The sequence below is a fragment of the Catharus ustulatus genome, chromosome Z, assembly GCF_009819885.2.
Source record: "Catharus ustulatus isolate bCatUst1 chromosome Z, bCatUst1.pri.v2, whole genome shotgun sequence".
Classification (NCBI taxonomy): Eukaryota; Metazoa; Chordata; class Aves; order Passeriformes; family Turdidae; genus Catharus; species Catharus ustulatus.
In genome coordinates this window covers 40462667-40534755 of record NC_046262.2, presented here as the reverse complement: position 1 = coordinate 40534755, position 72089 = coordinate 40462667, and the positions used below count along the sequence as shown (strand labels likewise).

General features: G+C 37.5%; 1 protein-coding gene and 1 pseudogene across 2 annotated transcripts; both read right to left on the bottom strand.

Annotated features, from left to right (window-relative positions):
- Positions 1-13046: 13046 nt before the first annotated feature.
- Positions 13047-15718, bottom strand: LOC117010563 (annotated as a pseudogene).
- Positions 15719-16141: 423 nt separating this feature from the next.
- On the bottom strand, positions 16142-70207 carry ERCC6L2 (ERCC excision repair 6 like 2). Of its 2 annotated transcripts, XM_033085088.2 has the most exons (18): positions 69937-70205; positions 67001-67410; positions 62766-62885; positions 61130-61323; positions 57458-57619; positions 56094-56301; positions 54556-54696; positions 52966-53079; positions 51423-51542; positions 44602-44673; positions 43296-43441; positions 37518-37613; positions 36042-36141; positions 33183-33335; positions 32433-32513; positions 29086-30265; positions 28229-28383; positions 16142-16305 (listed from the first exon to the last, which is right to left on the bottom strand). In XM_033085088.2, exons 1-18 carry the CDS (start codon positions 69956-69958, stop codon positions 16261-16263), a joined length of 3519 nt encoding a protein of 1172 aa, XP_032940979.1. In that variant the 5' UTR covers positions 69959-70205; the 3' UTR covers positions 16142-16260. The 2 variants fall into 2 exon arrangements, with proteins under 2 accessions (XP_032940979.1, XP_032940980.1); XM_033085089.2 differs by lacking the exons at positions 16142-16305; positions 28229-28383; positions 29086-30265; positions 32433-32513 and having other exon boundaries at positions 33177-33335; positions 69937-70207.
- Positions 70208-72089: the final 1882 nt, after the last annotated feature.

Genomic DNA, 72089 nt, shown 5'->3' with positions numbered 1-72089 from the left:
ATAAAAGTTATGCACAAAATGGTCTCTTGGTTTTTCTGCATTTCTCTCTCTCACTTGCCCCTTTGGCACATTTTCCTCAGTGTTTCTCACTTCAGCGGTTGAGCGGCGTTTATTACCAGGATCTTCTACCCTTATTTATTCAAGCAGAAGAAACATACCTTACATGTACTGCCCAGAGAAGGAAAATCATGGAGGTTAAAAGAGAAAGTGTTTCCAAAGAGCTACAAAGCCTCATTACTTAAAGGCCTTGCCAAATAGGAAAGAACTACCTGGCAAGAAGATTGAAGAGCAGGCGGTATTGCTTAAAATCCCTTGGTTACAGCTTCAGCCTGTATAAATTATCCCTCTAGAGGCCAGCCGAGTATCAAAAAACAATTACCATGAACTAGACCATAATACTACTGTAGACCCAAATCTTGCCCAAACTATTAACATTTAAAACTTCTTCCAGCTGTCCAAAGGCTGCCTTGTGCAATGAGACTGAACTGTCCTGCAATTACAGTGGCAATGTAAAAAAAGCATTTCATAGCACTACCTCTACCACAGATCTAGATTCCCTAACGTGGTGTCAGAGATGTTAGAGAGTGCTCATGAAAACAGATCTATTGCCTTCACTCATATATGGAAGATCTTATTTTAGCAGTGTGTTTGAGATTAGAGTATACTTAGGAGAAGCAGTGTTTATTGTGGTCAGAGACAGCAATGGGACTCTAGCATACTCCAGCACTGATTTGCAGTTTCTGAACTTTTGTCTTAGTTTTACCATCTGTAAAACAGATACTGTAACACTTAAAATGCAAAGCTGACCTGGGAGAAATGCCTTCTGCCTCACAGAAGTAAGCAATGTGAACATTAATTACTGCAATCAATTACATGGAAAAGCCTCAATGAAAAGTGCAATGGGAACACAAAGGAGTGAGAAATTTGCCAAATGAAACAGGTATATGCATGTCTTAGCACTTTGTTTTAATGAGTGCACTGATCTAATGCTTTGACTTTGAGTGGGTTTACTCTTAGGACTTTTTCCTGCAGCCCTCACACAGTCACATTCCCACAGAAGTTTGCTTGAGGAAAGCCTCAAGATTTAACTTTGTGTGTTTTCTCTTGTGCCAGGAAATACTATCCTTTTAATTAGCAAGTCCATTTCTTTGATAACTGTTTAAGTGGCTTCACTGCAATTTCATCTCTTTAGCTGTCATCCAGCACCTGGGAGGTAAGGAAAAAGGAAGCAAGCACTGAATTTTTCCATCATTTCTGCTGAAGGATATTTCTGAGACACTGTACTTTTGTGGGTGGGCGGACGGATGAATAGACAGACGGAAAAGGGAGTTTCCTTTATGGGATTCCAATAATTGGTATGTGGTTTACATTCCATTCATCTGAAGGACTCATATTTTAATGAGAAACAGGCTTAGGCTACTAAACTACCTCCAGTGTTCAAAACATATCCATGCTTTCAGCTGGTAACTTTTCTCACATGCATCTTTTCTTTGACACCCACAGGCCTCAAAGAGTAATGTGGTCATCTACCACCAAGAACTCAGCGTCAGGTCCTATAATAGGGATTGGTTCAGAGTCCTTTTCCAGACAGAGAGAGGTTTTCTGATTGCTAGCTTCACAAGCAGAAGCTCTTTAAAATGTGGTATTTGAAACTGGCATTGATTTCTATAAGCGGGTTTTGGGTTTGGTGGGTTTATTTCTTAGGCTCATCCAACTCTGGGAAAGCCTTGTCTGGACTTTGACAGGAAGTTGTGGAAGTCTGGCAGCACAGCTTGGTCTTAGTCTCCAGATGCTAACATGGATAACTACTGAGAAAAGCCCTATATTCAGCAGCTGAAAGTACTGATGTGCTTTAGGCACAGAGGAATTAAAGACTAACACCTTGTTCAGAACTAGTCAGACTAAATAAACAACAATATAGCAAATTTCAGCTTTGGGGCCGGTGAAAAATGTGAAAATATTCAGCATTAACTGCTGTCATCAAAGGGCAGAGAAAACACAAAATTACCTGCAGTGAATTAGTATTCTGTTATTCAAATGTCCCTGAACCTTTTGTGATAAATCCCTAGCAAATCCTAAATAATTCTTCAAATGCCACCTTTCCCCATCAGCTACCTGATTTCACTGGCAAGATTTATTTGCCCTTAACTTTCATTATGGATACCCTAACAAATTTGTCTTTTCAGAGTCTAGCTTGTCTAACCTGCATTGAGAGTAACTGCACATGCTTTAGGGATTTCCATGCCATTCATCCTTGAATGTGGTTCACATCACAAGTTCCTTCAAGTGCCTACTGTTCAGAACTCGCAAGCAGCACAGCAGGAAATCTCCTGCAGGCAGATCACAGATTACACAATCTAAGAAAGGAAGAGCAGTTTCAGAGTTAAGATCTATGTCAACCTAGGTCCATCACAGAATTTTTGCATACGCAGTTTTCCTGCCTTGTGCCTCACCTTCCCTGTGGGGAGAGGGAAACGAGGCACAGATGCAGATATATCATCAAAGGGAAGGGTAAACCTGTCCCCTCTTTCCCACACTGAAGATGTGATGGAGACAACCTATGGCAGTGGCTGTGAACCCAGACAAGAGCTGCACAGTCACCAGTTCTTTCCGGGTCCATGCATCCTGAAAAGACAACATGCAACATGACCTGGCAATTCATCTGTCTGTGGCCCACACCAGGCAAGTATGTTAATGTCATGAAGGGGAAAAAACCATCAAACACCTCTTGCTTCTTCCTTGTGATTTAACAGCCTCTTGGCAACGTTCATTTCTCTACTGTTTATTCAGAACATGAGACCCTTGCACCCAATTTAACATTACTGCTGGAAGGCGAGAAGTATTTGAAGTTGCATTCTGGGTTGCAAAGCTTTCAGCAACACCCCCTATCTACAATCTGATTATTTCCTCTCTCATGCCACAAGAAAGCAGGAACCTCACTCCTTTGTCAAAGGCCTTTAGCCCTGCACTCTGCTAGAGCTCTGAGAGGTGTGGACCCAGGTTGTGCTACCCAGGGCAAGGAGACCATTGTCACCTATCTCTCAGGGTACTCAGGATGCCTTCATCAAATCATGCCACCACACTGCACTGCCTAGGCTTTCACAGATCCTAATCTCCCAGGATACAAGATTTCTGTCTGAGATTTCACTTTAAAAGAGATTCTTTTGTCTTGATTTAGTTCAGAGCTAAAGTGAAGTTAATCTTTAGATACATGAATTGGACAATTGCAGAGCTAGGTACATTGCTCATTTGGAGTCAATGTATCAAGATTAGACACATGCTGATCACTGAATACTGGACTGAAAACAGGATTTGGAGTACTCAACCACGTTCTGGCCAAATAAATTCAAATTTAATGAATTGTAATATTTTGTTTGTTATATTGTCTTTCTGCCACGAAATGGACCATCATTTATTTTGGATGTTGAGATTTATCACAGAGCTAGAATTTGCTAAAGAAATGCTTTGCTTTGGACATTTGTAGTATTCCAGAGTAGAGCCATTTACTTATTTTGGACAGCAAACCAGCTTGATACAAGGATTCTTTGGATTAATCTTTCTGGGGGCTTACTGTAATAATTTTACACCACTTTTGATTAAAGGAAGGTGAAATGCTGAATAAACTGTGACCAGCAGACCACAGGGGACTGTTAGCAGCACAGGCAGCTCATTTAATCATTCCCTAGCGTTCTTCCTGGACTGATGAGACAGCACCTTCACACACCAGGAACTATAATGCAGCCTTTAATGCTAATTAATGTATGACTGCTTAAACTTTGTGGGGCTTTTTCCTCCCTCTCTCCCCTTGGTTGGCCACAACTGTTCAAGTATTGCTGTTGGTTATTCTGCCTAAGTATTAAAAAATGCTTAACTAAATAGGCTAGCTTATTTGCTTTTGCTGATAGTAGCAGTCCACCCACAGAACCCTTTCAAATCTCTTCAGTGTTTTGGAAACTGGATAAGGGACTTATTCAGTGACGCGCAAGTTTGTCTGAGCCAGGAATGAAGCGTGGATTTCATGAAATGAGAAATAACCTCAGACCACACACACAGTGTAATTTCTGAACTCCGGCTTGGGCTCTCTTCCCCTCGTTCCTGTGCACACATACACACACCCCTGCTAAAAAACCAGATGATGACTGACATCGCTAAATCCTTTGAGTGTTCTTTTACAGCTAAGAGCAGAGGGAGGTTTCCAGAGCTTAGGTGGCTCATTATTAGTAACACACTGATGAAAAAAATGGATTACTACAGTATGTGCATACCATGGCAAAGAGAAATAGCAAAAAGCCTGTGCTATCTAAATGCTTTCAAGAGGGAAAACTGCTGATGCAAACATATTAAAGCTATTTTTACTTCAGAGGGAGAAGTCCTTCCCACAATTTTCCTAGAGACTTAGGTTGGTCCTGTCACTACTTGTTTAGTTAAGCTAAAATCACAGAGTATTTGAAATATTATTTTCCATTATAATTACAAAAATAAGTAAACCAAGGACATAAGTTTACTGCATACTAAAAACTCATACTCTTTCCTTTCTTAAGCAGAGGAACTATACTGTATGGCTGTTGAGAACAAACTACACATAGAAGAGGCAAAGGGCAAACTTTTCTACAGCTGTTACTTCATAGCTTCAATATCCCCTCCTAAGCTTAATTCTTCATAGATTTACACCAAACAAGTATACATTAACAATGAGACAGCTCAGCTCTCCTTAAATATTTCCTTTATGCTGGACTAAATGTAGCTTTATTGTTTTCAAGAGATAAGGATTTCTCCTGCATTATGATTGTAGTACCACTGTTGAACTGACTCTGCAAAGTTTAAATGAACAAGGCGCTTACAGACTGACCTCCTGCGCTTCTTCCATTGCTTTGTACTTGATCAGTAATACCATCACATAGCTGAGCCATTGATAATATTTGCTTATGCATACAAATGTACATGCATACTCACATCATACACACTGGTGATACTTCCACCAATGAAGTTTGTGTAATACTTTCTGTTAGAGGATCCTAATTCAGTTGTTAATAACTTGGTCAAACTCTATGTGCTCAAGCTGAAATTCTTCCTGCTCCATGGCTCCATCAGGCTGAATTTTTCTTGTAAGTTTCAATTAAAACAGCTGTTCTGAAAAGGAGACTAAAGGGGATCAATCTCACTCTCCCTTGTGTTTTTTCTATAGCCATTTCACTGCGAATCTATTTTATCAGCATGTTTTGGGAGAGATACTGCAGGTGGCAAGAGGGTTTACCTTACTGCAAGCAATCATGCCCAGTAATAGCCTCCTGAAAATCTGCCAAATTTTGGCCAGGTTCTAAACATGGTAGTTTACCCATGCTCCATACAAATCTCCTAGAGAAGCAACATTATTTTCTAAACACTCTACCAAAACAGATGACTACCTTGCCTCATACAATTCCTCCATCACCAGACTACATGCACATCCTTCCCATACATTAACTGAGTGACCATGGGATTTATAGAGCATTTTGGGTCTTTTCATGCAATTTACGGTACTGGCCCCCAGAAGCTGCTGTGGCACCAGAACAGAGAACAGAGAAATCCTGCCTGTTGTTCCATTCTCCTGCCTGTCAATTCTCATTCATGGTGCCCATGCAGGACACTGAGGAAGCTCATTAGCTTAGAAACAAGCTGAAGAGCTTGGGTTAACAAGAAATAAGTAAAAAGCAGAGCAGACTTCAAGAGACAGATGCAACATAGGCAGGGCATAATGATTCATTGTGTTAAATACACAAACGCTGTCTCCAGACTGTAGAATAGAACCAAGATTTCACAGATGCCTGCACTCTTTTGTTTTCAACCAGTTTCTGTGACATCTACTAACAACTACATCCTTTCTTCCCCTAACTGGCTAGTCTACAAAAGAGACTGTGATCTAGTGCTATTAGCAACTCCAATTGACCAAGTAATTGGATTTGTGATTCCAAATTTTCATAATGATCCACACAGGAATCAATCACTTCTGAGTAAAGGAATACCATTTTCTTTACTGTTTTGCTTGGAAATTTTCAAAAATCACCTTTTCAGAACTGCCATAGAAATAATAAGGTTGTGAAAACACTAGAAGCTAGAAAATGGCAGCATTACAACTGTTCATGCATTCTGTCATAGTCTTCTACTGTATGCTTAGCAATACTAACTTTTCCCAAAGATATCACCCTCATTCTCTGCAGATCCCCTTATTTCTAAAGAGATCTCTTTATTTCTTTCCCTTTAAGATTTATAGTTTTTCCCCTCTGACTGTCTGAGCACAAAGCCAAGGATGAAGAAATCCCAGATTGCACCACAGATCAGCTGCAGCCTCTGCAGCTGTTAAGCACAGCTGCACTGTGGGCTACCATCTCAGTGCATCCAAACTAAGCTACTGAATAGCTACAATCTTTTCTAGTTAGTTCCCAGTTCACTGACTAAACAAAACCGAAAGATAAAGCCAGACACAGATCACAAACTTCCAACCTGTTATGTTGTAATCCTGCAAGGTTAAAAATGAAAGTTCTCTGCTAGGAAGAACAGACTCACTGATGCTTTCCAGAGGTTTTGAATACCTACTTCTCATCCCTGAAGGAATAAACCAATGAAAGATAAACTTTTGCTTAAAAAGTGACATGCTTGAAGTATAGTAACTCAATTACAGAGGGTCTTACTGCTCACTCTGGGTCTTAAACACAGTATCTTCTAAGATATTGGGATTTTAATGGTGAGGAAAGTAAAATAAAGTGTCTAGTTCTATTTTTTAAACTCCCTTAAAATTTCTTAAATAATTTCCTTACCAAGTTTTATATTTTCAGAGACATCATCCTCAAGACTACCAGGTCACAAATGTCTCTTCTCATGGCAGAAGCAAAGACTTCAGATATGAGATGAAAAACTGTAATCATGCTCAAGTTACTAACACAGCCTAAATACCGAACCATATAAGAGTAAACTCTGCAAAAAGGCCTAAAATTTTATCTTTCTTGGGATAAGAGTGGCAGTTTTGACACTGGATATCAGGGTCTCCAGACGCAAACAAGCTCCATGTCTTTGGCTTTTTCAGTCATGAGTTAGGTTATTCCTTTCACTGGCATTCATGAATATTAATATATTGAATGCTTGAACCAAAGGGTAAATGAAAACATTTTTTAAAATCCCACCACTTTAAACAGCTTTTCTCATTACTAAAAAGGATAATTTGATCATTAAATATTAAATTTCTATTTTAACTTTTTCATTACATAAGCAATAGGAAGTTTAACTTTCACTTTTAAGTGGCTTCCAACTGCTTCTATTTCTTTTAGTGAAATGGAATTTACAAATATAATTCCTTAATATATATATATTCATAAATGTTTAAAGAGAAATACCACAGTTTAGTCCAAGCACATTTTCCTAAACTGCAGTCTAAGAACAAAATAAGAGACTGCACATTCTCTTCTTTGCAGTTTACAAAGAATCAGAGACATGAATGGCACTGAATTCAGGTATTTCTGATGTTAGAATTTTTCATTGGTTACTCATCTGCCTAAGGTTTATAAGTTTGACATAAAAGACTACCAAATGGCAAATTACCCAGTTACAACAATTTGACAGAACAATAAGATTCTAAACCGCTCAATTATGCTACATTTCCAAGGTTCAGCCAGTAGTATGTCCAATATTAGGTACAACAACTAACATTTATTTTGCCTCAGACATGAAATAATTATTTCATACAATCATAATTTCTTGTACTGTATGTTAGAAGTTGATTATATTGTATAGATAATTTAAAATATAATTCTAATTTCTATATGCATGGATTCATACAGTATATAATATAAAGACAGTAAGTACATATATATTAAATATGTATTATTTACCTCTAATGATTAAGGCACATAGTAAAGAAACATAAGTTTTTTCAAAATAGTGCAGAGTGACAAACCAGAAGCAGAACAGAACCTCAATATTTGACTAATCAGACAATATTCCTCAATACTCCCCCCAAATGTGAGACTCTTTAAATTAGAATTAGCGTATTTTAATTACAACAATATATTATATAACCACAACTACAAAGCGGCAAGGGTAGAGAGGCAAGAAGAGCACAAATGCCTCTAGTTATGCTATTACAGTATACACATATCAAGGGACCAAGTCAAGCTAATCTCTGAGTCTGCTGTAGAGGTGAAGAGACAAAAGCATGAAAGAGACCTTTTAAGAAAAGTTTTCTCAGAGATAATTAAATCACATTTCCAATCAAACCACAGTATGAATGTTTTCCTTGCCATATAATTATAAACCAGAACAAGCAGAAACGTCACAGAAGTTCCATCACAGAACCATGAGAACCATGGCGAGGCAAGTGCTAATGACAGTTGTGCACATTTACCTCAAACAACATAAACAGACATATGGTGTTTGTTTACAAAGTAGTATAGAATGATTTTCAAGATGATATGGGAGATCATGTTTATGTGTGCAATCACATGAAGGAAACAACTGAATACAAACAAAAGGGGAATAAAACCCCTCTAGGATAAACAGTTCTGTTGAAGAAAAAAACTCACTCTTAGGTTAGCTGATATTTGTTTAGCATCTCAGCTATCTCCGCTGATTAGTCATTGTCTTCATGACACAGTGTTAGAGACTGAGAATGTTGCTATTAAATATACAAACAACATTCAGTCATTGCGACATGCTACAACAGACCAATGCAAATCGTAATGTAATTAAGCTGTCTCTGTGTATTTTCAGAAAACAATGCTTTATTGCAGTGGGTCTATTTAAGCTCCAGTTTGTGCAAGTTACGCGTACAATCATGATTCAGTCATACTGGGTGTTGACACAGACACTAGGTCAAGCTCTGACCACTCAATTCTATTCTCTCAGCTCAGGCAAACTCAGAGAACTACTGAGACAATCTGTCCTCAAGTATCATATATATACATCATGCTTACATTCAATTACATTTTTTATTTTAGAGCACAATCTTCATTCTATCTTTGAAAAAGAAATTCAGCTTCCTGATTACAACTAAACAAAAGTTAGGATGCCAAGCAAACAACTCTGAAGCCCTTCAATCATCAGTTTAGATGTACTTTCTTCCTGTTCCAGAATTAGCTGTCAGAATCACTCACAAGATACAGACTTACAAGGATACTGCAGTGACCCACACATAATCTACTGCATGAGTGGCATGCCTCTTAAATGCCCTGAATCACTGCCTACCTCCCTCACCTGCAATCTAGACATCCAGTTGCAACAGCAGAAATTGCATCTCCTTTGTCATTGAGCTAATTATCTACTTTTCAGGCACCCTCAATAAACAAAGTAGATTCTGACATGATATCTACTTAAGTGGCCACTACTCTTTTTTTATTGAATGGACCAAGTCAAGATGTACTGAATCGGAGAATGTGCAACACAAGGTGAGAGAGTGTTTGTAACAGTATTCCATCATTTGTTGCATAAGCTGGAAGATACGCAGTGAATAAGACATGCAGGACACTGTAGGAATGGAAAAATATGTAGCAACGAAGGCTTGGAATCTGCTTCCTTGGAAGAAAATCCTCTCCTTCTGCAGTTGAGATTTCTAAGTCATATTTTTCTTATGTAGTAAGTGCATTATCACCTTTGAATTATCCTGTGATACTTTGATTATGTTACTACCAATCATCCTTCCCTCTTCTTAATGCTGGTTTTTACTCACTATGCTGAAGCCATGGCACTGACTTCAGTCTGCTTTCTGGTGCTTGAAGTCATGACCTCCTGAAGCTAAGCAAAAACATCCTTTCAAACTGCTTTAATGTGTTGACAAATGTTTACATCCACACCCCGACTCTCTCAAACATATTCATTACCTGAAATTATTCAGTCTCCCTCCCCCAGAGCAAATATGAAATCTGCGTACCACACAGCTACTGCCAAACGCAGTTCTAAGTATAGCCCCACTTTGCAAAACAACTTCTGATCCAAACCTCACTGCAAATCAGACTCGGAACACACAGGCTTTAACTAGGTCTTGTAGTTGTTGGGATAACTGCGTTTGTTAGCACAGACAGGGCCAAATTTCTTAAGATTCCACTGGTAACCTGTTTGTTTGGCTTTTTTTTCCCAGTCAAAGAATGTCCATTGAAGGCAATATAGGAAATACTGGCACCACCTGCAAGGTCAGGGACCCACAGTCAGACCCATAGGAACTCCAATGAGGAAAAAAAACAAGTGAACTGCAATGAAAAATAGTAAAACCTACCATGTCATTTCCACGTGGAAGCAATGGCCACTCCATCTCCTGGATGATCTATATGCAGATCAGGTGACAACTACCATGAAGCTATTTCCTTATGCCAGGAGGCTGTTTTCCTGTAGTCCATGCCTCCCTGCATGGAACCTGTATGTGGAAGTATGATGTCCACAATACTATTTTTGTTTTTAAAGCCAAACAAAATGATAACCACAGATTTCTAAGCTGACAGAATTGATCTCTTCAGTTCTAATAACTGAAGACTATGTCTTTAAACACAGGTAAAATTATTTGTTCAGATTAATTTTCTAAAATTATACAGACATGTTAATGAAAAAATATTTTACAGACAGATCCCTAGGGCACTAAGTTGCAATGTTTATGGTATAGGTGATATTTCATTGTAAAATACATCAAATTTGCAGGAAGCTACAGAGTGACATAAATCTTATTCCAATACATGTTCCCATAGCTCAATTCAATTGCATATAACAAATACATTTCCACAAATATACTGTCAGTATTCGGCTTACATGTGAAGAAAACACGCACATCTGTGGAAGTTTTGATTTATGCATACCACCACCTTGTAAGAGAAACATAATTTCCTGATTACTTCAGTAAAATGACAGCTTCATACTTGGGAATCAGTAGAAATCTTACCTATCCCAATCAGATTTTGCCCTCTCTAGTACCTACTGATTCACACCATGACTGACAAACACAGCACTAAGGTGAAGCCTCCCTTCAGTAAACTGATATCAGCTGAAATCAACAAGGTTATCTAGACCCTTCTGGCCCTCAGGTAGGAGTTATCAGCCCCTCCTTCTGGCCTAAAACCAGGACAGCTTAATCTATGCAATTTTTAGCAGGTCCTCTTCTCTCCTATTCTTGAATATGTCAGATACTGGCACTACACAACCTACTAACTCCCTGCAGAGTCTTTTCCTATTATCTAACTTCAATTATCTTTGGTGCAATTTAAGCCTCTTAACTCCTCTTTTTGCTGTAGACACAAAAGGGTTATTCCCTTCCTCTTTTTTAATGTATTTGATGACTGTATTTTTTACTTCACCAAACTTTCTGTTTCTTATCTAAGGAGCAGTTTTGCCTCTCTAAGCATATTAATGCTAACCTGTAAAGAAAATCAATACTGATGCCACATACAAAATGCCTTAATTTATCTTATACCTATTAACATCAATGAGGGTGTAGGTATTCCCTGGCTTAGGCTGACTTCCTTTAGCTGTACGTAATTCAAATGTACCAATGACTAACAGTTTACGGTTTCTTCTTTTACTTTCTTAGTTCATACTTTTTCTTTGAAAGCTGTTCCAACTGACCATTATACCATTTGGTATAATGAAGTGGTAACAGCATAGATTCAGAGTAAGAAAAGGTTAGGGAACACATTAATCTTACTTATGTTAGCAACCTGCAAAACCCAAGGCTTTTATGACTTAACATTTATGTTAAATGTTCAGCTCCTTGTTTCAGGTAGTTAAGTCAGATTTCACAATCAGGATTTTAGACGGTTTCCACTTAAAATACGTGCACAATGGTTACCACAGAGACAGAATGTAGTCTACAACAACTTCCCATGACCTAAAGTAGAAGCTGGTCCAGATCAAATTTAAGCTTATTTTCCAGTGGGCAGCCTTCCAGACCACAAAAATTACCACCATTCACAGACTGCTGCTGTGCAGGTTCAGCATCCAGGGTTTTAAAATTTCATAACATTTATCCTTTCCATGAAACAATTTATACAGTATATTCAATGTAAACCTGTATGCTAATGCTTACAAAAATCAAAAACTAGATTTAAGGTTCCCAGAGCAACATGAAGCCCTAGTCTCTTCTAGTTATATATTACAAGGTACTCTTCACATGGTCCTGTAGCACTGAAAAATTTGACAGACTACTTGGCAAAAGAGATATGACACTTAGTATCTTACACTCTTTCAATCTCTGAAGAATAGATTTCATTTGGAACTTTTATTGCATCCAGCATTCCACACGTAAGATGATAATCTGTCAAGATGCTGAAATTCCTTACTACATATACACTGTACCGCACATTTCCAACACATATACTGTGCTGCATATTCCCTGACAAAGACATGACAGAAGTCTATAAAAATAAAAAAAGGGAGATAAAAGTGTAATGAGATGAAATTTGACACCCAATATCATTTAATGAGAAAGACCAAATTTAAAAACTTGGTGGTTCTTCACATCAACCAAGCTCAGAAACTTTTATAAGATATTATGAAGATTTCAAAGGTCCACAGCTTCAAAGACTGAGCAAAATCATGGAGGATGGAAATCCGTCAAAAGCTATTAGACACAAAGACATCATCCCTGTCTCAGGAAGTCCTCCAGACTCTAGCACCTTAGAAAATATACACAGCATCATTGTCAAATCCTACTACCTCTAAATTGTGTTGAGATGACTGACAATGTCCAAATTTAAGTAAAGGGAAAAAATACTTAGTATTTCTATTAAGCCTAGGAATATAATCAGAACTAAAGAAAGCAAAGCGCACATAGAAAATTCTAAAAAAGTTTAATATAAAATCATTATATATCATAATTACAATACATAGTACATATGCGTAACTATGCACATATGTACTATACACTGCATATGTAATTGCATACATATTCACACTTGTAAAATGTCATTATGTATCACTATATATATTAATTCTTCATTTTACCTTTAATTTCATGGAATTAGAGTGTTTTGTGGCATAACACTGTCAAAGTTCAAATAAAATAGTTAAAATAGTTATAGCGCAACTTACATAAAAAACTTTCATTTTACTACATTACAAAATTTAGCAGTGGATGGCTCATTTCAATCATCTGCACTGTATTTTTTCCACAAAAAAGTTTCATTTCTTTTCCAAAGAGAACTTTCACATACTTCTCTCTCTTCTGTCACTGTGGAATGAGGGGCTCTTTCACAAAGCTTCTCTATAACTGCTATATCTGTGAGCTTTCTGAGGCTTTCCTCATTCTGGTCATTCAGCATATCCCAGAAATCTTTTGGTCTTGCCTTTGATTTTTCTACTTGACCTGAAGAGAATCTCCTTGGTGATGCTATAGACACATTTCCATCATTTCTGAAGATTTCATCAAGAATAGAGGTATCTCCAAGTAAGTCCACAAAAGAATTTTTCTTGCAAATCTGAGCTTTTCTATCTCCATTTTCTGACTGAGGCATGGATCTTTTCTTTGGTAACTGTGTCCCTTCTGAGTCTTGCTGTCCTTCACAACTTTTTACATGCAGCACCTCAATTATTTCTGATTTACTGCTCAATGAGCCAGATGCCATAAAATCCTTGAATGCCTGACTGTTTCTTCTCTGGATATGTTGAGTAGTAACAGTGGGTAATTGTTTACATTTTGCATCAACAAACATATCTTGCGAGTGGGAGTCCTTGTGAAGCAGTTCTGCTTCTCCTTTATGGCTCTCCTGGGTCTGTGTTTCTGTCGTTCCACTGAGAAGTAGTCCTTCAGCTGATGAAGGTCTAGACATAGATCTTCCAAAATTAAAAATGGACTTTCTTTTCCTGGAGTGTGTTGCACCCAATTCTCTTTCCTCACAGTTACGTGAAGCTTCTGCTGGTATTTCAATTGAGAAGAAAGGCTCCATCTCTGGATGCTTGGAAACATAGAATTCCTTCAACATCTTCTGCCGATTTTCTGATGTAGCTTTTGCAATATGCTCTGCAAGGTCTTTCACTGATCGCATATTAAAGTGAGATACCATTTCCTCAAATTGTCTCCTGCAATTATCAAGAAGGAAAAATGTGTTATGCTGACACCCTTAAGTAAGGGGTGGGGGAAATATGGAGGAAAGGGTTGTTCTAAGTCCTTTTAAAGAAACTTGCTAAACAAAAATTGGATAAATGCATGTACAAGAGAAATTGTCCACATCATCTCACCCAGTGAGTTACGGAATATTTGTTTCTGCTAAAAAGCCAAGCTCTAATTAAAGTAGATCACTCTAGCTGAGTTAGCCCTAGTCTGAGGTAAGGGAACCTCACTGGAAAGGTGGAGAGTTAGGTTTACAACCCCATGCTGGAGAAAGGATATAAAACATGTTGCCTTTCCTGTTATGAGGGCTCCAAAAGGCAGTAAGACTTAACCCTATTTGCCTCAAACACTCCTTTACCAGTTGGTTAATTGGCTAGCTCCAATCATTTGAGTGTGTTGACTGCAGTCAGTCTCCCACTCTGCCCTACAATTACAACACAAACTGAAGCACATAATCATCCTTATTCACTCCATGGCACACCCACATGTACTACAAAGTCTAACTGCATGGAAGGTGCTATCAGATAACCTGCTCAATGCTCAAGAGTGATTTGTTTAAGCTTTTTGCTAGATATAGTTTTAGGATCTTGGAATAACAGCCTTGGTCACTTCACTGCCTTTGAAAATTTTACCTCAATAAATTTTTCACAACAAATTATGATTTTGAACATTTTTAGAATTGCTTTAGATACCTCATAAATGTCTGTAATTTTCAGTGTCTATAATTGTAAGAGAACCCAACAATTACTGGCACTTCAACAGTAACAGTATGGATAACTGAGGCCAGCTAGCTGATATGACAGCTTCTGAATGCTTACAGGCATTACATAGATACCAATTTTCATATAGTAAATTACATGAAAATTGAAAATACATACCAAATACCTATTCTGTACGTTTGCTTATCTAGCTATAGCTGTCCACTTTCTACTTCCATAAACCACTGGCCTGTTTTTATTGAACTTATATCTACATAACAATGGAATTTAATATTCATATTAATATTACCAATCAGACAGGAAAAAAGAAAACAAGGAAACAATAAATTGTTATCCCTCCAAAAATAACAGAGGGCGAAAAAGCCTTAAAGAGGTATTGAAAAATGCTGAGCCCCACACTAAAAAAGAAACATGAAGCCCAGTTTTTTAAAAAGCCATTCAACGCAAGTGATGAAATCTGGGCAAAATCAGTAGGCAGTCAGAGGCTAACATTATAAAATGCTTCCGTTCTATACAGTTTAAACACTGTTTTGTAGTAGCCCATGATGCACATACTCTCATGGTGATCACATTTACACAGTTATGTAATATATGACCACTGAATCAACATGTTCAAGTGATTTGTGGATTCAATTCACTTTATTAATCAATTACAGTATGTAGAGAGTAGTGTGAGTTGAAGTTTCCCACTAGTTCCACTCTTGCCTTAGAAAATAGAAGTATTCCCTGAGTAGGATTGAAACAAAGACAAATGCAACTACTCAAACGGAAGTGTGTTTCAACCTTAGAATTTTATTTCCAACTCATCAAAACAGTCTCACCTGCGTATTCTTTTGGGTGTCTTTCCAATCAAGAAGGTAGTTGAACCCACTCTGTGTACTTTTTTGCTTCTCTGGGTCACAGGATATGTAACATAGAGATGATGTTGCTTACTGTTCATCAACATTTCTTGCTTTTCCTTAACAACTTTCTTCTCTGAAGTATTGTCTTCTGGGACTTCATATTTTTTCTAGTAAAATGAGACATTGAAATCATTAGAACAGCTGTGCCTCTCATGTAACAATGCACACAACTTCACCCAATTCTACCCATGTAAGCAGCATTACTGAATTGAAGACTAGGATTGGGATTCAGAACTGAAATGCAGACTCCCTACGTAGTCGCAAACTTCCAGGGACATTGAAAGGAAGTCTTGGTTCTCTGAAATCTTGCACAAAAATATGATCCTATTTAAACCTGAGTTATTTTTCTGAAATTCTCACAAATTCTCATCAAAATTTCCCCTTTGCCAAAATATAGGTGCTTAGTGATATCCTCAGTCTCCCTACTAACACTACTTCAGCTATGAAATCACAAATTGCATTCACACCTTGTCATCTGCTGTTCAAAATCTGGTTTCAGATCGACACTGTTTCTTCCCAGTGTTTTTCTACTTGATCCATGTCCATTTCCTTTATTTTCATGGGCTGTTCCCAATGTGCTTGAGCTTTAGGGTCTCACATGTGTTCTCACCCCACTACTTTGGTAAGTAACCTCAAACCAGCATACAGAGAGATATGTTAATATTACAGAACCTACAGGCATAAATTTCTGTTTTAAGACAAATGTACAGCTCCAAAGACTAAAATTTTACTTCACCATTATGTTACTCTCCATAACACTGAAACCCCACCCCAATTAGGACTAAAAACCCTATTCTCCTAATAATAGTATAATACTATTAACAAAATTAAGATTGAATGAGATGTTACCTACAGCATAAATATTCTACAGTTCCCTTGCTGGTTCTGTATACATTTGTTAACTTTTCTGGGTTTCTTTTTTACACATCCACATGTAATACAGAATTTTACTTAGAAAATGTATTTTCAATGTAGAAAGCAATCATAGTTTTAAAAAATATTAATTATTATGGATTTATTGCACAAAAAAATACTACTAGTATTCCAGTCTCACTATGATAAGACTTGCCTATTTTTCACTGTTAGGAAATCAGGGCTGTATAACTTAATTCAAGAACGTATAACTTGAATAGAATACAAGACTAACCATGTCAACGCCTGTCTTAAAGTTATTTTAAACCCCTATAAATGTGCATCAATTTACCTCTCATTAAAAAAGACCTAAGTATAAGAGGCAGTAATACTTTGGTCTACACATCTGTTCAAATACAGAAGATTTTTAATATCTTTAGGAAAAAAGCCAAATGTTGTAAACACACCAAAAGTCATAAAATTGTTTGTCTTCACAGAGAACCACATTTAATGTTAGAAGTATTGCTAATTGCATATAAATGCACAAAAGGCAATATTTAGTTCTGGAAGCATAAATTTTTGGTACACTGCACCACCCAAAAGAAAAACATCAAAATATCACCAAATACATACAAACAGCATCTCTTCTTCTACTCAAATAAGTTGTTTAAAGGTGGGGGTTTTTTAACTCAAGGCAGAAAAAGCTACTGTAAAAAACGTTATTGCAAGAACTGCAAGAGCTAATTCCAGTTAGCAGCCATTGTGAGTTACTCCTGAAAACTTCCCAGCTCCCCAGTGCAAAGGCAATTGGTTACATGATACCCAGTTAGGCTGAAACATAACCAACTCTGCTGAACTGACAAACATTTTAGAAATCCCAACACCCTGCGCCTAAATTCAGGAGCTTCTTTATAAAAAAAAAAATATTTTTTAGTAAACCTAAAACAATTTGGTTTTTTAGAGGTCTCCATGTTTGTTAAAGGTCAAAATATGATGTTTATTACTCTAAATAATACAATGGATGACAGGGTCTATGTATAAGCAAGATTTGCAAAATGAGATGAAAATTAGCATTACCACCAAAAGAGTAAACACTTCAGTCAACATTTCAGTACTGCCAGCATTCTACACTATTTTGCTTTCTTTAGAATTTGATGTCCTGTATTGCCCTTGTAAATTAATTCCTCTCATGGCCAGTATCTTTTAAATTATCTTTCAATATCTGCCCTTTAAATCACTCATAATAAAAATTTCTTTTCAACAACTTTCTATATTCTTCTATATTCTTCCTCAAGTCCTTTCACTGACACTCCACACAGACCACACCTCATCTCTACATGAAATGCTCTGTTGAGTGTATAGTGCTGGTCAAGTTCACATGAATTATCACACTTAACACATGCATAAGATAATCTCACAAAGCAAGACTGAAAACAAGGCAACTTGATTCATCTAGGAGGCTCTCACTCTTGTTTTTCTACAGACACTGGCACATTTAATCTGTTTGTATTACTGAATCTCACACTCTTTATGACATTCAGTATGTCATATTTGGATATTGTATGATGGAATAATAAAAGAATCAAATCTTTCACTGTATGTTACAGCATATAGGGTCTTCTGTATGTTAAAAGAATATTGACAGAGAGAATGACAGCAAGCAGGAAAGTCTTTCCTAAATATTTAAATACATTAAACACAATATGCCCTTGCAGTGCATGTTATAAAATCTCTATGGATAAGCAGAGTTTCACTAATACTTGACCAATACTTGTTGGTCATCTATTGAATGATCAGTAACGTCATTATACATTTCTGAATTCACAAACTTGGGGGAGGGGCAGGAGGTGAGCAAAATAATTACATTGACATCAAAGATAAAAAATTTTGATTGAATAACCAAATGCAGTATTTTTACAACTTTATTAAACTTTTGCACTTCCATTATGTCAAGAAAACCTTCACAGCAAGTTCAAAAGAAATGCACACTTTATTTACTTTTAAAAGCATATATATAAGACAAAGACCGAGCAAGTGGTTTAGTAGAAGGCAGTAGAAGGTTTTATAATTGAAAAATTTAAATGCGAAAAAGCTACACTCCAGAAATATCCCACTAAATGCAAAGAAAATGCTAATTAAAGTACAAAAAACCAAAATTATGAAGTGCTATTGTGAACCATGGAAAAACCCACAAAGCTGTAGCCAGTCTTTCCTGTCTTATCCTTGTTTTCTCCTATTCCCCCTTGATCTACTACACTTATTCTGAAGATGCTTTTTATATATTGCAGTGGGATAGAAGACAGATAATTAAGTAGTTGTGCAGAAGCATACATTTTCTAAAGTACTCAGAAAACCCAGGGATTCTTACTACAACTGAAAAATACTTCAAAGAAAGCATTTATTGATACCTTTCATGTTCCATTTAGTCTATGATGGTTTCAATCTCTTCTTCTTTTGTTATGTACTTCTCTAACTCTTGAAAATATATATCATGTTTTGGATACCAACAATTATATATTACTTTAGAGGATGCAGCAATCAAGAATCTAGCAAAAATGCTAGAGTACCTGGGCATTTAGTGTCACACCACCCATTCAAGGATAACACTCTTCAAGAAGAATGAACATAGGCATCAAGCAAAAATGTAAGTGTTACAATGCAACCGTAATATCTACTTCAAGATTCCACATTGAATCTACAACTCTTGGATGTGTTAGCTCTGTATGGCAATTTGTCTCCTGCTGCTTAGTTTAGTTATTTAAAAAATGTATACACCTACCAAACCCAATTTTTGTCAGTACAAAACTTCAGTATCTGTCCTTCCTGGAACAGGCATCAAGAGGCAGCCCTATACCCTGGAGCAATGAATGCTAGTCCATATACACGCATCATCAGATGTCACTGAGATGACTGGACATCTTAAGCCAGCAACTTCCTTTACTTTAGTCCTTCAAGCAAGGCAAAGGACAAAAATGTTTCACATTTTTAAACATAGCAAGATAAAAAGATATGGGAGAGTAAGAGGGCAGAAGCTGGGAGTCCAATGAGTAGAGAAAAAAGAGAAACAGAGATTCAGGGATATTTGTTTTTCAATGCTGTCTCATGTCAATGGCAACTTGCTAAGAAACCAGACTTGGAAGATAATGAACATTCCTCAGAAGCTGAATCTGAAAATGTTTGTATAATTATTCTTCAGCCATAGTTGCACTATGTTCAAGCACCTTTCTCTCTTTTAGCGCCTCATTACCCAAAGTATCCCTACAGTAACTATCTTGCCAGATACTGACTTGTCCTCAGTGTTACAAGATTTTTGTCCTTAGCTGTGCATGAAATCACTGCTGTTAGATATCCAGAATACTTATCATTGCACCATTCATTGTTTACATTTCTATAATAAACAAGAATAGCCTTCTAAAAGATCTAGTTGCCTTGCAGTCACCCAAAAAATATAACAGAAACACAGTAAATTCAGTATGACAGACCTCTTAAAATGCATTTTACAACAAATAACAAACCATTACATCATATCCTAATTCATATTTTCCCACTTCCCTCCAAACTTGAAAAAGCACGACTTTCCCAATACACTGTGAGTTGAAGTTGGTTCTGGATGATTGCTATTAATTTGATGATTTGATACTGCATTTCAGTGCCTTTTTCTATACAAAGTACAGTTCTAAATTATTTCAACTAATCTTTTTCCCCTTTGCAGTTTTTCCTTCTGTTCTTTTTGGTCTGGAGGGTTTTTTTGGTTTTTGGTTGGTTTTTGGTTTTTTTCCCCTGGCAGTTTTTCGGATTATATATATTAATTATTATGACCCTTCTATATGCTTTTCTTGAACATATAGTATTGCTACATATTATTTTTATTTTACCAATGTCTCTCTGCCACCAGGGCATACACAAAGTACAAAGAAATGCTTGATATCTGACTGTCCATTCTTGGTTTTGTTTCTTTCTCTCTTCTACACAGACTGATAGAGTTGGTTTGAGTTGGAAGGGACTTTTTAAAGGCAATCTAGTACATGCATATGTCACACAAGAATTTCTTCCTAAAATATTCTATATGTAAAGGAAGGTAAATTGTAATTGCGTCCACATAAAATTTCATGCAGTTCCTTTAAAAATTAGGTCCACATGGTGAAGACAATAAATACAATTAGCAAAAAATGTATCTACTTTTCCAGAATTGTTAAATAAACTAGAATTACTTTTCTGCTTGCCAAGAACACACTACTGAACAAACAGTACTTCAGAGACTTATGGTGAGTTATAAATTCCAGTTTGAAATGAGCCTGAATCTTACAGTATTTCAGAATTATTTCTGATGTGGACATTGGTTTTTGCTTTAATTTAGCTTTCTTAATGGAAAAGCAGTCTCTGAATGAATGCATCTTTTGTTATAACGAAATAAGGTTGTAGAATGAGAATTACAATTTACTTATAGCCAACAGTCAGTACCTTAACTGTCTTAGAAAATGAAGCTAACCTACCTTAAAACTTCAGAATACTTTCAGATAACTATACTTATATCAAGATTTCTGAGTTAAACAAAGTATGCTGTCTGTGATTACAAGTGCGTCCAATATCTGTATGTATCCCAGCAGACTAACAGCAGAAATATTTCTCAAGTTATAAAAACTGTTAAGATTTATTACAGATCCAAATTACTCCTCCAAAGTATTTTGCCAACACCAAGAGACCAGCAAAATTAAAGCAGATAAATTTACACAAATTTTAGAGCAACATGTAGTCATTTCCCAATGTATGTTGCATTACTGCGTAAACAAATGGAGACAACAACATTCCATAAACTCTAATTTTTTGCTTGGTACTGGAAAATTGACTACTATATGAATGGAGAACAGATTGCACCCTCTCTATTTCACATTTACTTATGAGTCTGTTTCATTTACAATCAGGTAACAGAGCAAGAATTTTTCACCACGAGTAATCTTACTTGAGTTTTTGAACCTTTATCTAAAGTATCTCCTACAAGACATATCACCGTCTTTCAGCAAAAAGCTGACCTTGAATCAATATAGTTATTATCACTATTGTTGGGAATGAGAGGAGATACTCAGCCTGTCTCAGAATTCAAAGCTTAAGGTAATTTCTTACTCCAGCAGAAGCTGTGGACTTCATCTTCCTTCACCCTCCCATCCTTCTGTCAAGGGTAGCAAAACCAAAGGCCATGCACATACATCATAATGAAAACTCCAATCTTCAAAAAATGCCACACATTTACTCACTACATTATAAAAACACAACCAAAAGTGAAATAGTAGAATAATTAATTCCAATGAAAACTGAACAAGTAAAACTCAATAAAGCAGCATTACAGGCCAATCATTTGGGAACAAATACTTTATTATACTATACTATATACAATACTATACTATTATAGTATGTATAATATTTTTATTATACAATATTTCCTCATCCTAGAGGAGCAAGGACAAAGGCATGTTATCTCCCCAAAGCCTACTCTTTGTAAACAACTATCTAAACTTGTTGAATCTGAAAGCTGTGCAAACACACTGCAATCAGAGTTCCTACAACTGATAAAAAGTCTTTGTTTAAACAATCTACAAACTGTCAGTGTAATACAAATAAGATAAAGCAAGAGTTCTTAATGACACAACTTTTGTATTTACAGTATTTTCAACAGTACTTAAATCTGTATTGGAGATACAAAGGGCATGTTTTTTCCTAGGCTGACAGCATGCTTAGTTTTCTCATTTACACCACATTACAATAACATAAAGAGGGGTTTACCATTAATCCAGGTTTTACTACAAAGCATCTCGTTATTTCTCTGTCAAACACTGGCAATAGTGCCAAATGTCTGTCATCCAATTCAGGGGATTAAGTCTTCCATTATAGTGCAATTCTTGTACAAATTTATAAAAATACAGATAAAGTTTCTTAGAGCTGGTCACAGTCTATATTTTGGCCTGAATTCACACTGCAGAGGTTGAATATGACAGCTGGCAGGAAGCTGAGGGGAGAATACATCCTCCCCCTTTTCAGTCACCACATTTCTGTTGCCATAGTGATTAATCCTCAATTGAAAGGCTGTCTTTGTACATTTCTTTTCAGTAAAACTTTAAGTAAACTTAAGTTGAAAACACGCAGTTGACAGAAAAAAAGACTTCACATATGCAACAGGTATAGTACAAGTTCTTGTGACTAACACTTTTCCACATATTAAGAAGTGCAAACTCGCTCTAACGTAGGACATCATCAGTTTTTCAAATTACTTAGTCCTGTTCCCATCTTCCGCCTTTTTTGTGAAACCTCCAAGCCTTCTCCAAAGACTTCCCCACGGTCACATAGCCCCCCCTCCACACCCTGGATTTCTATTGAAGAAAAACTACACAAATTCAGCTGTGTAAGAACTCGAGAAAGCCTATCCCAGACTTCCACACTGTGCAAAACATTTAACGTATGCTGTTTTTGCCAATTAACACAGAAATTAATGAAGAAATTCATTAAGAAATGCAGTCATTTAATTCAGAATAGACTAGAACCATTAGAAGAAGATATTTAAATCTTGCCTCTGGGAGGTTTCTCTTTCTTACGGTAGCTAAGATAAAGTTCACAAATAAAAATTTAGTGCCAATTAATGAAAAAATCCAAGGAGGTTTGGGCTCAGCAAAAGCTTCTGCATGGAAAATCAGGTTGCTTTTGGAACCTGGAGCCCACCAGGAAAAAACCCCCTCTAAAAATACTTAGTAGATGACTGTCCTTACAGAGTTTGATAACACTCCCATTCTACCCTAAAATTAACGTCAGAATAATTTTGAGCAAAATATCACATTAACTATTCAAGACTTTTTTCTCTATGAAAGGCTGAAATAAATATAGGTCTGCTCAAAAAATTACAGTCTGGCTTTGCAAGTCCACCATGTACAATCTACAAGTTCATTTCACATGTTTGCTTTAAGTAGCTCTTGTTTTCCACATGATTCTTTCTGTGGTTACATAAGATGGTTCCTTTTGGTTTTTCATCTATGTTCTTAACATATAGTGATGTGATAATTGAGATACCTAGGGTTAGATGTCCTCCATTTGTTTAATGAAAACTTTAATTTAATCTAATTTAATCAGCAATCTTCTATGTGTTTAATGAAAACACAACACAAAAGTTTAAAAGTCTATTTGCACAAACTCGAATTTCAACTCAAGTGCAGAACACAGATTGCTCAATGTCATCAAATCATGCTAAGCACAACAAAATAATCCTGGAAAAATCAAGTTATTTATTCCACTAGATTAATTTGGATTATAATCTTCCTCCTTCACACTTTTATATAATAGACTGGAAAACCCTTCCTACGAATAATCTCCAGTGAAGCAGCACATCAAGTGTGTTTTTTGTCATATAATAGCTCTCAGTAATTTTTACTGGAGTGGCTATGTGCCACTCTGAATGACATCCATCTTCTACTTCAAGGTGTTTATAAAACTATAGCCTCGTGTAATTCTCCCTCATTATGGCATCAAAAATATAAATGAAACTTACACTTTAACATTCATTACTTCTTAGCAAAGATTATGAGTAGCATGAGATCTCAAACTGCACAGAGACACACGCCTGTCTACTTTCTGTGACACTTTAGGTTCTGGGACATGCAAGCAAAGTTTGTAAAGGAAGATGAGATGTACGATTAACCTATTACACAGTGTAACCCAAAGCTCCTAAATTTCTTCAGAAACAGCTGTCTGCCACACTTCTGCGTGGAACAGAATTTATCTTCCTTTCTTCAGGATCATATGATAAAATATCTTTCCACATATGTTTGCTGCTATTATTGTCATACACAAACTTACTTTAATTCAGGTGCTGGACAGGATTTATTTTGATATTCAATTTATAGTGATATTAAATTAAATAATGGTTTACTCTCTTGCACAATTAATGTGTAAGTTATACTGTTACATTTATTACTTCTGGATTTTTCTCACCTTTCACAGCTGCTAAGGAGTGAGGAAAGGTATCAGGATGTCCTGTTTTTGTTTCCTGATAAAATACTTTAAAAACTGTTACCAAACAGTTTTCCAGAGTCATACAGTACTTACAGAAATACAGACTAAACAAGCACTCGGTATTATAAATGTGAACATTCTAGCTAAATTAGTCAGTTGGCAAAAATCCTTTAAAAATCATATATAGACTGCAATATTAAAACCCATATGACTGCACTCCCCATAAGCTCTGGGGAAAGAAGAGTAAAGAGCTCTGCAGTCATGAATACAGGACTGTTATGGAACCTGTAGAACAAACCAAGCAAGAAAAAAAAATAGTAGTAAGACCTATTTCTCATAAAAAGAATAAAAATTTTGTTTCCTTAAGCCTTTAAAGGTACAGATCAATATCAGATTAAAATAATATGTTCTACTTGTTCAGAGAAAAGGTGCCTGGGATGTACAAATTAATACTAGGCCAGGTAAAATTAAGGATAGACTGAATACTTTTTACTGGATAAAAAAACAAGCTTGATTGAACCCTACAGTTCAAAAGGTTAAGAGAGACTTCACTGAGAATTACACTAGTGCCAACTATGCAGGTCTAACACTGGCCTTCTAAACTCAAGGAAAGAAATCACCACCAAGGTAAAATGTGAGGTAAGAAAAGGTGTTCAAGTCTTCAACTTTTTTATAACCAATTTAAATACAAGCTTGTTAGATACTCATGTTCTTAGGGAGTTCTACATACCTTCAGTTATCTTTTGAGGAACAAGACTTGCTGCCTCGCATCCCTTCTAACTTGGCTCTCAAGGATCTTCTTCCCATGCAACCTCTCTCACTTTCAAAGAGGAGACCTCACAGGTTTTGCAGCCTGCTCCAGCTTTAAACAGCTACTACAACTTAAGCAACCACATTAGTCTCCATGATCCAACAATAAATGAAGCACTAATAGACCTAATCTATACTTCAAGCTACTATAGGTAGATAACCAGGAAGAACACATTGTTTTATAGTGCTTTCTAGCACTATAAAAAACTTACTTTTCCTGTTACTCATACTTACATAATTTCCAGAAATTGGCTACTGAAACTAAAGACCTTAACCTAGTTTCTAAAAGTTCAAGAGTAGTGAACCCAAAATATGATTAGATGGCGAGTCAATAGCAAGAAATCAACATGTAAATATTCCTACATGGGGTTTTCTTTATTAATTACTTTAGCTTATTATAACACTGTTTATTATCCCTGTCACTCCAGATTTTTATGTAAGCATGAAACAAAAATGTCAGTTTTCCACCAAGATTTGTAGAAATTTGTATTTCTCAATTTACAACGCATCCAATTCAACAGAATACTTCTAGTTTTTCAAAATTCTTGAACCCCTTTCACAGAGATATAAGTCATTGCTTGAAATGTGTACTTAAAATTTATTAAGTTAGTAATATATTATTACAGACTGTTCACTGAGTGAAACTGTAAAGCAGGAAGACAGAATTGGCATAGGTAAAATGGACACACAGGACACAAATGAGCACTAAGGATATTACACTTTTTGGTCCTAAGCAGACCTGTCTATGAAAATAACCTTTCTTCATTGCTTTTACTTAGAAATAAAACAATTTGATTAACTGTGCTTAAGAAGGGACATAAATATTATCAGAATGTAAGTATTATTCAGGTGCCTTCATGATGCTATCACATAAAACTTCAACCCAAATAGACTGTAAAAAAAGCTTCTAATTAAGAATCTAGTATAATCGATACCCACAGCCAACAGAGCTTAACTTGTGTTAAGAAATACAAGTTTCTGAGAAACTATTAGACCAATGACACTTGAAATCTACATCAGTAAGAAATTTCAAAATTTCTGACAAAACTTTTGTTTTTCTTTCAATAACTATTAGTTTCCACTTAACATTCTAACATTCAAAACTGCAATTTTATTTACTTAAAACAGTGATGGAAATTTGAATGACTCAGCTGTATTTTTAATGTTAGACATGATGCTACTTTAATCTACCTAAGAATGTTTTTATTAAGTAGCATTATTTATGATAAAACAAGTAGATGCTCAGACCGTGAATGTTCTAACTTCAACTGATGATAGCAAAGCCTGATGGCTAGAAGCACAATAGTGACTATGTTTTATCACAAAATGTCTTCTAATCAAATACAAAGTTATGAAGAAAGAAAAACAGCACCAGTAAAATTCTAAGTAGAGAACCTTTCAAAGTTGTCTAGGAAGAAGCTCTCTTTTTAAGCAGAGCACAAAAAGCTCAAAACAACATATTTAAGAATAGGCAGTCATCTAGACTTTATTGTACATTAGTGCCTTTATGTAAATGAATAACATGAAGGAAAAAAGAGGCAGCCTTCTCCATAATTTTAATGTTGTTCTTCCTACTTAGAGCTCCAAGAGAAGTGATACTCCTGCTACTTCTGAGTGAAAAGTGCATACCTTAAAAAAACTGACTGACAAGTTAATCAAGAGAATTTAATTTGCAATACTTGCAGTCACATAACTACATAATAAGCTCTAAGTTACATGAACATTACAACCTAGTTTTGAACAGAGGTAGATCAACAGACAGTCAAAATACTGTCTTCAAAGTTTTCTTTAATTTTTATTTGCTTTTAATAATGTTGTCAGCCACCACCAATTAATAAGTACCTTCTTACAGTACTCTTGAGTATTTTTGACCAACTTTTCTGCTAATGAGGAACATTCTAATGCAAATGTGTTAGAATTGAAAAGGCCTTACTTTTACTGGTTCGCCTGGTTTGATCTTCCCAGTATAAAAATTTTTGGCAACTCTGCTAATGGCTTAATTAAATACAGTACAACAACAGCACTGGAAGAAATTCTTCTAGCCACTGTGGATGTTCAATACCGCAGACCAACACAGTTGTATGTCTACAATTTCTGTAATGATAGCTAACGTGTCTGTAAAGACTAAGCTGTACATTTTACTGCACCAATAACTTATTCTGTGATTGTGGTTTATCTTAAAAATCAGTCTAGGAAGCTGCAAATGTTTATTACAAAGCAAGCAACCAAGTACCCAGATCATCAGAGCAGATTAAAAACATTGTGTAATAAGAAGAAAAATCTGGAAGCTGCACCTGAATTTATTCCAGATTTGTGTGTATTCCAAACACAATTAAACAAGCTACAGGAATCAAAAAAAAGTATTAAACATATCTGCTCCTGCAAATAACTCCTTATAAACTCCATTTCTCTGTTTAGGATATCAAACACAGACAGTTTGACTTAACTATATCAACTGCATATGTTCACCTCCCCAAGAGAGTGTGCAAACTGATGTTTGCTCAAATTTCTATGCTACAGGGGCTCCAGAATGTACTGTGGCAACTGGATTTTTGTTAACTGGATCCAGGACAAACTGAAGATTTTTCAAGGCTCAAATCAGAAAAACATGGCACAGAATTTGATTTCAAAACCCTGATATTTAATCTTAACATTTTTCTTACAGAAAAATCCCACAATTGTACTGTTTAATTACCAACTCTTTCAAAGCTGGCTAATGTAAAAGCCACCCCCAAAAAACAAAGCAATTTATTAGACGTCCAACTCAGCATTCTCTTCCTCCCATCCTCTTTGATCACTCATGGTGGTCAGGAACAGAAAAACAAGTTTTTTAGAGCTTTTTAAGATGAAAAATGAGGATTAAAAATGTTAAAATGACATTTCCAAAAATATCTCTTTACCTCGGCACTACAGACAGCTACATTAGCAGGGAGCTGGGAAAACTGCTTCAATTCAAATACGTCTCGCACTGCCCACCGGCTCAAGTGATTTTCAGCCTTGCTGGATCCAACCACATTCTGATTTGAATGAATATATGCCACTTCTTGAACACCATCTGATATATGGTGAGAAAAATACGAAGATTTTGGTTATTCAAAAACTCTGAAGGTACACATTTGCACTGAAGGATACTGCAATAAAAAAGTTGCATTAAAGTTGTAAAATTTGTTATGATTTCACTCACCACCAAGTTTCTCAGTTCTATAAAACTAACAACAATTGTAACACTTATTTGGATTTATCCAGATAGTTTAATACTACATCAATTTCAGTGTGGTTATTTTCAGATGGACAAGAACATTTCAAAGCATCTATGGCTTAACAACTGCAACATCAGTCGTTAAAATTAAGTCATTAGGAATCAAGTCTTTTACATGGTGTTTAGAACTCCCAAACCACTTTTTTTTTCCTGTGCATTTATTTAACAGCCCTGTCAAGACTCTTTAAGATTTTACAGTTCAAATATTTAGTCAGTGAATTCTTAACAAATCTTCAATCTCAGCATATTTCAAGAGATGGCAAGAGTTTAACCAAGAATTTCAAAGCAGCCTGTCACCCCATAAGACAGAAAAGTAAGACTAATAAAGAGAAAGATACAGAAATACATTACTAAATAATAACTTAGCAGAACATTTACTGCATCTTGTAACAAAAAAACAAGTACAGCAAGAAGAACTTAAAATCTGATGACAATGGTAAATTAGACATGTTATTACTTCAGCTGAAATAAAATCAAACAAATTAACTTAATAGTTACCTAAATATTCGTCCATTGATTCCATTGTTTTCTCTTGGTGCTCAAATACAGTTTTTCTTGCGTAAGTTCTATGCATAGCATAATTGCTAGACTTCATTTGTGCAACAGAGGTATCCTGAATAGGACACAGTTTTTCAGACCCACACTGAAATCTGCCTCTCTGTTGTTTACTCCTATAGCTTTGCTTCCTGGCATGAATTTTCTCAACTGGAAAGTTATCTTCAGAGGATGAGAATTCATCTATGTTCTGAGAACCACTTTCCCTTCCTTTCCTATGGGGCTTCTTTGCTTGTTGCAGAGATTTGGAGACATTATCTAGTTCATTGTTAAGGGCACATCTTTCCCTCCACTTGGCAAAACCTGAAGTTCCTAGCTTTCTTGATTCAGAATTATGGGAAAGTTCTATATCATCAGACTCATCACTTATGTCACTTGCTCCTTTCAAATCTGTGTCATTCTTGACATCTTCAAAGGACATGGCATTGCCAAAATTTGACTCAGTACTGCGTAATCCAAATTGTCTACTGTTTCCCTTAAATAAAAACCCAGCTTTTTCTTTTGTTAACTCTTCACAATTTTCAGATGTTGACCTATGCATTTCAACTTCTTTAGTAAGCCCTGGTTGCTGACATACTTTGACTTGGGTAGGAAAGATGACATCATCATCCGCTTCAGAACTACTTTCAGTTTCCATGACTATATCACATTGCTTTGAACGATCCTCATTTTTCCTGTCTCCTTCCTCCTCAGAGCCGGTTAAACCAAGCCAGTCTGTACTATGCATATCTTTTTTATCAGTTCTATTTGCAGACAGAACAGCTTTTCCATGCTCCAAAACAGGCACACTGGTTTGACATTTCTGAAAACCACCACGCTTGCTATTTACATTTTTTTTTATACTATGGTCATCGGAACTTGAATGGTGAAAGTTGTAATTATCATCCCCTTCTTTGGTAGTTTTAATTTCCCTCTGCAACAACTTAGAGAACCCACACTGCATTAAGGATAGCTGTCCTTTTTTTACTACAAAATTATTTTCATTGTATGGCTTCCTTCTGTCACATTTTTTCACAGAACTCTTCAGAACATCATCATCACTGAAATCATCCCAAAAATCAGTTTCTTCTCTTTTTAACTGTGCCTGAATGCTTTGGGGATCTCCATCTTCCTGACAGTCTGCCTGTTAATACAAAAAAAAAAAAAAATAGAAAATACAGCGAAGTTATTTAACATTAACAGTACATACAACATGCCTAATACCAAAGCAGTGTAAAAAAATGAATTTTCAGTGCTACTCAAGCAAAACATATGCAAAATAGTATTACAAAATGCGAAATAATTGCAGTAATTTCACGATTATAAATTGCACTGAGTATAAACCGCACTTCTGGGTGCCAGCAACTTTTCATTCTTTGTCCATACCTAAGCCGCACCTGATTATAAGCCACATGTTACAATGCAGAGTGTGATAAAAGGTATCTATTCTATCACCATCTGTTGAGGGTGGGGACAGTGATCCTCATCTCAACGGCAGATATTCTGCTAATGGGCCATCCATTGAAGCCAGGTGGGGCATTGTTCTTTATCTTTTCACAACCCATCCTTCCTCCAGCGAGTCATTTTCTGCTAATGGCCCATTGAGTCCCACTGTGGGACTGATAAAATTACTTCATCCCATTGGAAATTGCTCCAGCCAGGGAGAAGAGCCAACATTTTTTACCAAGATAAAAAACAGAGGTTTTGGGACACTAAGGGAGCCCCTTTCTCCACTGGACTCCAGATGAAAACCGGATTTCTCCACATCACCACTGGACCTCCACAGAGGGAAACTGCACCTTCTACAGGAGCACTGCTCCAACTGAATCACATCTGTCACTGCAGGAGGACTGCATCCACCATTTAATGGGACTGCTACCAACACCCTGCCTGACGGGGTATCAGGTTGTACTCTGACTTTGTCAGGGTTTGGAGTTTGTTTCTTTGTAGTACTGTATTTCTACTTTGATTTCCCTAGAAAAGAACTGTTATTCCTAATTCCCATATCTTTGCCTGAAAGCCCCTTGAGTTCAAAATTGTAATAATTTGGAGGGAGGGGGTTTACATTCTCCATTTCAAAGAGAAGTTCCTGCCTTTCTCAGCAGACATCTGTCCTCCAAACTAAAACAGCAACTTTTCGTTCTTTGTCCGTATATAAGCCGTACATGATTATAAGCCGCACTTTGGGTTTGGACCAAAATTTTAGTCAAAATGGTGCGGCTTATAATCGTGAAATTACTGTACTGAGAAATTATTGAAATCTCTGGCACTAGAATATTTTTAGCAGAACAACACTGATAATAACCAATAGTATTATGTAGTTGAGACAATATATACTGCACACTGCTAAAACAATTTATGTCTTCCCAATCTACAGCCATAATTTTCAAGTTTATACTAATCTCATTGCTACTTTTCATCTTTCAAGGGTACTTTGGAAGATGACTTCATGATTCAAACCTTAATATTGTGTGTAATGACATTTATAACAAAAATAAACCTCAGGGTAGTGGTTAACTTCCTTGTACATGGGGGGCTAACATTCCACTCTAATATTCATCGAGGCTACCATAATCAAACAAAATTATACCCAAAAAATCTTAAAACATTTTAAAAATATTAAACTCCAGAACACAGCTCCAGAACTGCCTACTACTGAGGTAAGAATTATGACAGTGTGTAAATGGAAGTCAGAACAGTAAATACCAAAATGTTGTACTCAAAGAGGCATTTTAAAATTAATATATTAATCCTGATATAATTCTACTAATCCAAAAGCATTTAACATAAGCTTAAAAAGTTGTTTGTCAGCAAGTCGTATGTGAGATCATGACTACCCAGTTATGTATCATCAGTATGAGACTGAGATCAGTGTAAGGGCACACATTAAACACTGACATTTCCTCAGAGAAATCTCCCACAGGCGTAAGAGATAGTGGCTAATTTATAATATCATTCAGTGCAATCTAATCTAATGAAAACTTTACTCAAAGTATCAAAGGAAACTATTAGATAATTATATACTTATTTAAAAAAAAAAAGACAGTATTGAACAGACCATGGGTTTGGTGGCAATCGTTCTCTGATTGACTACAACAACTAAATAGACCAGATCTTCTAGAGCTCACAAAACCTGAAGCTTTCAATCATCTAAAACACTGTACTCTTTTCCACAATTCCCTAAACAAAATCTTCTAAACAACACTGTAAAAGTATTATCAGTCCAATGACATATTGCCCACATTAGCCACTGCAATACTGGAATCAGAGGCACGTCATGCTCTGGTCTACAGTCCACAAAGACATCTCACCTTTTCTGAGCTGCATGAACGATTCTCTTCCTTCAACCATGTGGTTGCTGTCATGACTCCTGCTTCTACCTGTCCTTCCCTCTAAAACAATCAAATATGTTAACATAAACAGACGCAGTTTTTATTATACACACAGGAAAAAGAAGTTTACTTCTTTTTTCAGAAGTGCAAGCACCAAAAGTAGAATCAGCAAGATCCAGACTAAAGTCCTAGCAGAGGAAAAGTAACAAAATAAAGGGAAGGACAGAAAGAAAAGGAAACATGGAATAAAGCTGCAGTACATTTGAAGATGTAAGCTAGCTGCAGCAAACTTTTTTAACAGTTATTGACATCCCAGAAAGTACTCTAAAGAGGTTAATGTAATCATAAAAAATATTTTTATGGTAAGAATTCTGGCTTTAAAGGTTAGTCTGAGTTACTGATGAATAAAAGGTATCTGTGCACAAAGCTGCACGAAAGTATAAAGAAATAAGCCACATAGTTGTTATACAAAAAATATGTATACTAGGAAATTTATTAAAATTATAATCCAGGTTTTTATGTTCTTGGATTTAGAGAAATTTATCTGGCCTGCATCAGAATGAGAAATCAGCATGCCCATTTCATTCAAGTCATTGCACAGATAAGTACCGATTAAGTTTCACCATTGTGTTTTATAGTGTTTCCATTCAAAATGATGACCAAGAAGTCTCATGAAGAAAGGAAAAATGTAAAACTAATATCCAAAAGTAAAAGGGTAGTACTTCACACCTCCAGTATGTCTTTGGTAAGACAGGACCCATGACTCCTAAGTTTGAAAAGGTTATGAATGCCAAAAAGCTCTCCTTGATGCTCCTTTGATCCTTGCACCGCCTCAAAATACCGCCTGGCATTTTCAGTTCCAATCACTGCACAGTGAAGTTGCTAGAACAGAACAACACAAGAGATTTCAGAAGTGTTTGCTACAACAACACGTCAGAATTTCCTGGCACCCACATTATATACACAGCTTTAGCTGGAACAAGCAGAAATTCCTAAGAGAGGATATTTTGTTTTAATTTCCCTGGCAGATGTTGGTATAGCATTGTGTTATAAAATGAACCTGTTTGGCTTTACTGAATTAAAAAAAATAGAACATTTGAAGATTTCTACTGCATTGCTACCTATTACCAGATACCTACTATATATGTTACTGGCACTCCTCTGTATCTTGATAGCTCAGGTTCCACTATACTAAATTATCAGCATTTTTTTTTCACCTTCCTTTGTACTGCATATTTACTTACTAAGGGAACGCATCCAAGTATAGCCAAAAAACCCCCAATCCTCAGACTTGTAATGATTCTGTTTATTGCTGCCTATTCAACTTGAAAAATACAAGTCAATTTAAAAAAAAGAAAAAAAAAATATTTATAAGTCCTTTCAAGACTTACATATGCTTTTTGCAAATCCAGACAGACAATACCCAGGTCTTCTTTTTCTACAAGATCACCAACTCTGAAAATCTCGGCAAAGTAGGCTCCCCTTCTTTAGAATTTTAGTGAATAGAGTTAGTTGTAATCTGTTGTTGCTCATTTTCGTAGCCTAAGACCTTCTGAGACTTTTCCTATTGATAATCACTGTTTAAAGAAATTCTCAAAAGTACTTTGCACAAAAGAACAGGAACTTCTCTAAGCTTTTCTGTGAATATGTATGTAAACAATAATTAAAGTTTAGAGGGTTTTTTGCAATGAACATTCTTTTAAACCTTATTAATGTCCATAGAGCAATACAGTTTGTGCTTGTGATGTGTTAACGCACTAAACTATTAGCTTTCATGATATTAGAAACTGCCAAATATTGTTTTAGGACTTACCATGTGTTATATTTAACTTGCCTTTCTAGTGTATTATTCCACCTACTTCTTTTAATCTTTTAATTTTTTCAAGTTTTTCTTCTTTCTTATTTAGATCATTTTGTCAAAAAGAAACAGAACTCTAGCAGCTTTTTGGCTTTTACAAAACACTGACTTTAAGTGAGATAAAAGTCAGTGTTACACTTCCAGAAGTAGCATTTTAATGCAAACTATACACATTACTTAACAGCAGCTCAAGATTTGATCTTCCTGAGGATAGATTCCTTTCATGACTATTGCTCTGTGAAATCAGACGATCTGAGAACCTTCTTTTAATTTGTCACTTATTCAGATCTGGGGAGTATAATGACAATCTCTTTACTGCTGCATTTGCCACTCATTCAGTCTCCAGCTTCTTCCTTGTAAATAACCCAGCTACCAGTGCTTGGCACTGGAGAATCATTAATAACTTCTCATTTTTAAGGACAGAATTTCAAATTTTTAGGTTAATTTCTCAACTTCTCCCACTGAGGTGACCTACTTTTATCTTTTCTATGCAATGCATTCTTCAGGACAACTGTATCCCAATGGGTTTCTTCCTTTCTCCAAGTTTACATGCCTGTAACATCAGAACTGGAAAAATCAGTCATCTCACTTCTTCATTTGCAACTTTTGTTGAGAAAAACAAGTTCATATTTCTTCTAGTTTCTTACTGCTGATCATGTTTGAGCTTGCTTATTTTTCGTTTCGATTCTGATCTCATCAGGAAACAGTTGCTAGGTTATGTGTTCCTCAGACCCCACACTCATTTTTTCCTGATCTTAGATACTTAAGCCTGTCATGGTTTAGGAATGATATTCCCCAATTTAGTGTTCCCAGTGAAATATTACAAATCACACACTACTTGGCAACTTCTTCTGCCCCTTCCCCCTTCAGCAGGCTGAACAGGGTAATTGGAGGCTCAGGGTGTATATCAGAGGTTGTAAGAACAATTTACCAGAAACAACAATGAAGTAAGAAACGAACAAGAACAGTATGAATAACAGAGTGTACAAGAGAGGTGAACAATCCATACACAATTGTTCGCCATTTGGAAAACCCCAATAACATCCAACCTCTCCCTCCATCATGCTACACAACTCAGAGGAGCCTACTTCCCCGATTCTCAAAAAATGACAGGAGATGGTGTGGAATAACTTTTGGGCCCTGGCCATGACCCTTCTGGCTACTGCAAAAATTATCCCTGTTGTGGCTGTAACCAGGGCAAAGCCTGTCCAAAGCAAAATGAAAAATCTAGAAAGCGCAAGAGTTTCAGGCTGAGTGCTCCAGCATGCAGCATCACTTCTCATCTTCATAATAGAACCAACAACGCTTCCTTTCATACACAAGTTTATAGAATCAGGAAGGTTGGAACGCTTTTGCTGTTTTCAACAGCATCAGCAAGATTTCTACTTTACTTTCTCCGGACTTTCATGAGAAAAAGCTGCCTGAATCAGACTGCTGCAGATACTAACTACAACAGTTGCACTTCACAAGTCTTCAAATAAAAACAGTTCTCTGTATAACCTGAATAATGTACATTGCAGAATTAAACTGTCAATAGTTACAGAAAAAATTGAATACAAATATAATTCTGTTCCATTCTTTAACAACTGCTAAATGATGCACCTTTGCTTAGTATGTCACCTTAACAACTTTACTATAGGCTAGATTAGTTCAGTCCCTGAAAAAAGATTAGCTTTCAGTCCCTGAAACTGCTAGAGGAGCTCCCCATTTAAACAGTTTGTGAGCTTTACCTGTTTATAAACTTGTCGCAAGTACATAATCTCTTCCACAGTTCCCAAGGATATCAATCTAAACACTTTAACAGCTCTGTGTTGGCCAATTCTGTAAGCTCTGCAAGGACACGGACATGTTAAAAACATTTTAAGAAATGAAAGCTCTTAGGGGTAAGAATAAACAATAAACAAACTAAATATATAAAATCATTCTAATAAAACAGGAGTATTCTAAATCACGTTTATGTTGACTAGGTTGTTTTCCTTATTTTTCTGATTTTCCTCAGTAATTCACTTCCTTTCTCTTTACCTTTAGCATTTCATATTTCTCCCCAGGCATATCCAGTTTAAAAAGCTTTCTCCTTGTTTTATATCACAAGAACTGTCTCCCTCCTCTCCAGAAAACACATCCACCCTATGTATCTCAGGCTTGTTGGGGTTTTTTTTTTTTTTCTTTTGTGTCTCCTCCTACTTTTGCTCAAAGTATTTCCATTATACAAGAATTAACTCAGGGACTACTTGGAGCAGTCTATTCTTTCTTAACTTTATAATTCACTTGGCAAGATATAGCATCATAAAAACAGCTAATGAACTGGCAGTGTTCTATTCAAATGATAAATTCTAAGACTTCTAATAGACTATATTCCACAAAATGCACAGGAGGCTAAAACAATTCATAGTAATGTGATCTTACAAAGATTCTTTAAACATCGTCCCCAATACATGTTTCTGATAGTCCCCAGTTTCTGATATATTTCTCTAAAACAGGTGCATGTAAACGCATCCTAGAAATCAGAAAGACCCTTTAAACAGAATTGCATAATTGCCTGAAATAAGTGTATATCTGCTCATGAAAATACAGAAATTTATTCAATGTTTAATATTCTTTTATAGTTTTAATATTCTTTATAGTTTTTTTAAATGTTCTTTACTTCACTTACTAAAAGGTCTGCCTTGCATTCCTAGGGAAATATCCTACAGACAAAAAGCCTTGAAAGAAAAATCTGTATTACTGGGAGGGCTCCAACACCATAATATCAGAGGCAGATGTGAGTGCTAAAAAGACACTAATCTCCACAATGGTGAAGTAGAAGAAAACATTGAAAGCCCCTGTTTTTTAGGGTTTTGGAATTCAAAACATCATTTGAACTAAGGTCAACTACAATGTACTCTTCATGAAAAACACAAGAAAAACGTTATCTACACACATACGCTAGAGACCACAAAAAGTTATATTAACCACAGGGAGTTTTTGAGAGTTCGTTTGGTCCACTGCTGCCAAAAAGAAATAAAGGAAAACAAACCGCAAAATTTAGGGTTAAAAATAATCACATCAAAGCAAAAATTATTTTAGTTGAACTTTTCCTACTGTCTTGTGAATTAATCAGACAATATAAAAAATTTCTTACTTGAGGAAAAATTTTGGTTGGACAATCATATTACAGAATGAATGGAAGAGTGCAACATAAATCAAGTTCTGTATTTTGAGTGTACCTGTCAATTGCTTGAAGATCATTTGCTGGATTCCATGTAGGATCAAACAGTATAACAACATTGGCACCAACAAAATTAAGACCCAGTCCACCAGCCCTGAAAATATAAAAATTAAAAACCAGAACTATATGATAGTAAGAAAAAAACTGCAAATAGACTGTTCTTGCCTACCCTTCCCCAACTTAAAAAAACCAAAACAAACCACATTAAAAATACTGAAAGTAGTGTAGTACAGCTTTGTGTTACTGTTGGACTAATAACCACCAAGTACTCAAATAATCCCTGCCATAAACTGCAGTGTTCTCACATAAATATCAAGATTGTTACAGACTGTATGAATAGTTGAGTCATAACAACTGCTATCAACTTATTTTGTAAAAATCCATGTTGCTACTTCATTCCCATTAAGTCCTACACAGGACAACACCCCCAAATACTGTAATGAAATTCATAACCAGTTTTATGCCCATTTAGCACTACGGAAACAAGAAAATCACAGGTGAAATTTTACTTCCTCTAATCCCAATACATAGTTTTTGACAATATTGGTACGCAGCTTCCACTAAAACAGTCACAATCTCAGGTAAGTCATACCTCTAAGCATTAACAACTAACACAAGTATATTTGTACAGCAAGTTACTCAGTGGTTAAAAACACAGTTGCCCACACAGCTGCATATTAGCAACATTCGAATCAATCATTAAAAGGAAAAAAGTCAGTCAGAAGTTTGTCTGCTCTGCAGGTTAGCAATCACATGGGTACCATCTGCACCATCTTATAACACTCCACTGCTCTAGAGTGTTTTCAGGTAAAACCTGCAAGCCAGAGAAGAAATCTAACCTGAGACATCTACCTGCTGAACCCTACAAAGCCACTCAGTTACTTGGAGTTTGGCACATGCATAGATGAATGACTTGACAGGAGCAAAAGCGAGGAAAATACCACTTCTTGTCCAGCTGCAAAGCAAACAAATACTGACATTTTTTTCTGACTGGCTCAACTAACTGTCGTAAAAAGACGCAAGTTCCTACACAAGCACATTCTAAATACTACTATTAAATAAAGTATTAAAACAATTATTCACATTGGCATAGGCATCACTAATTCCAGGGGTGTTATTTTTTCTGAAAGAGGTACAGCAAAATTGAAAAAGTCAATCCCGTTTCATTTGTCAAGTACCTGGTTTAACAGACTTTAAATTTTGCTTATTTGAAGCAGAAAAGAACAGTAAAGTTTTCAGGTATATGACTGAATAGAGACAGAAACAAAAAAATTATGGAGTCCCACCACTTTTTGGTTTTCATGGAATCAGTGTCAATGTAAAGGCAGTTGTGGCCTTTTCCTTTTAAGTATGATATTGCTTTGGTTAGTTATATCTGGAAAGGAAGGGAATATGGAAACTTGCCAAAATTAATGGATGTTTCCAGAGGACTCGCATTCTCAAACTGTGAAATACTGAATAACAATATTTGGGTTGGGTTTTTCTTTCAGAATACATTATGGTATTTTTGAAATGCAGTGTGTTTCTTTTTAATGGAAAAAACCTCTCTATTTAGTAAGTGTTCAGCCTCTCATCTTTCCAAACCAGCCCTGCAGTTGGACTGAAACATAAGTCAAGATATAAAACCAACTGTCTATCAAAATTAACAAAACAGGATACTTAGCTTCACAGTAATTTTACCTTCCACCATTTTTAGGTAGGACCCAAAAATCCAGTTAGTCCCAAACAGAAAAGAATGCTTCCTATATCCTTCACAGACAGAACAAATGCAGTAGTTTGTGCATTGTGAGTTACATCCTCCATTTTACCTTTCATTTCAACTAGCTGTTAGACATTACCGCAATTTGGTCGACGCAAATAAAGAGTATTGTTAAAAAGAACAGCTTTCAACAGACCATTTTACTTAAAACTGCACAACTTAATACCTCAAAAGGTACAGAAAAACACTACATTAGGAGAGGTTCTATGAAAATTTTCATTATGTAATTCTGTTTAGCAAGCTAGGTTTTCTACAGGCTCTATGCTCTTTGTTTCAGAGGCTTTATGGCTGAAAGTTCTTTGAATATTATCACAGGCACACTAAAAGTTGTTCAAAACACTGTTTTGAAACAATTAAAGCTAAATGAAGCCCTGTAAAAAGTAACAAATAGCAGTCCAGTAAAAAAGAGTAATAGAGAATGCTGGAGGTAGAACGGAAGTGGATATGTAACCCTTCTTCATAAAAACTACCTACAAATTTCTCTAGATAATTTTTTTTACATAAAAAGAAAATTGAGAAGCAGAAATGGAGTTTCATTAACAATTAATTCAGACAGAATTAATCTAGAGAAAGACTAGCACAGAAAACTGCAGAAATGGTGATTTATATGTAGGCATACTTGCTGCTTTAATTTATTCCAGAACACTAGAACGGAACAGAACTGTGCTGACTTTGGTACTGTGATGTACAATTTCCCTTCTTCTGGCAAAGCAGTAACACTGGAATTGAAAGCTTTGACATTGTCCCATCAAGTTACAGCAACTCCAGAAATTATTTTAATGTTTCTAAGTATGTCTAGAAGTCCTCTTCTGTTCTTCTAAACAATCACATATTTCCCCAGCAACACCAGCACAGGAACTGAACTATTCTCAAACAGGTATTACTTTGTGAGACTTAGAAGTGCCAACAAGTGTATACCTATTTTTCCCCTAGTGTTCAACCTGAAATTCATGATATAATGGTTTGATGAAATGTACAGACTCCAAAGAAATCAATTCCATTTTCTCTCAACACCTATAAAATACATGACAATGCTTGGTACCAATATTAACTGCAAGACTTGAGGTCAAATCTACAGATAGACAAAATTTCATTTTTTTATTCTTTATGCTTTCATTATTTTATTTTCCTTTTTAAGGTCCCATTTCTCAAAAAACTTCACCGATCAATTAAAATCAGGATTTTCAAAGCACTATGGGGTATATACACATGATTTCAGGGAGAAACAGCATTTTGGGAAAAAAGGGAATATAAAATAGGAACATTGCAAATTTAACAGTGAAAGTTATTGTCACTGTTGTACCGTCATTCTCTGACTGGTGCATTGTAAGTTGCAGGTTAATTGTGCCAGCGAACATAATGGCAGTCTCAAGATTACTATGCAGAGAATTCATCCTTTGCAGAATGCACTTACACATCCAAAAGACCATATCAGTATTTGAAGTGAAAATCAATATTTGGCTCTTGGAGCAAAGAGACTTTCAGAATACACATTAGTTGACTACACAGAACAGTCAGCCACAAACTTCGCAAGAAAGTTAGGACAGAGAGTATGAACAAATTCTATTAACGTTCTCTGTATGGAAAAATACAATATACCCTAAAGTACAGTAATTTCACGATTACAAGCCGCACCGTTTTGACTAAAATTTTGCTCCCACCCCGGAAATGCGGTTTACACTCAGGGGCGGCTAATATGTGAATAATTTTCTGACATTTCCAACCCCGGAAGTGCAGCCGAGGTGCTGAGCTGAGCACCTGCCAGTAAAACTCAGCTTTACGCGATTGTTACAAATTGATTACTCTGTTACGTGGCGGGTGGGGCCGGGCTCTGTGCTGGCAGTGCGGGGGGCAGGAAGGCGGGGGAGCTCCCTCCTTCAGGCAGCGCAGCCCAGGGGAGAGGCGGGGAGCTTCCTCCTGCTGGCCCTGCGGCTCGGAGGGAGGTGGGGGTTCCCTCCTGCTGGCCCTGCAGCCCGGGGGGAAGGTGGGGGCTCCCATCCTCGCCTGCCGCCGCCGCCGCAGGAGCAGGCAGGCTCCTGCCCCCACCTACCACGGGAGTGGAGGGGCTCCTTCCCCTCCTGCTGCCGTGGGTGCCGGTGGGCTCCGTGCCCACCCTGCCACTGACGCGCAGTGCCGGGCTGAGGCGAGCGAGCCCAGCGGCAGCAGCAGCCGGCCCCGAGCAGCCCTGTCAAGCAGTAGCGCCAAGCTGGGCCACCTGGCCCCGTTGGCAGCCCTGAGCAGGCCGAGCCCTCACGGCCCGAGCCGAGTCAGTAAACACCCCGATCCAACCATTCTGTTACTAATTGGCAACTTTGTTGCACGTGGGTCCTCGCTGTGAAAACGACAGAGCGGCTTATAATTGGGTGCGGCTTATGTATGGACAAAGAACAAAATGTTGCCGACACCTGGAGATGCGGTTTATAGTCAGTGCGGCTTACAATTGTGAAATTACTGTATATTATTATTGTATAGAGCCTGAAATCTGAGTGAAAGATGAATCTCTTGTACAGCAGAACTAGGATAAATCACTTTCCAGTTTTCAGAGAATTACAAATGTAAAGATGCTTCCATTACTATGCATCAAGCAAGGAAAAAGATCACTTCCTCTCATCTGTAATAAACTAGGTAAACAATTGCACCCTCCATTTTGTTTACAGCACACTATATTGACTGCAATTCCATTACAGTTTGTTCGTTTCACTTGTTTTGTAAGATAAGTAAAACTAGAAACAACAGAATCAAGCCTTTTTCCAGCACCATCAGCAGGCAGAGAAGGTTAATTAGTCTCTATACCCAACCTCTCAAAACAGAGAGGAGAGTCCATCTCTGTTAACTTCATTTATATTTTGACGTAATATAATGAAAGATACCTAATAGAGCTATATTTACAGTACTAAATAGCACTGACTGAAGCAAAAATTAGACCTTCTTAATGCTATAGATTCTGAAATTTCCCACTGTTTTCAGGGACAAGGGATATGGACTCATGGTCTTACAGAAGCTGATAGCCAGATTCCACAGCTGACAGAGATTACAAGCCAATGTACATGACCAGTATCACAAATCCCTTCACAACCCTATATAGAAGCACCAGAGTATTTGAAGAGTGCTCTGACATCCACCTGCAATAGACTTTAAGGTGATGCCTGATCTAGTTAGAGAGCGCAGATCCTCCTAACTCCAACATATGCACTTCCAGTAAAAGAAGAACTAAAGTGACTATATACTCGACAATATTTCATCAAGTTTCACTGAGTTTTCCCCTCTGGGTAGGGGGCAAAAGGAGCAAAGCTTCACTTTGCTCCTCTTCTGCCCTTGCCCAGTAAAAAATTTCATCCAAGATGAAGCATGGAAGTAACCTGAATAAAACATATAGTCTTTGTAGTAACAGTAACTTTAGTTGAACATAACATATTGTTAAGTAACAATAACTTTAGCTGAACTCAATCAATTATCCATCATAAATTGATAGTGATAGCAAATTATTAGCAAATCTAACAGGTAAATAAATTTTTAAAAGACAATAAAAGTTCTTGTTGAAATACTTTAAATAGACATGCTAGCTAGTTAACATGATTAATAAATTGCAGTAGTGGTCAGATAATTTTTCAGTTCAATATGGCATTTCATGTTCACACTCACTAGTTCTACTAGTATAACACAAGAAACAGAGTTACAATCAAATTAAAAGCCATTTGTAGATAATGACATAGTAATGTTTCAATAATAGTGCTTAAAATAGTTTCCTCAATCCTACAACTGGAAATTTAAAAATAGGATCCAGAAGATCCACTTCTTTCTGATCTTAGAAATCCTCATGAAGCAGGAAGGGAGGATGGAGAAGGTGTTCATATATTTTAAGATGCTTCAGACCAAAGCAGCAAGTCTACACTTACTCTCACCATCTCAAAAAATCCCTCACATCCCTCACAAGCTCAGCAAGAAAAATGCAGAGTAACGGATTTAAAGAACACCAGACAGACATATTGAAACAAACCACAAGTTAAATTTTCTTACATTGTAGATACAAGACATATGTTAATTTCCTGAATGCTGTTGAACTCTCTTACAATTCTGATTCTATCTTCTGATTTTGTATTTCCATCAAGTCTTCGGTAATCTAGCCCAGATGCCATGCAGTACTGTTCCAGCACATCAAGCAACTGAATGGAAAAATGAAGAAAAAAGGAAAAGAAAAAGTTAAGATATTTAAGAGTATCTTTTTAATCAAACATGATCACAGGGACCACGTTTATCAAATATATTTTCAGTACACCACCCATTGGTAGTGACAGTAAATCTTTGCCATTTTGCTATCAACATTCATGATTCTCTTCAGCTGTGATTCTACAGCACTCAAGGTGATTGATATTGGTCTGCTGTGGTCTGATTCCATCAAACAACCCTAGCTCCCTGTTTCATCTCTACCAGTCACTCAAACCAACCCAATTAGCAGGCAGTCCATTTAAGCAGCTTCCTCCCATCTTAGCAAGTTGCAATTATTTGAAATACAGTAAATGAGCACCACAGCCAGCACAGAGTGCACAGTCAGAGCTCAGGGGCATGAAGTGAAAGAGACTCTAGTAACCAGCAGTCAGTCTGGTGCTGGACACCATAAAACATAGCCTCAGACACATGAGTACTACTGCATCTAAACATTAAACTTGCATTCCTTCTTAAAACCAAAAATAAGAGGCATTTAAGACTCCTGAACTACTATTAGAATTACTATTTTAAAAAATACTTTTTAGTGCTATTATTACAAATATTTAACTAAAACCCCCAATACTACAGAGTGCACTGTTTCAGAAAATACATTATTCCCTAAAAAGGAAACCAAGGAACAAGTACCTTAGAAGTAAAACGTCCATATATGTCTTGCTCCCATTAGACAGTTCAAATCAACTAGTGTAGTAAGAATTGAAGTTTCATTGTTGGTGATGATCAAAAGTCATTAGAATGAGGAAACTTGACAACTTTCAGTGTAAACACAGAAGTTTTACAATACGGCAGTCAAACCAAGCTGTGACAGTGCTCTTATTCAAGACATACCAGCTGAACTCAGCTATCTGCACCTGAAGCAATACAACTATTTCAAAAAGCTCTAGGGAAGGCAGAAGAGTATTACACTTGTTTTGCTATCACCATTTTTATCATGAGGTAACATAAGGTTTCAATATGCTTGTGGAGTACGCACACTGTCCTCATAATCATCCTCACAGTAGAAGTAATAAGGAAATGTGGTTGACAAGGTGTCAACGTCCAGATTCACACTTCAGAACTTACTGTTGTGGTTAATTGATAAAAATCACATGGAGCTCACCTTTGTGGAAAAGGAGAAAAGAAGAACTTTATCCTTATTTTTTTGGAAGTGATTTAAAAGCTGCTGAAGGACCTGTAAATGAAACCCAGCACAAAAATGAAGAAATTTTTATCTACAGGTCATCTCATTCACACTTACTCATGTCTTCAACTTCCAAATAAGCTACACTGTACTTATTTGCAAAGCAAAACAGAGACATAACAAAAATCATTACTAATATAATAAATGGGCCAAAGGTAATGGAGATGCTGGAACTCTGCATTTTTCAAGAATGTACATGGAAATCTTAAGTGTGAAAAAGGTAATCAGACCACTAAGAGGTAGATTCAGAAGCTGCTTGTGTCCGTGCATAGACTGCAACAAAAAGTGACTTATGTCACACACTACCTCAGATTCTGAGTATTTTCATTTTAAAAATGCACATATTTATCCTGAAAACTCCAAGGTCTGTTTAAACTTTCTGTCCTACATCTGAGTTCAGAGCTTCTTGGAACTTATCTTCTTAAAATAATCAGTGAGATGTACGCCCTTCCCCACTCCCACTCTCATCTGTTGCTCTGTTTACAGTAGGATCCAGCTTCCCAGACTCTGCGCAGACCTTGAAATGCCAATAATCCGCCCACACGCAACGTTCTTCTGGTGGGGAAGCAAATAATCCAGAGCCTTGTGTATAATAGTGATACTGTTATTTTCAAAAGAAGCATGTCCACATCTGGCAATGGCAGGTCTAGAGCACTGTGCAGAAGCCATACACAATGGGAAAAGAGGAATTTTCTGTACCATGACTTTAGCTTTTTCCCACTGGGCAATAAATATTTTTGAAACTGTATTTATTCACTGATAAATAGATAAACTGTTAATCAAGAGTGATTTCACTACAAGCCTAACAAATCTTTGACAATCAAATAACAATGAATGTTTGTACGATTCTGGACAATATCTAGAACATAAAATGTTAAATATATGTCACTTATGAGACCCTTAGTAAATGTCAGCCAGCTTGATAAAAGTGAAAACAAGGTACAAATGACAGATTTTTTGGCCTTGTTTCATTGTACATGAACACATAAACTAGGATTTATTTTACTGGGGAAAAAATACACAATAGGCAATTTGAGAAGAGCTATACTACATTAGCATTTTAATTAGCCACATTAAGAAAAGAAACAGAAGTGACATTATTTTAAACTAGAAAGAATTGGCTTCTGTGTTACTGATATTATTAAAGTACAAATTAAATAATGAATTTCCTACAGGAGAATACAAAAATAAATCCACAAAATTTGCCTAAATGAAATTACCAATTTCATCCCTATTACGAATTTAGGTATTCTGGAGTAAGAAACAACTTTAAAAGGGAAAAGTAATAAATGTTTTTGCACCAAAGAGAAGTAAATATTACACTTGCACACCGAAATATTATCTTGCATGTTTTTGGTCCAAAACACAAATACTTGATCATACTCAAGCAGAAGCCACATGGTCTTTTTAAGAGTCCATATGGATTTAAACATACCTTTCCCCATTGCTACACATTATGAGTTGTCTGTATGTGATGAAATTTTGCCTCTTGCTTTTGAGATTTTTTTTTCTGTAGAGATGTTCAAGTTAGCCTACAGTATTTTTTAAGCCTTCAAAGCCAGGCCTGCCTGGATCAGGGTTATGTTTAATTGTAGAGGCTATCACTTCTTGCAAAGTGCCCCAATAGACTTCCATTTTACTACTGAATGATGATATCCCAAGCAAAAATAATTAAATCAATATAACAGTTATTCCTAAGAGATTTGTATTAAGAACAGTATTCCAAAACCCGACAAATAGATATCTGTGGAAATGTGCAGAGTAAAAAAAAAAAAAAAACCTCTAAAAAAAATCAAACTGCCCACACATTTAGTAACCCTTTACACTTAGAAAGCTTATAGAGTCTCTGAGACACAATTTCAACAAAACTGTAGAAATCATCAATCAAGGTAGTCTGAAAGAGAATTACTGCAGGACTATAAAGCTAATCTCACCTGTCTTCTTTTCCAAGCAGTCCCCAATACTTCTGTGTGGGCAATCTGAAATCATTGTGTTTCAAAAGCCATGAAACACTTGTCCTTACGCTTTGCAGGTCCCCACTATCTTACATCATGACAACAAAAAAGTGGTTTCCTAACAAAGTAGCACACTCCTTTCATTCAGTTCTCATATATTCAACTACTCCTATTTCAAAATCTAAGCATGAAATTCACCTTGTAATAAAATGTTTCAGCAATGCTTGAAAACTATATTCTGCAGTACGAATGAAAGGGAGGGGATATTTCCACAAAAAAAAAGCTGTAGCTTTTAATCACTGTGTATTACCCACCTCCCACTGTTACACAAATATATTAATGTCCTCATTACACCATATTTGGTACACCATCAATGATTATACATGTTGTACATTTGGATTGCAGGACTGTTTTTTCCAGGCTCTTATTGTAATCCAAAATTCAGAACAGAAAACCTGGTGTGGTAAACTGCTAATGCTACAGCTCGCACAGAGAGATGACTGCAGCTACATCAACAGGCAGGACACAAACATACAGGCCATTTAACCCTTGGTATAAGCAAATCTAGTTTTACTGGTGGAAGTAATTCATATCCCATAACAGAATGTTTCCCTGTGTATTTTATCTCTGGTTGGAGAACAGATACGTTAAGCAGATGGAACCTTTCCAACTCTGAAAAACAGTTACAGCTGCTTTGCTAATAAAATTCATTAAAAAAAAAAAATTACAGCCTTTCCCCCTTTCCTGAATATTTTTTTTTTTTTAAAATGCCACAAACTATTCCTTTGCAACTATGCTTATCTGCAAAAGTATATACACCGGTACCAAAATTTCTGTGCAGTCTGTAGAGTTTTAAGTTAAAAGACTACGTAATGTTTATTCAGTCTACACTACCAGATGAAAGTTACAAAAGAACTTCACTTAGTTTCTAGAGTTTATTTATGAAACAGGAAACGCCAAGTACTACAGTGCAACAAGGTTATTAAAAACATTTTACTAACATTTGTCTCAGTTATTTCCAAAGAAACATGTTAAAAATTAATAAAGCCATTTCTAAGCTCTAGTACCAGTTGACTACTCTGTGATTACTTTCTTATGGTAAAACAATGTTCTAAATTAAATACTTTCTGAATGATTTCACTTTGACAGTATGAAATACAAATAGCTTCCATTTAATAATTTAGAATAGAAAACAAAAAAGCAAGTCACCACGCCAAAAAGGTATGAATCAATCTTTGGCATAATGAAGTTAAAATTAATGGACCCAAAGCCCAGATTATTTTCAATATTAGCTATATAACCCATTATCCTGCTTCCAGGCACAAAGACCACCAAATCATACAATAGTTTGGGTTAAAGATCACTTGGTTTCAAATCATGCCACCATGGGCAGGGATGACACCTACTAGATTCAAAGCCCCATCCTAACTGGCCTTGAACACTTGCAGGGATGGGGCATCCACAGCTTCTACAGGGAATCTGCTCCAGTGCCTCACTATCCTCTCAATGAAGAATTTAATCCTATTATCCAATCTAAACTTACTCTCTTTCACTTTGATTATGCTATTCCTTGTCCTATCACTGTAAGAAGTTCCCCTCAAGATTTCTTTAGAATTCCTTCACCAGTGAAAAATGGCCATAAGATTACCCAAGAGCCTTCTCCTCTCCAGACTCTGCAACCTCAACTCCCTCAGCCTTTTCTCACAGAAGAGATGCTCTATCCATCTAATAATCTTCATGATCCCCCCTGGACTTGTTCCAACATGTCCATATACTTCTTGTGCTGAGAAAACTGGATACAGTGCACTGTAAGAGTGGAGTAGAAGAAGAAATTCATCTCTCTTGCCCTGCTGGCCACACCTCCTTTGACGCACTCCAGGACACCTTTGGCTTTCTGTCTGTACAGAATAACCCCACTGTCACACTTGCACCACTCCAGGAACCAGCCCCTCACAGCCTCTGCACAGAATTAGGACAGCATCTTACCACAACCTAACTTCAGGTAGTTGTGCAGAGTAATAAGGAGGGTCAAGGGAGACATTTTCTCCAGGTTGAACAATCCCAGCTCTCTCAGCTGCTACTCACAAACCTGACACTCCAGACCTTTCACCAGCTCCTCTGCCCTTCTCTGCACACACTCCAGCATCATCTCAGTGTCCTTCCTGCCCAGAGGGACCCAGAACTGGATACAGCACTCAAGGTGTGGCCTCACTAATGCTGAGCACAGGGGAACAATCACTTCCCTGATCCTGCTGGACAAAATTTCTGATGGTCATCTTGGCCACCTGACCAAACTGCTGGCTCATGTCCAGCCACTGTTGACCAGCATCTCCACATCCTTTCTCACCTGGCAGCTTTCCAGCCACTCTGCCCCAGAGTGCAGTACTGCAGGGGGTTGTTGCGGCCAAACGCAGGATCTGGCATTTGGTCTTGTTGAAACTCCTGTCATTGGTCTCAGCCCACCGACCCCTCTGAAGAGCCTTCCTAAACTCCAGCAGACCAACAATCCCACCCATCTTGAGTTTACAAACCTACTGAGAGCACACTCAATCCCCTCATCCAGATAATCAGTAAAGATAACAAACAGGACTGGCCTCAACACTGAGCCCTGGGAGACACTACTGGTGACCGATGTCAGCTGGATGTGGCACCACCCATCACCCCTCTCTGGACTCAGCTACCCAGCCAGTTTTTAATCTGGCAAAGGGTGCACATGTCTAAGCCATAGGTTGCCAATTTTCCAGGATAATGTAATGGAAAAATGAAAGGAAAAAATCTAAATACAATAAAATAGTAAAAATGTAAAACATGGATAATGTTATGGTAAAATACAGTAATTTCATGAATACAAGCCGCACCGTTTTGACCAAAATTTTGCTCCCACTCCAGAAATGCGGTTTACACTCAGGAGCGGCCAATATGCAAATAATTTTCTGACATCTTCAACCCCAGGAATGCAAACCGAGTCAGTGCAAACTGCAAAGTTGAGCACCTGCCAGTAAAACCCTGCATTTATGCAGTTGTTACAAATTGGTTACTCTGTTGCGCAGCGGGTGGAGCTGCTCCGTGCAGGCAGCGTGGGGGAGGGGAAGGCGGGACAGCTCTCTCCTGCTGGCCCCACGGCCTGGAGGGAGGCAAGGGGCTCTGTGCTGCTGGCCCCGCCACTCGGGGGGTTCCCGTCCCCGCGTGCCACCACTGCAGGAGCAGGCAGGCTCCATCCTCAGCTCCCATCGCCGCCGCGGGTGCCGGTGGGCTGTGCCCCCCCCGCCACCGTGGGGCAGCACCGGGCTGGGGTGACCAAGCCCAGCGGTGGTGGCGGTTGGCCCCGAGCGGCCCCACCAAGCGGCAGTGCCGCGCTGGGCCACCCAGCCCTGTCGGCAGCCCTGAGCCCTCATGGCCCGAGCCAAGTCAGTAAACTCCGCCCTGCCGTGAATCTGTTACTATTTGGCAACTTTGTTGCACACGGGTCCTCGCTGTGAACGACAGAGCGGTTTATACTCAGGTGTGGCTTATTTATGGACAAAGAACGAAATGTTTGCCAACACCCGGTGACGCGGTTTATACTCAGTGCGGCTTGTATTCGTGAAATTACTGTAATCAGTAAGAGAATTGCTTTATAAGCAATTCTTCCCTTCCTGAAGATGATGGATTTGGTTTTCAAAGCTATGTGTTAAAAATCTGCTGGTAGTTAACTTAACAACTAAATTCACTTTCTCAAAATAATTAACCGCATACAACAAAGTTATTATGCAGGTATTTAACATATGTATTAACAGTAAAGAAAGATGTTGCTCACATAGTAACAAATCAGTAAAATGATAACAGTCGCTCCTACTACAGCAACACTGACTTCCTGCTGCCACCAGTCCCAATAATAAAATGTTAATATCCAGGTTTAAGAAGAGCCAAAATTCTGCATAGCTTCTAAGCCCCCCAGTTACCCTCAGATCCAGAGCACTACTAAAACTAGCATAGTTTTCATTTTAATTAGACATATTTTTCATCTACATTAAACAACATCATCATCATCTACACTATATGTCATCTTTTCTTCCTCTTTGAAACCAGAGAAAGATAGTTTCTGAGATGAGGAGTTTTGCAGATTATATGAGACACATGTATTTTGGTCATCCTTAGCATGACTACTATTATTTTCATTTTATATCCAAAGGGTTCAAGTCAGTAAGCATTCAGTACGTCTTCACCAGTTCAATTCTATTCATGATTGCATAGGTCCCACTCACATTTATTCTAAGACATTCTTTACAGTCTGGAGAGTGCCAGCCTACTTGGCTGCTTCTGACACACAGTTACTAATCACCCTTGTGGCCCTACTCTGAACTATCCTCTGAAAATTTTAAAAGTCTAACATACACTTTTTGAGAGGAGAGATTGGAACTACACACAAAATTGAAGCTATGCACAAACCATTAAGCCCATAATGATTTTGTTTTGCTTCCTTTTCTTTGCCAAGTATTTCTGACTGTCACTGGAATTTATGGTTCCATGAAACAATAGTTCTGTTGACTATAAGGGTCATTTGCATGTCCACCATCCACACGTGAAGCTAAAATCACAGAAAATTTTAGCATCACAAATTACTCTTATCCAGTCTTTGCCCAGATAAATACTGATCCATGAGAGGAGACACCTGCTGTTGTATGATCAACCAAAAGCAAAATAATTAAAACCACCAAAACTATTAGGTGTATATTTTCTTATATCCATATAATATAGACCAAATCTATCACTAACATTTATTTTTCTTCTAAGGAATGGGTTTACCTTCATTTTTCCACTATATTTTGGATCTGAAATTGTTTCAAAGGCTGCATCTTTGCTTAACTGCACAAAATCTGGAAAACTGGAAAATACCTGGCTGCAAACTCGTTTGATATGCGCTTCCTGGAAGAAAAGCAGAAAGATTGAACAGGTGTTAAAAAACAGAGCTATATTAAGCCATGCAAGGAGTTAAACAGGTTGAAATATGATCTGCCAAAGTATCTCAAGCAGAGTTATATGGTTTTTAATTTAGTTCACTACAAAACTGCTGGATAAAACATATCCTGTGTTTTGTTTTGTTTCATTTAAAAAATAAAAAAAAGAGATTCTTAATCTGAAATCATAGATCATACACAAAATTTCTTCTCCTGGCCAGAATTATCAGTTTCAAAAAATTCTATTGCCTTGAGGTTTGCATTAGCCAACAGTTGTGCACCAATATTTCTCTTGACCCTCTGGCACAACAAGCCAGAATTGTGTATTGTTCCAGAACACAAACTGTACAGGAAATGCACTTAAGCTGTTCAAAAGCCACATAAAGCTCCACTGCTAAACTTAGCTCTGAACTTACACACAACCTCACACTTCAAGTCCACTTTTCCAGAGAGAAGGAAAAGATCACACCTCTTACAGCATATACAAGGGCCTTCAATGCTTGAGGCAAGAAATACTGTAAAGTTTATTTAGTAGATGTTGGCAAAATTAACAATTATGCATGACGTAGAAGACCGTAAGTCACAAAATATTTGTATTCTGTTATTTCAGAGGTTATTTAAATATCAAATGTTATTACAACAAAAACTACAAATGCAATACACAAAAAAGCCCACTGAAAACATCTGGGTGTATGCTGCGTGTAATGTGCTGGACACTAAAAGTAACATTTCTAAAAGAGCAAAACTGCTTTAATGGAACAAACTTAGAAAATTAGCTAGGACATTCTGATTTCTCTTCCTTGATAGATTCTAAGAGAAAATTATAACATCCATAAATCTCTTTCCTCCTTCCTGGATCTTAAGGCTCAAAAACAAGCATTACTAAAACTGCTGTTTGTGGGTCTTGTTACTTGCCATAGTAACAACACAAGCTGATACTGATCTTTCATTGAGCAATTTCTTCTAAAACATGTTTCTCATTATTTAAACAAACTCAGCTCTTAATATAAAGTACTAGAGAAAAAAAATTTCTAATTACCTATTACCTGTTCATTTGCACACAGACATTCCTCTTACAGGCACTCTTCATAAATGTAACAAAAAATAGCACTATTAGAAATCACTAAAATTATTCTCCCCCCCAATCTCTTCAATATATATAACCCTTATAACCCTTACTTTCAGATATGAATCAACTAAATTAACATGTTGTTTTTATAACATCTTAGTAAGGAATGTGTTCTGTACGTCTGAATGGAAAAGGAATTTAACAAAATAGCTTACTGCAGTTAGTTAAGACTTACAAAGGAGGCCAGTAGCAATTTCTATTCAGGAGTTTTCATCCCATTCATTTTTCACAAGGCAATATTTTAGATACTTCTGAAACTAACCTGCAGTTTGCTAGTGTTGTCTGTCTGCAGCAGTGCAGCATGATTTGCAACCTTCTGTAGGATCATTAGGTAACTGAAGCGCAATGACTTGATCGTTTCACCATGTGCATTTACCTTCAAAAAATAAACACCTCAGTTTATGTCAACAAATACTACTGAAAATAAATTATAATCTCAAATAAATGTTATTCTTACCAGGTTTAATGCATTAATAACTCTTAGTACTATAACTGATCCCTGAGAGATGAATACTGTATTTCTGATAAAACTGAACTAAATTTTGTTTTTCCTGCAGCTTTGTGACCCTATTAATAGAAATATCTTCTCAATAAAAAAAACCCCTACAACTATGTTTATTGCTTGCTAAACATTTCAGATAGTAACTTCTACAGACATCACATGGAGATAACCAAGAACTCTTCAGTAAACGACGGTAACTTCACAACTGATTAAATCAAGTAAGAGCAGTTTGAATGACTTCTTACCTTTCAGCTGCTAACTTTACCTTTCTCTCCAGCAAAAGCCTATAAAGCTTTACAAACACCTCAAGTAGCGAAATTCAACCTTCAGACATTCTACAGTGCAATAGCAAGAACCTCATCAGCTATCTTCTCAGTTACGGTTGGTTGGCTTGATCAGTATTTTTTCCTTTGCCTTCTCAAGTTACTAAATTTCACAGTTATCATTCAACTATCTGCAGGCTTGCCTATCACCTTTTCGTGAAACAAGTTCACCAGTATTTCTTTTTTTCTACAAAACATCACTAGAAAAAAAATCTGCAAAGAAGGCTAGTATCCATGGAACATTGATAAGGAGATCGCTTATAAAGAAAGATGCAGGAAATTGAAGAAGTTACATCATTTGGAAAAAACCACAAAAACAGTACACAAAGAACCAGAGCAGGCCAGAGAGGTAAAAGGGAGAAACAAGCATGAGACATATGCTTAAAATGTTTAAAAGATGTGCTTAATCTGAGCCCACTAAGTGAGGTACACAAAACAAATACAAAGCTAGACTAATCAAGGTCTAAAGAAGTCTAGAGAAGATTGAATAAATCTGCAAAGCTGTTACTCATGGACAAAGTTCAGCTTGTGGTCTGTGGTTTCTGTTACAGTTCTCCCCTCACGAAGCAAGGCAAAGTGAATGTTTAACAGCACAGAAAGGCACAACTGCAGTTTGAACACAACGAACTGCCCAGGCAACCTGCTGAGTTCAGGGTGTCTTCCATTTGCAGCTCCCGCACAAACCATCTAAGGCACCCGATAGCAGCATGCCTGACATACACTGAACATCTCAATGCAGTACCCTTGCCAATATCAACTAAATCACAGGTGCATTTATTAATACAAAGGATCCAGAATTTACCACATATGTAACAATCACCTGCTCAGGGCATGCAAAGCAGTTTTACAGTAACCCCAAAGTGCCTAACTTCATTATGTTGGTGATGTAGCTCCCCATGTTTCCAGTTGGGATTTCCCAAACAGGCTGCAAGTAGTAAAACACTTCAATCAGCTCTTCATCAGCAGAGAGTCTCTGGAGAAATTCAGAAAACTATGCTCGAAAATCCAAACAGTATCAAATTCTTACTTTGTAACAACAGTTCTTCCTTTTCCGGCCACTGTTGCAGCTACAGGGTTCTCCTGCTCTTAACACCAAGGATACATCATCCGTCTCTAGCACAGCCTGGTACACGGCTTTCTGGAATTCAGTTAGGGAACAAAACACCATCTGCCAAAGAGAAAACACAAGAAGTACTATCATGTGCAGCACATAATGAAAGGCAAAAAAACCTCACTGCATCAAAAAAATACAAATCACAGATCACTGAAAATAAAGTAGAAATTAAGACTGTGCTTGCTGAAATAGCTACAGGAAATGATTCTATCACCAAATGAAAAAAAAAACGTGGACCTTAACACCAAAAGAGCATGAAACAATAGCCAAAATGTATGCATACTTATTTTATTCCACCCCAAAATTCTACGAAGATTATCAATATCATTCTACAAGAACCTGCTGTTATCTTGCTCAAAAGCTTTAAATATGAAGGAATAGGACAAGGGAAAGTGAGAGAAGCAAATGCATAATGTTAATTACAAATTTCTCTCTGTTTTTCAAGGTGCTTAATTTGCCCTTTCTTTCCCCTTTTTAGGCATTAGCCATTATAGAGCACTACAGCAAGCATGATGCAAGCACGACAAACAGAATAAACAATGAGAATGCAAGGAGCTACACAGTGCTATGGCCAAAACTCTGATCTCTCCTCTTAAAGACCATGGGTGGCATCTCCATGACATCTTTAGTCTTAAGCAGCATGAGACAGAAATCCCAAGATCATTTCTTAACCTACGCTATCCACACAGTAGCAGCACCATGCTGAGTTATAACAATACAGCAGTAACTTGAACATATACTCACATTAACAAGATAATGAAAAGAATAAAACCTGCTGGATTCAGAAAAGTGACTGAGTCATGTTTGTGTTAATCTTTCCTTCAGAAGACAGCCTAGATGACATTATTATAAACTAAGGATGAAGAAATAATACCAAATTTTGAAAATAAAACCAGCTGCAAATTTACCTATTTGTCAACTCTGAAGAAAAGATTTAGCAGAAGTCTTAGTTATATCAATAAAGTATTATCACTTCATATAATATTTACAATTGCATCAGATGAACAGAATTACAGACCTATCACAGAAAAAAGATTTTTCTTTTATTTCAGGATCAAAAATGAGGGAGTTAAAAGCATAGTGTTCCATACACAAAATGTCAAGATGCAAATTCAGAAGTTCTGTATAGAATTTCAAGAAATTTACATACATTGCTTCGGGCTTGCAGAGATAAGGACAAAAAACACATAAAACAGATGTGTAAATCACTAGTCAGAAGAGTAGCTGAGTATTTTCATGCTTGATTAACTCCATTTCAATGTGCAATCATAGTAATTATGTGAACAAAGGACACTACTTCAAGCGCACTTTTTCCAAGGTTTCTTAAGTTAATAAGATGAAGAGAAGACCAAAAACTACAGACATGATGCAAGAGAGAAAATACATCAAGAAACTAAAAAAGAAGAGATACATTCATTAGCATTGTAATTGAAATGTGAAGGCACTCTTACTCGGTCTTCCTTTTTTGGCAACTGATCACTGATAAGCGCTTTAGTACGTCTCAGAAACCAGCCAGACATTTTTCTTGCTAGCTTCACCATGGCCTTACGACCTGTTGCTAGTTCTCTTTTAGTTGCAGTGTGCCTCTGGCCATGCTCCACTGGATCAGAAAATTTCTTCTTGAAATGTACTCTGCTACCTAAAAGTCCTGGTACAGCCCTATTAAAAAACAAAAGGGGAGGGGGGATTGATTCACTGATTTAAAGTATACCACAATTTTTTTCTTTCTGGCTAACACCAACATCTCTTAAAGCAGCAGTCACCAGATAAACTACTAAAAATTTCAAAAAGTACAAACAGAAACATATACTATTTCAAGACATGCCATTTTTCATTTGTTTTCTGTGATCCTCAAATGCTAAAACATACTCCTTAGGAAAAGGGTTGCAATCTCAAGAAAAAAAAAAGCTTACCAGAACAACAGAAATCACAAGTATATAGAACCTCTAACTACAAGGCTGCTAGTATTGAGGAGCCTAAAATGGAAGCCAAGCAGTCATGTTTTAAATTTTTGCTGGTTTTATGAAAACAAAATATGCAGATACTACAATTAACTAAATAAAATCTTGAGAAACCCAATAGTAAAAAGAATCTAATTGTTGGCGGCATTATACATAGGAACAATTTACTAACAATATCAGCATAGTTTTAATGAACCAGATGCAACACTAAGCTTAAAACATTCCTCCTGCTATTTTTGTTCTGTGTAGCCTTATATCTAGAGCATGTTTGCTTTGTTCCTCTTCTACAAAGCGCTCCCATGAGGTTTAGATTTGTATCTATGGTCAGTTGCACTTCTCCTTGACCATTAAAAGCTTTTCTGGCTGTTACCTTTCAAATATGTGCATTCGAGCATTTTGAAAAAAAGGCAAAACATTATTACTTTCATCCTCCAAGTAGGTCAGAATGACCTGCAATACTGGACAGAACAAAGGCACTATGGTGGTCAAGGCTGTGTAATGATTCCGTATCTACTGAGTGAAGGACAGAAGAAAAAAAGAGTGTCCTTAGGAAAAAAAAAAGAGACAAGATAATATGGGAGGTGGAGGAAGAGTAATTTTAACTACTTCCCAAATTCCCCAAAGGAGCCAGCTGGGATGAACTCCAAATGTATTGAGTAACCATAAAATACCAGGAGCTTACCTTCCCAGAAAGTTATTTTCTCAAAAAAAGCAGGTGTTTTGAGCTTGAGAGTTGTGTTTTGTTGTTGTCATTTTATAACACAGATGGCTCCGTATCACCCAGTCCTGCCCCAAACTCACTGCACAGTTAACACACAAAAGTGTTTAAACATAAAAGAAAATATTTTATTTACCAGTCCATAACACACCAAAGTTCTTTCATATTGTTTTGAAGAATGGTTCCAGTAAGACCTATGCGAACACTGCATTTTAATGACTTCATCGTTTGAGTTATTTGAGCCTTTGGATTCTTGATTCTATGTGCTTCGTCCACTATCACAGCAGACCACTCTATACTGCAGATCAAAAAAAGATTTCTTTATTTGTTATTTGTCCCATCATCCCACATACAAAAAGTGAAGTCAGCCATACAAATAGCTGTGATGGTACTATAACACATTATTACTTTTTGATTTCCCTGTTTTTTTGTATTATACCCCTCCATTTCTTTATATTGTTTTTTTAGCAAAATTCAATTAGCATAGTTGAACACAATGACTAAACTATATCACCAAATAAATTAGCTACTGTTACCTGTTTCAAAAGCTTTCTGTGAAGAAAGCAGTTTTCAATCTGTAGACCAAGGAATCCAGTACATCTCACTAAAATTAACTCCACTCGTAATTAAGAATTACTAAAAATAATAAGTTTCATGATTATAAGCCGCACCTGATTATAAACTGCACTTCCGGGTTCGGACCAAAATTTTAGTCAAAATGGTGCGGCTTATAATTGTGAAATTATGTACTTAAATACGCTTAACAGGGGTTAAGCCTCCTTTTCCCAACACAAATTATCCCATGCAACTACCAGTGAACTGAAAACATTACAATCTGCATGGTTTTCTACAAGAAAGTATCGCTCAAGAGTATCTATACAACACCAATATAGCAGAAGAATTTTAGTATTTTGGGACTGTGATGAGAAGGAACATAGCTATAAGCAGTAACCAAAAGATATTTTGGAGCCAGTTCAAGAATAAAACTCAGGGGTAGAATGACCCGTATACTGTGATAATAATAAAAAAAGGTCTTCAAGTCTCTAGGAAGAGATTTACTAACTTTTTGAGTTCACTTTACATATATGAATATTTCAAAAAACAACCATATCCAATTTGATATGTTGCAAAAAGCTGAGACATGTTTAGAGAGGTTTAGTAGAAAGCCTGTCTCCTGAGCAAGCTGCATTTAGTTCACTAATGAAAGCTTGGGACGTTTTTGCTACCCACTAAATACATTCAGTCCTACATTCCCAAAATACGGTAAAAATTGGAGTTTCTGAAAAGTCTAACAGATGTTCATATCCCAGCTCCTTCCACTTAAATCTCTCATAGTGATTTACATGCATAACTGAGCATATGTACTCTTATCCTTGATAGCTGATTATTCAAGAGCAGCTTTTGAGGCAAATCCATCACTGTAGTGAAGCAAGACACAAAGCTTCTTCTGGTGTCAAGATCATAGGTCCATCCAGTCACATCCTCCGCAGAAACAGTTTGGTAAATCTGTGTGCTGAAGAAATGTATTTGCAGGCAGTCCCACATCAGCACTGGTCCACACATGCACCTATTTCCTGACTACAGTCTATTCCATGATCAAGCATGAAGAGTTCCTCAGAAAGAATACAAATTCTTAAGGGGCTGATAACAAAACTACTCTTCTATCTCTACTTCTTTGCTTTCTGTACTTCAGATCTGAGCACAGAGATGAAGATCTGATCGTTTTGATGATGGATCTCCAGATAACTAGGGTACTCTCTGGGGCCTGGACCTTTCCCAACACCCAAAACGCCAAGATCTGCAGACCTACTTATATCAGCTGCTGAGGGCAAGCTGCTACCACCAACCATTGACACAACTTGTACCCTACTTTCAAGATGGCATAAGGGAAAAGAACCTCTAGGAATGGATGAGAAATGTGTAGGTTTAAATCTCAAAGCTTTTAGGGTTCAATAATTTCATCAAGCTGGTGAAAAGAGCAAATAACAAGCAAAATACCTTTTTGAACATTTGTTAAAATTTCCAGGTGATTGCTCTCCTTACATTGAACTAGAAGACAGAAATACTTTCTATTCTACGTCATCAGTTTTCAGGCAGGCAATTCCTGCATCTTTCAGAGAATATTTCATAACTGCATTACCAGCAAAGACTAGTTTTATGGGAACTACTCAAACACTTACTGCTATCAAGAGTCCCATTACAAAGATAGTTGCATTAAGTCTGGCTGAGATGAAGTTAATTTTCCCACAGCGGAGGTCTGTGGGTAGCTGGGAGAGTGTTGTTAACACCCCAGTGTTTTGGCGGCTGCTGAGTAGGGCTGGCAGAGCATCGGTGCTGTCTCTCAACATTCCCACCACATCGGTAGACTGGGAATGGGTAAGAAAGATCATGGGAGGGGACAAAACTTGGCCAGTTGACCTAAACTGTCCAAAGGGATAACTCATCCCAGATCGTATCAGGTCATAAAAGGTATAAAAGTTAAGGAAAGGAGGAGGAATGGGACATTAGTTATTTACGATGTTTGCCTTCCAGAGCAACTGCTATGTGTGCAGAAGCTCCACTTCCCAGGAAGTGGCTCAACACTGCTAGCTGACAGCAGAAAATAAAGTTTTTTTCCCCCCCTCTTTCTTTGTACATGCCTAAATTTTTGCTTTTGCTTTAGTAAACTGCCTTATCTCAACTAAAGAGCTGCTTTTTATCCTAATTTCTCTTCTCTGTCCAGCTGAGAAGGGGACTGACAGAGTGGGCACCTGATGTCCAGCCAAGGTCAACTCATTAGAACTGTTTAACTAATGTAACAGTTAAATTCAGTTGTACAGGATAAATTCAATACTACGGGAATTCTTCTCTGCAGCACAGTGAGTCAGTAAATACAGTAATTTCATAAATACAAGCCGCATGGAGTATAAGCCGCATATCCGGTGTGTCGGCAACGTTGATGTCTTTGTCAATAAAAAAGCCGCACCCAAATATTAGCCACGTTTTCGTTCGCGGCGAACTTTCAAAGTCGCCATTTAGTAACACAATCGCGGATCGCCGGGGCTTACTGGCTTACTGCCGAACTTGGAAACATTATTTCCAAGTGAAGAAAGACATAGACCATAGCTGCGGCAGCGTTCCTCGCAAGTTTTATTTACAAGCCGAAAAAGACACGAACAATAGTGTGGTCATTTTGCAAGCGTTCCCAACAGATCCGCGTTGCCTTTAAACAGCAGCTCAGCCGCGTGGGCAAGCGGGCGAGCAGCCGAGCTCCGAGTGGAGCCACATCTCCGTGCCGGCACAGCCACCCCGTTCAGCCGCGCGAGCCAAGTGGCCTCCCCACCCTCTCCGCGCAAGCCCAGCCAGCCGCGCAGCCGCACAAGACTGAAAACACTTTAAAAAGTACAGAGAAGTATCACACACTTTTATCAAACTGCTGAAGTAACTCGCCGAGGGAACTCGTCGAGGGAACTCGCCCCGATAACACCCCCCGCTCCTCAGTAACGCCGCCATCCACAGGCAGGCAATAAGCTGTTCTCTGATTGGTTCATCGTCGGAACACCAGGAAACAATGGATTTCAAACCATTTTGGCTCGGGACAGGACCAGCACGGTACCAGGTAAGGGCAGATATCACATTTTTGTTTATAAATTAGCCGCCCTGGAATATTAGTCGCACTTTCGGTTTTCCACCAAAATTTTGGTGTAAATGGTGCGGCTTGTATTCGTGAAATTACTGTATATTACACAGAAACAAATCCTTGGAAAGAACAATGCACAAACAGTCAGTTAAGATTCAGTGTCTAAAAAAATCACATTAAAACTATTACCTGTTAAATTCATCCAAATACAGGCGGAGTATCTCATATGTTGTAAGAGCAACTTCACATTTCCCTTGCTTGATGCGACTCATGTCATCGTCCTTTTTACTGCCATGTAAGACACAGACCTTAAAGTATCCCCATGTGTCTAACTCATCCTTCCAATTGTACAGCACTGAAAGAGGGGCCACTATGAGAAAAGTCTGAAAACAAATATATATAATAGTATCACTTGAAAAACTACAACATAGCAATTTCTCAAAAACTGAAGTCAAGATCTCGACTGCTTTACTGCTCTGAGCAGTTTGATTGTTTAATTCTGTCATTTCAAAGGATGTATGGAAAACATCTAAAGTTAATATAAATTCAAAAGTAATCAGTTTGTATATAATACAGCACAAAAATACCATAATACTAAAATTAAATACTAAAATGCACTTCTTACTCAAATTATACTCTAACAACTGCAGTAAGATGTGACACACTATCATTTTGCTTTGTTATACCATCTGTATACCACAAAATGTTTTACAAATGGAGAAAATAAGAGCAGGAAGAGGATAAAGAAGTTTCCTCAAATCCACAAGTCTAGTCATCATGAGACTTGAAAGCAAATAGTCCTGAAAAGGGTTAAAAAAATTAGGACAGCTCACATAATTCATTTAATATCACAGGATAATAAAATCAGTAAGGTAGAAAGTGAATTTGGGACATTTTCAGTCCAACTTTACAGTAAAAGCAGTGGCAATACTGATTTCAAAGCCAGGCTTTCCCAAGTGAGCTCATCAAAACTCCAGAAAGATGGATGGGGTCTACAACCTCTCTGTGACCTGTTTCAACATTAACTGTCCTCAAAGTGACATTCTTCTCTTATTCTTAGTCAGAAGCATTCCTGGCTCTTTGCACATAAAGTGCTATCCTTTTACCCCTTCCCCTCAGCCTGTATTACCTGAGGAGCACGTACCCATTATTCACAGAGCAACAGTCATTACACCACTCAAATTCTCAAACTATTCCAGCAAAATAAAAACAATAATGGAAAATAGAAATCATATGGTTTCGGTAATGGGTAAAATTAAAATGATCTTCAGATTTATCTTATTTGCATAGAACTTTTATATGTATCTTTTATCTGCTGTCATAGTATTTGATTACACAGATTATCAGTCAGACATACTTCTGACATTATGACAGCCAATCAAGAACATATAGGACATCACAAGGCTATTAGCAATACATCTTACAAACATACGGATTTGTCTTAATTAAATACCCTATTATAATAGATATACGTGCTTTTTTTACTTTAAAACTATCACCACACAACACTAATTTTCTACTCACTGGCATGCGCTTTTCAATGTACTTTAGCCACAAATGAAACCCAGACACCTCCAAATATTTTCTGTTAGCGCAGATGAACAGTAGTAACAGATGAGACAATAACAACTAGAGAGACAGGGCACTATGACAGTCTGCTAAACTGAAGGTTTCCCAAACAGTAATAGGAGAGGCATGAAATCCTACTTCAGCAGCTGAAATTTAAAAATTAATGTACATAAACTCCTAGAACAAACAAACAGACAAATCTGAATATTGCCTTTTTTCAGGAAAATCCTTAAGATAGTATCACTAAAAGTTTTACCTTCTTGGGGTTACAATGTGAGCCTTTTTTCATTGTCCTCAGTAAAAATTCCGGCATATTATTTTCAATATCCTCATGTGTTCCCTTTTTGTGCAACACTGCAGCCAAAAATGAAATGACCTTAAGAAAGAAAACAACTCTCAGTGACTAGGTACAAGAACAAATTGAATGAATTCCACAAAAAATAAACATTTAGGACAATATCCTGGACAGGATTCAGAAGGTGGTTTGGTGGGGGGGAGATGTTTTTTCTGGGGGGGTGCAGGCAAGCAATGTTCATTGGTTTTAAATAAATTTGGTTTTAAAATGGGACCCCTCCCTCCCTTGGGTTCCCAAGAATTCATTGAATTAATAATAAGAATAATTAATTGTTCTATCTCACTCTTTTATTCTTTAAGGGGAAAAGTCAAAAAATACACAAGAGACAGAGTATGAAAGAACCAGGAAAAAACAGAGCTGACACTTGTCTTGTAACTCTCCTTCTTTTCAGGGTACTTGAATTTCAGATGAGAAAACAAAAGGAACAGATATCCTCTAACTATCCTCTCAATGTTATTTCTGCAAAAGGAAGAAAAGGTTTATACTAGAAAATTGTTTTTTACTAATATGCCTTTTTCTGTATGTTCCATTTCTTCAAATTCCTGTTGCTGACAACAAAATCATCACTCAAAGGTGATTATGAGAACATATTTATTACAATAAATCACAGCAAGGACAAACATCCCAGCACACGATATTCTAAACTCCTCCTATAATCCAAAAACAGGAAGAAGGCAGAGAAATATCTGGCCAGAACATGCAAATTCAAAATCCATGTGGGATAAATGGTATCCATGGACGAAGCAGCAGCAAGGACCAGATGCATCACCAGAGAGGTGCCCTTCTTTTGAAAACTCAACACGCCCGTTTCATCCAGAGTAGCCAGCTCCAGCCGCTTCCTTTTTGCAGCTGCTACACAGCTGCTCATAGCAAGAAAGAGGTAAAGCTACCAGCTGTTGATTTCCCAAAAAAGAACTTTCTCCCTGATGAGTCTGGAGAGCAGAGCGCAGAAAAAATACCTGCCTGAAAAGAATAGTTAGATGGACAGAAGAGAGAAGAAATCCATATGTATGGCCACAGAGTGAAAGAAAGGTATGTAGAATCAAAGTAAACCAAACATTTTTAAACGTAATATCTCATAAGCAGAGGTCAAGGTGAACTGTTAGTTTGCACATGTTGTTTAACTAAGGATTTTTTTAAAAATCTTTGAAAATTAAAATCAAATTCAACTGAACAATAAATCTCCGCATCTTTTCCACATTCTTCATTCTTGGAAGAATTTGCATCACAAATTTATAAGAGTAGCAAAGGCATAGAAAAAGCAACTCATTATCAGAAGTCTTTGGCTGCTCTAGATAAAGCAAGAAGCACCTAAATGCCTTGATAGCAAACTAGTGCAATCACACTAAGAAACATTATTCTATTTGCCTTCACTTAAACTTCAGCTTGATATGAATGAACCACATGGTCAGGCCATTAAAAGCAAAAATCAGTTCAGAAGTACAAAGAACATTAAAATTCAAAGGATTTCTAGAAAAGTCTTTATCTCATGAATTATCCTCTAATTCATAAACAGTGAGCTTCAGCCAACTTAAAAGCATAAGTCAACTTTTTTCTAAGACTGTATCAGTTATTCAATGAACTTTAGATGTATTTTTTCGTATGTACTAACATTTTCTAAACAAATGAATTCTACCATTTTACTTCATATCCACTGAACTGTCTTTCCCATGCTGAACTTGAACATTGTGTTTTATAAAAAATAAACACGATCACAAAATCATAAAATGGTAAGGGTTAGAAGAAACCTTACGAGATCACCTAGTTCCAACCCCTGCAATGGGCAAGGATGCCATCCACTAGACCAGATTGCTCAGGCCCCCATCCAACCTGGCCTTGAATGCAAAGGTTACTGGAAGGCTGCAATGAAGTCCCCCAAGAGCCTTCTCTTCTCCCGGCTGAACTGCCCCAAATCTCTCCTCCTCTCTTCATAGGAAGAGAGAGGCTCTACACCTTGGAACACCTTGTGGCTTGCTCTGGACCTATCTAACAGGTCCACATCCCTCCTGTGCTGGGGACCCCCAGAGCTGGATGCAGTGTACAGGTGGGGTCTCAGGAAAGTGGAGCAGAGGGGTAGAATCACCTCCCTTGACCTGCTGGACATGTTGCTTTGGATACACCCAAAGGCTGCAAGTACATACTGCTGGCTCATGTCCAGCTTGTCACCCACAAGAATCCCCCAGACCGTCTTGTAAGGGCTGCTTTCTACAACTTCTCTCTGTTTGTGCTCATGTCTGGGAGTGCCTCAGCCCACGGGCAGCACCTTGCACTTGAATTTGTTTAATTTTATAAGATTTTCATAGGCCCAATTCTCACACTTGTCCCTTTGGATGGCATCCCTTCCTTCTCTTGTATCAACTGCACTGCTCAGATTTATCTCATCTGGAAACGTGCTGAGGGTGCACACTGTCTGTGTCAATGAGGCAGACATTGCAGAGCCTGTCCCAAAACAGAGCCTGAGGGACATGACTCATCACCAGCCTCAATCCCAACACAGCCTGAACACAGAGGCATTGACCTCAACTCTGGCTTCATCCAGCCAGCCAGCCAATTCCTTATCCATCGCACTGTCCATCCATCAAATCCACCCATCTCCAGCTCAGAAATAAGGATGTCATGTGGAACGATATCAAAGGCCCTGCAGAAGCAGAGACATCCGTTCATCTTCCCATATTGACCATTACCATCATTCCATTATATAAAGTCACCAGACCAGTACGAGTTTGCTCACTGCCTCAGATCAGACTCCTCAACCTTTCTCTTTTGACCCATGTACTTACAGAATCCCTCCTTGTTATTCTTCACATATGATATTCTTCATATAAGATATTCTTCGAAATCTCTACCTTTCTTCTGAAAACTTGACATACATTTAAAAAATAGCCATCAGATATAAATTCCACATAGGAACACACTGTCACTGTGTGATACAATCAGCCTAGAGAATCAGCTCTGAGACTCAAAAATGCAAGATGTAATCAAGACAACTAAATTTAGTTCCTCCCCCTCAAGTTTACTATTATCTTTCACATAGATGCATGATAGACAGATAGATAGATATTTCTTACTACATGAAATCAGATTATTTGCAGTTCTGAGTAGAAACAGTCTTCTACAACTACTGAGTTCTTAAACTACCATAAACATGGCCATGTTTAAAATGAATGCAGTTTAGTATTAATAAGCATCTGTTACAAGAGCATCATCAGCTATATATACAAATCCACAATACAACTCCAAATGCTCTATGCAGAGTTTTGCTAGTTCTGTTTACCCACTCCTCTTGTTTAGTTTGCTATAGGACAACACCTTTTTGTGCTGAAAGGTGTCTGTCAACATTCTCCTAAATGGAAGGGCAATAGATACGACAGCCAATACTTGTCAGTGAAGGAATGAGCTTACAGTGGATACAGGGAGCAAGAGAAAAGACATTGGTTCAAACATCACCCTCCACAGAACTCAAACTGTTAACTTTAAATCAGAAAGACTACAGAGAATTTCCACACATAAAGTCACCTTAATTATAGCAAAGTAAGTTGTTAAAAAAAAGGTTAAAAATTCAGTAATTTAGGTCACACAGATTCAAAGCATAATGAAAATGTCCAACTACACTTTGTCTTCTCACCAGTCTGCATCAAGCTGCATTCCCAAAAGAGTGATAGAAGTAGCATGGAATACCAAAGCACTATGTCCACAGATGGGAGTAAAAGTATCAGTTATTTTGCATTCCCAGAACAATGAAACTATTTGTCTTCAGCAAAAAATGAAAAAGGTATTTTAAAAGCAAGAGTCAAATAAGGGTCTGAAGTTCTTTTAGTGTACTCCACAGCAAGTTGCTTTCATGATGGGCAGGTATCAATCCTCAAAGTAAATTCAACACAATAACATCTTAATTATTGTAATTACTCATGTTTATACCAAAAGGAGCCACATCTCAGTTTTATGCCTGTAAGGAATGAGTCTTAAATCAGCAACGGGCTCCTGGCTCTGAGTGCTGTCCTGAATATCATGTCCTGCCTCATCCATCTCTGCAACAGCAGAGGGAAGTTTAAACTTCATAAATACAATGCTTTTTAAAATAGATTTACAGATCCCAGAAAATATTATATTCTCCCACAAAACAAACAATAAAATACCTGTATTGTCTTTCCAAGGCCCATATCATCTCCAAGAATACACCCTCTTTTATTAGAATAGTGTCTATACAGAAATTGGGCTCCTTCCCTTTGATAATCACGCAGGTATCTGTTAATTGTAGATGGGATAGAATCACCTTTGTCAGATAATTTAAAAGCAACCGCAGGAGATGGAAGATTTTGATCAGGAAAATATGGCTTTTCCAGATCGCCCTCATCAAATATTAAGCTTTTCCAAGGTCCTCTACTGTCTTTAACTTCACAAAGTTCTGTTACTAGTATTTTCCTTTCTTCAGATTCCAAGAATGATTTTTCATTCTTGTCCTTTTCAAGAGAAGTTATCGCTCCTTCATGAAGTTTTCCATTTTCAAAACAAGGGGCAAGGCATTTCTTCCCAATACACCAATGGTCTATTAAAAAAAAACAAACACACATAGTGATAAATTGGTCTGAAGTACAAAGTATTTAATTTCTTCACTATTAAAACAATGGATGTAAATTTAGTTGACAAAATGCATACAACTTAATATGAAACACTTTATTGGAAGTAGCACTAGAATCAAAATAGCAGTTACTGTTTACAACCAAAGCCTGAGCTAGACATAGAATTGTAGTTTGCTCTAACACCACTATTTCAGAAATAACAGATGTATAGAAAAAAAAGCAAAATCCAGATTCCGTTGCATTAAGTTTACACAGTGTCTTCAAACAGGCAAATACAGCAGTATGTATCAAACTGGAAAGACCCCACATCATACTGACAGTGAAAAACAGAACAAAACACCTCTACTAGAAAAACAAGGTCTTCACAATAAAAAGACTTCGCACATAATGGCTCGCACAAAGTTCTCCAAACCTGAACTGAGAGAAAAAGGGATGATCTTCGGAGTTTGCAGAAACAATTTCTAATCTTGTCCTGCTCAGTTATCCCAAAACAAAGAGATGCAGGATTCATTTCAGAACCTTTATTGTTTCTTATCTATTTGCTGGAATAAGTTTAGATACTTACAAGAAAGTCATTATCAATTGGCATGAGAAGCACCTTTTTTACAGGAAGGAGTGAGCCAGAGATAATCTTGCACCAGAGCAAGTATTCATCATTCAATGACCAGTGGTGGTGTATGTTCCTGGACACATCAACTCAGACACTTTTCAGAGGTAAGGAAAAAAGTTCTGAAGGCATGAAACTCCACCTTCACCCATTTTAATGTCTCTGTGTAAAAACTGCAAGAAGACTGGTTGTCCTCACCAAGTTCTGAGCGCCTGGAAGTGTACACTTACAGGACTACTGTCCACAATCTATTAGTTAAATCAATTATAACTCTAATTCATTTACTAAACAGATTTAATTCTATACACTTAGAGTAATCAAAAGCACCCATGCAGCCAAGCTCACTATTCTGCAGCCAGCATTGGCTCTAAGCTAACATGTAGGTAAACAATAAAAATAGTACAAGCCTACCAAACAACCTTATTCCAAAATTCTTTGGCCTCCAAAGTATTCTTTTAGTTACGAGATTTCATGGGCCAGGTGGTTTGTCTGCTTAGCAAAACCAGCAGACTGCTCTCTTTCAAGTAGCTCCACTCCCCTCTCAACACATGCAGATTCCTAGAATTTGGTGACATCTGACTAAAAACATTGTGGGCCTGCTCTGAATACACATAACGCTTCTGCCTGATACAAACTTCGATCCAAAGACTGAAACTGATGGGCCACTAGTTCTTACACTAACAAGGTCAAACCCCACAGCCTCTTCATTCAATTCACCATTTTGCAGATCTCTTTAATAGTGCCCCCATCATCTTGGAGCTCAGCCCCATACCTTGGGACCTGCTACATAAGCTGCTCCAAGACCTTCAGCCATTCCCTCAGATCTTCTCAAAGACTTGAAGCTCAAATGCAGCTTTTTGAGGCATGGATGAAGTACAGGATATACTTTCAACAAATCATACATAACTAATCCTTAAAGTTCATGGCATTTGTATCATCTCTCATCCCAATGCAAAAAGATGAGTACATTAACTTCTCCCAGTAGCATCTAATTCTTTCTGCAATTTCATGAGAACAGGAACCAAAACTGAAAAACGGAAGTCAGCTATGTACAGCACACTGTTATATATGCAAATCAAAGTTTAAATAGCAGAGTACTTCCATAATTCCTTTTTTCCACAGTAGTGACTGGACATGCACGTTTAGAGACTCTCAAGTTAAAACCATGATTTAAGACGACGGAGTTTTTGTTTTTAACGAAGCATTTACTTGAGGCTAAGAAGTAGCATATGACTCATCACAACTAGAGTTCAGGTGCAAAAGTGGAATAAATTACACTGGGCAATAGTACTAGTGTTACTAAGCTCCAAACCTAGGGAGAAGCACGGAACAGAATGAGAAAAGGGCTAAGACGTAAAATGGTATTAAAGACACCATTGCTTATGAAAGGCCAGAAAATAATGCTGTTAAAGCCAAAGGGTGAACTGCTTACTTTATCTAGTCTGATTCACCAAGTTCTTGGCTTTTGAATAAGAACCATAATTTATGTGCACCACAGTCTTTAGAAACAAAAGAAAAAAATATCGTATGGCTTCCTAGCATGGGTATAAGTACATTTACCATCAACGATGAAAGTTGGTATTTAAGACGCTTGCCTGTACTCACCCCTCTTACTACAGGTGGAAAAAATGTGCTACTGTCAACATTAACTGTACTAAATCATGGTGGTAATGGCCTCCTGTCACACACCAGTTCCTTTCAACCACTACGCTACGGAATTATGACGAATGCTCACTAACTAGTGAGGGCTGACCATTTAATGTAGAGTGTAAGGTTTTGTTTTCCCTTCGGTTTTTTTTTTTTATTTTTATTTTACACTCTAATAAATGACTGTAAAAACAAAATCCGACGATATTGTAGAGCAAGACACACGGAAGACGCTTACCTGGGACACCATCATCACACATTTTAACTTTTGGCTGTTCAAAGCCCGACGGAGGCCGCGGGTGGAGGTACCGGGGGCTGACGGGCACCGGCGCGCTGGGGACCCGCCGCCGCCCCTCCGCCGGGCGGGTCACGGCGCCTCGGGTCCCCCGGGGGGCCTCAGGAAAGGGCCCCGTTCTGTGCCCGCTCTCCGCACCCCGAGCGGCCCCGGGACAGCGGCAGCCGCTGAGAGCCGAGCCCGCGACCGGGGCCGCAAGTCCGCCCCGCCCGGCACCGGCAGCGTCGGTATCGCGAGAAGTGCGTTGCCGTGGTGCTCCGTGCGCTTACAGGCGCAGGCGGGCGGGCGGGAAATATCGCGAGGTTTCCTGGCGGAGCGGCGCGGGCTGGGTGGGAGTGGTGTGGCGCCTGGGCTTGTATGGGCTGGTAATGTTGTGTCCTCTTTTGGGCTCCTCAGGAGTGGAGGGCCTTGGAGCTCTTGGAGTGAGTCCAGCACAGGATAGGGACCTTGGGAGCATTTCTCTTGTGAGGACAGGCTGAGGGAGCTGGGCATGTTCAGTGTCGAGAAGAGATGTCTGAGAGGGGACCGTATCAATATGTATAAATATCTGAAGGGAGGGTGTCAGGCAGTGGAGCCGAGCAACAGGACAAGAAGCACAAGCTGATGCACAAGCAAACTGATACACAGAAGTTCCACCTTAACATGAGGGAGAACTTTACTGTAGTGCGGGTGACCACGCACTAGAACAGATTGTCCAGAGAGGTTGTGGGGTCTCCTTCCCTGGAGAGACCCAAGAACTGACTGGACACAATCGTGTGGAATGTGCTCGAGGCTGACCTTGCTTCCACAGGGAAGTTAGACCGGATGACCCCCTGTGGTCCCATCTAACCTTACCTGTTCTGTGATTTTGGGCAGCAGGGGTAAAGAGGTCTAGTTATTCTCTGCGAAAAGCTTGGAGGGGTGAGGAAGCAGGGGAAACAGCTGGTGCAATGGAAGGCACAGCTGGCACAGTACAGAGCAGCCAGCTGCACAGAGGTGATGGGTGCTGAGAGCCAAGCATCTGACATTTGGAAAGAGGAAAAATCAAGAGAGGCCCATTTGTTTGCAGCCGTTCCACCTCCATTCGTGACAGCCACTCTGCGTTCAGGAGAGCTGAACTGGACCAGCTACATTTTGCAGATTACAGAGGCAGTCAGTAGCAATTATCCTGTTCTTGCTGAAAAAAAAATTGGGGCCCAACAAGAAATCTATGCAGATTGACTCATATCTCCCTAGCAGTGCAATAAAGCGTTACATGAATGGTATGGCTTCCCAGATCCTTGCTATTGCTTTGACTAAATTCCTTCACATGCATTTAATAGTGCTATACTGATTTCACTTCTGAAACTTAAACATGTATGTGTAAGGAGTATGCAAGGTCTGTTTTTAAATCGACACTGATTTTTAACTCAGAAGACAACAAATTTGGGATTATTTCTCCATTTCTTTTAATTATCTTTCAATTTACATAATTTTGATGAAATTTTTAGAAGGGATTGAGCATTAGTAGTAAAAAACCCCTGGATTCTTTTGGCATGTACCACAAAATTCTGTATAATGAAGATGGATAGTTTGACTAGCTAATCAAAATTCTGCATCCTATAATATTTTCAAAAACAAGGCAAGGCAGTAGATACGGGTCTCCATGCTGTTTCTGCTTGCAGCAAACATGTGAAAGACTGCCTGTCTGCTCTAAGAGCAATATAGACATACACAGCCTAGAGCAGCATTAAGTTGCTTCTTTAAGTTGTCTGCTATTAGCCAGAATTTTGTTCTAAAAGAGGTTAATGAAAGATGGGTGGTGTTTGCTCAGCCAATTCTATTAGACTAATAGGAATATTGCAAGCCTGAAAGCACTGACAACAGTTGCTGCGGCTACATGGATACTTTGGACTGGGCCCATAATGAAAATGTTTCCCAAGGCCAGGAAATATTTAGTTCTGTCATGTATCTTTAAAGGCTTTTGGAATGTGTAAGTACTTTCAGGAATCTTTCTAGCACAAGTTAGAAGTTATATTATGGGATGTCAAAAATATCTCACACCATGTTTCTTCAGGAAAAGGTTTGTAAAAGATTTCATTTTGAAAAGCTGTTGCCAGTACTGAAAAGTTGAATAT

Excerpts from the sequence above, each read along its gene's own strand:
- ERCC6L2 (XM_033085088.2), bottom strand. The coding sequence starts at position 69,958 with ATGTGTGATGATGGTGTCCCAG. Across the intron at positions 56,302-57,457 it reads CTTTGGTGTGTTATGGACTG|GGCTGTACCAGGACTTTTAG; the intron begins GTAAATAAAATA and ends GTTTTTTAATAG. Across the intron at positions 33,336-36,041 it reads TGCGACAAGTTTATAAACAG|CAACTTCACTGTGCAGTGAT; the intron begins GTAAAGCTCACA and ends GTTCTGTTCTAG.